The 68,487-nt window shown below is 34.1% G+C and overlaps 11 protein-coding genes across 13 annotated transcripts; 6 read left to right on the forward strand and 5 right to left on the reverse strand.

Annotated features, from left to right (window-relative positions):
- The first annotated feature begins 898 nt into the window (after positions 1-898).
- LOC100245186 (putative pentatricopeptide repeat-containing protein At1g02420) lies at positions 899-3,318 on the forward strand. Its single transcript, XM_002279157.4, has one exon. It carries the CDS (start codon positions 1,167-1,169, stop codon positions 2,745-2,747), a length of 1,581 nt encoding a protein of 526 aa, XP_002279193.1. The 5' UTR covers positions 899-1,166; the 3' UTR covers positions 2,748-3,318.
- Positions 3,319-4,010: 692 nt separating this feature from the next.
- Positions 4,011-7,077, reverse strand: LOC100267487 (ADP-ribosylation factor). Of its 2 annotated transcripts, XM_003632367.4 has the most exons (7): positions 6,834-7,077; positions 5,507-5,662; positions 4,978-5,048; positions 4,741-4,860; positions 4,480-4,598; positions 4,314-4,395; positions 4,011-4,219 (listed from the first exon to the last, which is right to left on the reverse strand). In XM_003632367.4, the coding sequence occupies exons 2-7, from the start codon at positions 5,652-5,654 to the stop codon at positions 4,214-4,216; spliced, it is 546 nt and encodes a 181-aa protein (XP_003632415.1). In that variant the 5' UTR covers positions 5,655-5,662; positions 6,834-7,077; the 3' UTR covers positions 4,011-4,213. The 2 variants fall into 2 exon arrangements, with proteins under 2 accessions (XP_003632415.1, XP_059593919.1); XM_059737936.1 differs by having other exon boundaries at positions 4,011-4,395; positions 6,834-6,957.
- A 1,131-nt stretch (positions 7,078-8,208) lies between these two features.
- Positions 8,209-12,882, reverse strand: LOC100262411 (nitrogen regulatory protein P-II homolog). The gene is made up of 8 exons (XM_002279253.4): positions 12,486-12,882; positions 12,330-12,375; positions 12,152-12,179; positions 11,347-11,434; positions 10,868-10,935; positions 10,696-10,765; positions 8,885-8,920; positions 8,209-8,770 (listed from the first exon to the last, which is right to left on the reverse strand). Exons 1-8 carry the CDS (start codon positions 12,670-12,672, stop codon positions 8,697-8,699), a joined length of 597 nt encoding a protein of 198 aa, XP_002279289.1. The 5' UTR covers positions 12,673-12,882; the 3' UTR covers positions 8,209-8,696.
- A 152-nt stretch (positions 12,883-13,034) lies between these two features.
- LOC100262326 (uncharacterized) lies at positions 13,035-15,557 on the forward strand. The gene is made up of 3 exons (XM_002279287.4): positions 13,035-13,370; positions 14,531-14,605; positions 15,151-15,557. Exons 1-3 carry the CDS (start codon positions 13,035-13,037, stop codon positions 15,310-15,312), a joined length of 573 nt encoding a protein of 190 aa, XP_002279323.2. The 3' UTR covers positions 15,313-15,557.
- A 91-nt stretch (positions 15,558-15,648) lies between these two features.
- On the forward strand, positions 15,649-20,183 carry LOC100257296 (GDSL esterase/lipase At1g09390). The gene is made up of 5 exons (XM_002272464.4): positions 15,649-17,353; positions 18,157-18,342; positions 18,437-18,594; positions 18,670-18,940; positions 19,920-20,183. Exons 1-5 carry the CDS (start codon positions 17,098-17,100, stop codon positions 20,147-20,149), a joined length of 1,101 nt encoding a protein of 366 aa, XP_002272500.1. The 5' UTR covers positions 15,649-17,097; the 3' UTR covers positions 20,150-20,183.
- An 889-nt stretch (positions 20,184-21,072) lies between these two features.
- On the forward strand, positions 21,073-24,923 carry LOC100257220 (GDSL esterase/lipase LIP-4). Its single transcript, XM_002279305.5, has 5 exons — positions 21,073-21,427; positions 22,842-23,027; positions 23,155-23,312; positions 24,240-24,510; positions 24,594-24,923. The coding sequence occupies exons 1-5, from the start codon at positions 21,166-21,168 to the stop codon at positions 24,824-24,826; spliced, it is 1,110 nt and encodes a 369-aa protein (XP_002279341.1). The 5' UTR covers positions 21,073-21,165; the 3' UTR covers positions 24,827-24,923.
- Positions 24,924-25,020: 97 nt separating this feature from the next.
- LOC100252171 (GDSL esterase/lipase At3g62280) lies at positions 25,021-26,823 on the forward strand. Its single transcript, XM_002272506.5, has 5 exons — positions 25,021-25,390; positions 25,534-25,719; positions 25,828-25,991; positions 26,093-26,363; positions 26,444-26,823. The coding sequence occupies exons 1-5, from the start codon at positions 25,144-25,146 to the stop codon at positions 26,680-26,682; spliced, it is 1,107 nt and encodes a 368-aa protein (XP_002272542.2). The 5' UTR covers positions 25,021-25,143; the 3' UTR covers positions 26,683-26,823.
- A 3,651-nt stretch (positions 26,824-30,474) lies between these two features.
- Positions 30,475-34,904, forward strand: LOC100247044 (probable boron transporter 2). The gene is made up of 12 exons (XM_010653992.3): positions 30,475-31,173; positions 31,291-31,373; positions 31,519-31,711; positions 31,864-32,002; positions 32,194-32,359; positions 32,502-32,668; positions 32,757-32,930; positions 33,013-33,108; positions 33,208-33,345; positions 33,546-33,865; positions 33,954-34,221; positions 34,298-34,904. The coding sequence occupies exons 1-12, from the start codon at positions 31,070-31,072 to the stop codon at positions 34,601-34,603; spliced, it is 2,154 nt and encodes a 717-aa protein (XP_010652294.1). The 5' UTR covers positions 30,475-31,069; the 3' UTR covers positions 34,604-34,904.
- A 4,972-nt stretch (positions 34,905-39,876) lies between these two features.
- On the reverse strand, positions 39,877-40,413 carry LOC100852938 (protein NIM1-INTERACTING 1). Its single transcript, XM_003632368.4, has one exon. It carries the CDS (start codon positions 40,291-40,293, stop codon positions 39,955-39,957), a length of 339 nt encoding a protein of 112 aa, XP_003632416.1. The 5' UTR covers positions 40,294-40,413; the 3' UTR covers positions 39,877-39,954.
- Positions 40,414-52,237: 11,824 nt separating this feature from the next.
- On the reverse strand, positions 52,238-54,282 carry LOC100253880 (polygalacturonase At1g48100). The gene is made up of 6 exons (XM_002272697.4): positions 53,735-54,282; positions 53,485-53,652; positions 53,351-53,395; positions 53,055-53,262; positions 52,887-52,968; positions 52,238-52,803 (listed from the first exon to the last, which is right to left on the reverse strand). Exons 1-6 carry the CDS (start codon positions 54,125-54,127, stop codon positions 52,302-52,304), a joined length of 1,398 nt encoding a protein of 465 aa, XP_002272733.2. The 5' UTR covers positions 54,128-54,282; the 3' UTR covers positions 52,238-52,301.
- A 3,060-nt stretch (positions 54,283-57,342) lies between these two features.
- On the reverse strand, positions 57,343-61,952 carry LOC100252099 (glycogen synthase kinase-3 homolog MsK-3-like). 2 transcript variants are annotated; one of them, XM_010653993.3, is made up of 12 exons: positions 61,734-61,952; positions 60,243-60,335; positions 60,086-60,145; positions 59,697-59,969; positions 59,411-59,485; positions 59,216-59,272; positions 58,979-59,119; positions 58,838-58,888; positions 58,349-58,444; positions 58,172-58,255; positions 57,737-57,839; positions 57,343-57,645 (listed from the first exon to the last, which is right to left on the reverse strand). In XM_010653993.3, exons 1-12 carry the CDS (start codon positions 61,788-61,790, stop codon positions 57,563-57,565), a joined length of 1,173 nt encoding a protein of 390 aa, XP_010652295.1. In that variant the 5' UTR covers positions 61,791-61,952; the 3' UTR covers positions 57,343-57,562. The 2 variants fall into 2 exon arrangements, with proteins under 2 accessions (XP_010652295.1, XP_059593920.1); XM_059737937.1 differs by lacking the exon at positions 61,734-61,952 and adding an exon at positions 60,429-60,617.
- Between the last annotated feature and the right edge of the window lie 6,535 nt (positions 61,953-68,487).

Genomic DNA, 68,487 nt, shown 5'->3' on the forward strand with positions numbered 1-68,487 from the left:
AACATACCAAGCTCAAGGTGGCCTTACCTGGAAGTTCACAACACAACCTTCCTTTGCTTCCCCTTCTTCAGTTTCTCTCCGTAAAACTCTCCTGCTCCTCAAGCAACCTCCTCTCTTCTCGCTCTTAGCTGGTATTCTCTCTCTAGCAAGCTTCACTCTCTGGTTTTTCTCAAACTATCATTCCCTAAGAAACAAGCCGGTTTCTTCCTCTAAACACCTCACTTTCTATGTTTCTTTGAATATCCAATTTGTTGTTTTTTTTAGTCCATTCCCCTAGCAAGCTTCCTAAACTAGTTTTTTTTTTCTTTGTCTTGCCTTCTCTCCCTGCTTTTTTTTTTTTCCCTCAAAGCAATCCTATAAGAAACCTCTCTATAACAACAAAAAGATATCTCATTCCCCAGCAAAACTAGACTGCAACTCTCAAAGAAAAAAAATCTCTCATCTGCCTTCAAACTTGCCTCTCAAGCCAGAAAATACTCTCATCTAGAATATTCCTTGATAGGTGTCATACTCTCATAGCTCCTCAATCCACTAACGTGATTCCATAATAGCCTCTCTTTAGGCAGCACATGACCACCCAAAATTGTGACACCCGGCAAAAGTGAGAAAAATGAGCCAAAAAATAAGGGTCTACACATATACTTTTTATTATTTTAGAAAGATATATATAAAAGTTTTATAAAACAACATAGTAATTTATTAGATGATAAAATGATAAAATATATAACAATTAAAATGTGAATTAAATAAGAAAATTTTATCAGCAATATATTTTTATTTTGTCCTTTCATATTATTAATGTTAAAGATAAAAATAAATATTAATAAATAATAATATTTTTAATTTTAACAACATAGTAATTCCGATTTTGAAAACATCGATCCAAAGATTCCAAACTCATAATTCGCAGAACGGTGTCGTTTCATGGAGATGCAGTTGAACCCTATTCGATTCTCTCCATGCCGTCCAACCCTATTCGATTCTCCGAAAATACTGTCATTCCGAACTAGAAACACGCCCTCTTTCTATCTGAAATTCAATTTTGCTTGTGGATTATCAATTAATCACTGGTAACCGCGTCTAGGATTCTCTTATTTCAACATAACTCTACAGATTTCTCATCCGAATTGCTAAATCAAAACAAAGATCTCGATCGAATTGGAGTAATGAATCATAGAGCCATAATGATGATTCTGAAGCCCCTTTCTCTTCAATCTTCATCAAGGTACGCTCCTTCCATCTCCACTATAGGTCTGAACTCAAATCCCCAAAACCCCAGTTCAGTATTCTCTCGATTGTACTGGTCTGAAACCATAGCCGAAACCACAGTCGACAACGGCGATGTTGAAACAGTTTTCCGAATAGTCAGTAGCGCTTCATCAACTCGGAACTTGAAACAATCTCTGAAATCGAGCGGAGTGTTCCTCTCAAACGATTTGATCGATAAAGTTCTGAAAAGGGTCAGATTCAGCCATGGAAACCCTTTTCAAGCTTTGGCTTTCTTCAATTATACCAATAAGAGGAAAGGGTTTTACCACACTCCGTTCTCGTTGGACACAATGCTCTATATCTTAGGAAGAAGCCGTAGATTTGATCAAATTTGGGAGCTTTTGGTTGATATGCGTAGAAAGGACCAATCTTTGATATCGCCGCGTAGTGTTCAGGTGGTTTTAGGTAGAATTGCCAAGGTCTGCTCGGTGAAGCAGACAGTGGAGTCGTTTAGGAAGTTCAAGAAACTGGTTCCGGAGTTCGATACTGCTTGTTTCAACGCTTTGTTGAGAACTCTATGTCAAGAGAAGAGTATGAGAGATGCGAGGAATGTGTATCACAGTTTGAAGCATGATTTTCGGCCAGATTTACGAACTTTTAATATACTTTTATCTGGGTGGAAGTCTGCAGAGGAGGCTGAGGGCTTCTTCGATGAGATGAGAGAAATGGGGGTTGAACCCGATGTTGTTTCCTATAATTGTTTGATTGATGTCTACTGCAAGGGGAGGGAGATAGAGAGGGCGTATAAGGTGATTGATAAAATGCGAGATGAGCAGATATCACCGGATGTGATATCTTATACTAGTATTATCGGAGGTTTGGGGTTGGTGGGTCAGCCGGACAAAGCTCGGGATGTTTTGAAGGAAATGAAGGAGTATGGATGTTACCCAGATGTTGCTGCATACAATGCAGCTATCAGGAACTTCTGCATTGCAAATAGGCTTGGTGATGCTGACGGTTTGATGGATGAGATGGTTGGTAAGGGTTTGAGTCCTAATGCCACTACTTACAATTTGTTCTTTAGGTGTTTTTATTGGTCCAATGATTTGGGGAGGTCATGTGGTTTGTATCAGAGGATGAAAAAGACTGGGTGCTTGCCAAACACTCAGTCTTGTATGTTCCTAACCAGGTTGTTTAGAAGGCAGGAGAAGGTGGAAATGGCGCTTGAGCTTTGGAATGACATGGTGGAGAAGGGTTTTGGGTCTTATATTCTGGTGTCTGATGTGTTGTTTGATATGCTTTGTGACATGGGGAAGCTGGTGGAGGTGGAGAAGTGTTGTTTACAGATGATAGAAAAGGGGCATAAACCGAGCAATGTTTCTTTTAGGAGAATCAAGGTGCTCATGGAATTGGCAAACAAGCATGAGGCCCTTCAGAATTTGACAGAGAAGATGGCTATGTTTGGGCCTTCAACACAAGTTCAGGAAAGAGCAGAAAATATGGTAGAGATATCAGATTTAGAATCACTTCCATGTTGAATCAGATAGTCCCAAACATACTGCAAAAGCTGTAGGACTCCTAAGCAAAAGGCTTAAGGTGTGGCCAAGCAAAGGTGATTTGTCTCCTTAACCATGTGTAACTCCTAAGCAAAAGGCTTAAGGTGTGGCCAAGCAAAAGGTGATTTGTCTTAACCATGTGTAACCTATGTGCTAGAATAACAAGCATCTAAATTATTGTGATATTTTTTTTATCCTTGGAAGGATTTATTCTGAGTATATCATGTATCAGTTTCTACTACTAGTTCTCACTTATATGGTCTGAGCGAGGAGTGGTTTAAGAAAACTCAGAAGAACTAGAGGGGATAGGGGGATGCGATGAAGGAAATTGCAGTCAGTGTGGTTGGGTTGGGTGGAGGTTCTACTACTTTGTGGCAGGTGGAAGAAGTTTCATCCTCATTTAAAACAGTGTTCTACAGCCCATAGCCAGTCCTCCCCTACGTAAGTGGACATTGTACTGTTTATGCAGTGATGGTGAAGGCCATCAAATGTTTCTCCTTGTGCAGCCCAAGTGAGATCTTCTCAATTATAAAAGGCTTTGGTTTGTCGGTTATTCTGTGAAGGCCAATCCTCAGCAATTGTCTGCATAGTCCCATGTCACTAGCCATGCGAAAACAACTTCACCGAGACATGGCTTAAAAAGCACTTTCGGCAGGGTTTCCGGCTCGTCTACTGGATCAATATAATGAGAATGTATGATAAGCACTTTGTCAGTAGAATTCTAAGAAAAACCACCTGATCAAAGGCAATGCCAGAAATTTTCATTTCTGGATAGAACACCTTCATCCATTCAGCAGGCATTGCTTTTTATTCCTTCGTCTATTCACATTCCGATCATGAGACATTGCTTTTACTAATTCAAATCGAAGGCTGATATAAAATGAACCTATTTCCAACATATTCTAGTAAAATATCAACTATTGCCGTCTTATTTTAATTTGCTTTGGAAGCTAGAAAGTCACATGCCGACACACCTTCCATATCTTCTATTGCTTCTCTACTTCCAATGTCATTTTTATTATTCTTGTTTCTACTTTGCCTTGTTTGGCAATTGGTGATATCATCTTTTCCTTCCCGTAGAGTTAAACTCACAACAAGCATTCCGATATTTAAAACACCTTCCCACTGCACTTGTTAATCAAAGTGTTATCGTATGGGCATTCCATATAATTTCCTCCAAAAGAACAAATTAGATGCTCTAAATTCATAGGATTGTTTCATGAAATATTTAGACAAACAAAGCCATTGAGATAAAATCCATGATGAGGAAGAATAAAAATTCATGAATAATTCTGGAACCGAGGAAGCAAATGGCAGTGTCTGCTACAGAATCCACAATCATGGTAAAAAGTTAACATTGTTGACATGGTAAAAAACTGTGACAGAAGGGAACAACAGGTAAAGTGTCTCCTAGCATTGACCGCGCCCGAAAGTCAGGATCGTACAGTTTATGCCTGCAAATAGCATGAAAAAGATTAGAAGCCAGTTCCAAGCAATTAGAGATGTGAAAGCCTTGCCAAATTTTATGAGTTATGTGTACGACTCCACCTTGTTTGCAATATTGTTGGAGAGCCAGTCCAATCCCTCATACAGCCCTTCACCGGATGTGGCACATGTGCTCTGGATGTACCTGCAATAATTGAACAAACACTTGAGAAAATTTCAGACTACAAGCAGTCACCCCTTCAAAAATTCGTGTGCATGCTCGAGTTACCAATGGCGTTGGCGGAGAGAGTGAAGGCCAAGCTTGTCAGTGATCTCAGCAGCATTCATCGCATTTGGAAGATCTTGTTTGTTAGCAAATACTAGCAGCACGGCATCCCTCAACTCGTCCTGTCAATATTCCATGATATTGTTATAGATAAGACACCACAGCTAACAGAAAAAATCCCAGTGGGAAGCTGTCTATAAAATTCTTAGCTTGGCTATTTGCAACAATGGAAAAAATCTTGGAAGCATTTTATAATTCCATTACCTCATTCAACATCCTGTGCAGCTCATCCCTAGCTTCAACAACACGATCACGGTCATTGCTATCAACCACAAAGATCAGACCCTGAGTGTTTTGGAAATAATGTCTCCACAAAGGTCGGATCTGGAAAACCAAAAAAGATAATTGTTGCCCACTTGGTTGACAAATTTGGTGCAATAATAAGATCGGTATTTAGAGAGGGGGTGTTCAATATCCTGTTATATAATTAAGACCACATACCTTGTCCTGGCCACCCACATCCCAAACAGTAAAGCTAATGTTCTTATATTCCACAGTCTCCACATTAAATCCTGATCAAAGAATATCAAGTGGCAAATGAAAAAGGGAATTAATGGGAAACATGAAAGAACCACTTTGCAAATCTTTTAACAAGTGAAAAAGGGGCACATGGGAATCTTTAGATCAAAAAATGCAGATGGTAAGAAAGGAATATGGTTAGAACAATCAACTTAGAGGCAAAAGCATTCAATCTCCAACAACATGAAATCATTTGTATGTCAAGACAACTAAAATAGGGCAGAATTCTATCTTCATTTGTTGTGACTAAATCTGAAAAGAGAATCAGTATTTCAACAAAATATAAAATAAAGTAGCAGAGGATAAAAGAACCCGGGTCAAAAGAGGTAAAGAGGGGTGCAGTATCATTTTAGAATAAGAGAACTATCTCACCACAATTGCAATATGTTTCCTACGGGATACATTCATGTTCAACTTTTTTTTTTTCCATATAAAATGATGACAAACTCACCAATAGTAGGAATGGTGGTGACTATCTCTCCCAGCTTGAGCTTGTACAGAATGGTAGTCTTACCAGCAGCATCAAGACCCACCATCAGTATTCGCATCTCTTTCTTAGCAAAAAGCCGACTAAAAAGCTTGGTGAAAGACAGCCCCATTTTTGTGTCTGATGGCTCCAACAAATTCAAAAATCAAGTCATATAAATGATAAAATAGTTGGTTCAAATGCATTTCGTGTAAAATGGCATGGTTGAAAGTTACCGGATCAACTCTGTAACAATGCAGGATTAAAAATTTCAATGATTTTTCTTTTGTAACCAAGACATGGATATGTACCAAAACCACCTGTCATAACTCTCAAAGCTTCCACTTTATGCAGCTCAAATGAATTGGGTCTCAGCCTATTTTGCCTATCCCTTTGTCCATAAAGTATACAACAAAATATGGCAATTTGCAGTGAAAATGCAGCTAAACAATTTAGATCAATAATCAAAACGTTTATATAAATTGAAAAAACGCAAGTTATAGTTCAATCAACCTTAAAATTAATTTTTAAAAGAAGCACAAATTTACATGACCTCCGCATCAAATCAGGTAAAGATCAAATCTTCAATTTCCAAATTCCCAACCACAAAAATTTAAATTTAAATCGCATGGTTCTGCCAAATACTAAAAAGCCAAATCTTACGGAAATCAGATATGAAAAACAGATAATGATAATTCATGAAAAGTAATTATCCAATTTGCCTTCCCCAAATGGACGCAGTCAATAATCATCCTCGATTTTTTGAAATATTTACACACATGCATGCAATCTGTTCCTGTGATTTCGCATTTTTCACAATTTTCATGAAATACATTAAAATCTCATTTTCGACATGAATCCATCTACAAGCCAAATCAAATATATCATAATAGATCCATATCCTGCCATGAACAAAAAGGAAAAATCCATCCAACCAAACCAAATCTACGAAAAAAAAGCTCAATTCAACGATTCAACCTAGAAATGCAGATCCATCAACCAGTTCACAAAAAACCAAATAAATCAAATAAAAACCCTTAGACAACAATCAAAACAATGAACAAAACGAATGGCACTCAAGACAGAAATCCCAAATATAGGGTTTCAAAAAGTTTAGAGTCCATTTGGATCTCGGAGCACAGGAAGGAAAAACAAGGAAATCCAAAAAACGAAAAAAAAAAAGAAAAAAAAAAAAAAGGAAAGAATATAATTATCTAGCACTTTCCAGACATTTTCCTTTAATTTCCCACCCTGATTCCGAGTCCCCAAACAGATCAGATGCAAGAGAGAGAAAGAATGGTGAAAAACTTGCCTCGGAACAAAGAGTATTTTTGGGAAATGGAGAGAACAGATCTCTCTCTCTTCTTTCTCTCCCTGCTGTGTAGCAATGTGGCAGAGGAATTGGGAATTTATAGTGAGATCCAAGTGAATGGGTGGTAGCGTTGAGACGACGCCGTTTATTACTTTTTTTACTTGACTGTTTGGCAGCGGAGCTTCTGAGTTCCACGTAGAGGATGGGGATGGGTTCTTACTCAGGGTAATGGGGTGACCTTTATATGTCTTCGTTTGCATGGATGGGTTTAGTGGATTAAATCATAATATACATTGATATTATTTTAGGGTGTATAATACACATTAATTTTTAATTCTTTTTTTTGAACTAAGTTGGATATACTTTCTATTTTTTATTTTTAAAATAAAAAACTTGTCTTACCAAAAGTATAAATTTATATATTACATATTTATATATCAAAAACTAATATTTTTAAAAATTATTTTTAACTTTTTTTGAAATTGATGAACCTAAATTTTTTTTAAAATAAATTTTTTTATGCACTCATATAAAAATAATTATAAAATAAAACCCTTTAAAAATAATTCAGATTTCATGTATTCATTGATCAAGATAGTAAGTATATCATTAAAAAGTGTACAAAATACTAATTAATTTTAAATAAACACTTAAATTTTATATTTTATAAATTTGGATTCCTATTTAATGATTTTTTATATTTATATATCATTAAAAAATAATATCTGAGTTACGATACTATCTTTGACCAAAAAGTACATGAAATACTAATTATTTTTAAATAAATGCTTAAAATTTATATTTTATAAACTTGGATTCCAATTTTATAATTTTTTTTTTAATGTGAGTTTATAAAACCATACTTTTCCTTAATTTTTTCAACAATTTTAATAGTGCTATATAAACAGTATTTAAAGATGAATTACAACATAAGTTTCCATGTAACATCATGCAGCCCACACTTTCTAGAAGTTGAAGAAAAAGAAAAAAAAAAAAACCCCTCCCTGTTTTCGACATCGCTTTAATTAAATTTTCAAAAATATAAAAATGATTTTAATTTTTGATATAAAAACATTTTTCAAACATAGTTTCAAAGCACAAAATGGATCCACATAGCAAAACAGCTTCTTCTTCTTTTCCTCCTATAAAAATCTACTTCAATCCAAACATCATTAAACAAATGAAGTTTTTCAACCAGAAATCACATGAGGAAGATAGGAGATCGAGTCATGACCCATGATGAACTACTTGCTTCTACAAAACAGAATGGAGAGAAATCTGCTTCCCATGTTATTGAAAATTCTTGTGAAATTCCAGAACCAAACAGTATTGTGAATTATGCAGTGAATGCAATTCATATTCAAAGCATATAAGATGTTGAATTGAGTTCTTATTCCAGTGCAAGTAGAATTCCAGTTCAAATGAGCAAACAAAGTGTCCTTAACCACAGCTGACTGTAAATGCTTTTCTGCAGCAAAATAGGAAGGAAATTGTCTAGTACCCAGTTGATCATTTGCATGCATAACAGGGATTTAAGCACCATCCATGGATAAGATAACACAACCAAATCCCAGCTTCAAGAGTCTAAAACCAATTCCGAACTCATCGGACTACTTGTTCTACTTGTTCATTCATACTTAAGGGAACAGAACAGAACCAGAGGAGTTGCAACTTCTCCAAATTTCTAACGATTATGGTTTTCAATGAAGAGATGAGAATCCACATCACTAGTTTTTCCCTTTTATTTTCCTACCTTATGACATGATTTAAGAAGGAAAAAGCATCAGGTCGCGGTGGTCTTTTCCTGAGGTAGATACTGGAAAGAAAGGTTGCATTCTGAGACCGAACCGGTCATTTTTGGACTCAAGCAGGCGGTGTTGTAGTGGACATATCAGTTCGCCCACCCGTCATCCTCTCAGCCAGCTCTCCACGTTCACCTGGAAGTCACATTTCAGAATTTCTCAATTACATATGCGGATTCTTTGAGTGATGACAGAAAGGAGGAAATGAAGCATTGTTTGTCCAAGAGGGAATGAAAGTTAGAAAGTTACCGGTCCGAACTCTTATCACATCCGATATGGGCACCACTGCAAACAATCAAAAAGCATTATAAGAACTTTGATCAAATACCAAATCCTTCTGAATCTTATTAGACTGATGTACCCTTTTTTTTCATCAAATTTTCAATCATCTTCAAAGTATAGAAGAAAACAAGAAAGACGGTTTTTAAACTTTTCCATGCTTAAAGGACCCAAACTTCAAACGTCAAGACTAAACCCACAAAAACTTCCACAAGAAGAAGACAATATAAAAAAGAAGAGAATAATATGAAGTGGGAGTCAGTTTTCACTTACAGAGGTTTCTACGGTTTCCAAAGAGAACCGCATTTCCTGAATGCGGTTTCAGTCCCACCGACAACAATATCTCTACCAGAGATTAGAATTCTAATCCTTATTGAACGTATTATCTCATTAATTTGCAAATAAAAGCAAAGTATCATCGGAAAACACGCATTCTCATCTAAATCTAAAACCTACCAAAGATAATGTCTTGACGTTATTCAAAAACATTATCTACAAAACCTAGTAGAAACCTAATAGGATTATAGAACTAGTAGAGATAGTGTTTCAGCATTTTTAGAACAATCCTTCAAAACCGCATCTCCTGGGTGCGATTTTATTTGAAGTAAAACCGCATGATTTTAGGGTAAAACTTAAAAACCGCATGTCCTAGATGCGATTTTAGAGTAGAACCGTGTCTCCCTCCCATGTGGATGCACTGTTTCAGATAGACTTTCATTCTCTAATTCATCCATCTGGTTTCGAACCTCGAGAGGACTAAGGACTAGAGACTCTTTGGACCAAGCATATGTTGAGTAGAATGGCAGGCCTGGTCCGGAAGCTTAGCTGACTGTAACAACCTTCAAGCTCAACCCTCTCGTCCCCTGTTACTGGGTCAACCATCCTTTGGCAGCTCCGGGTTGTGAAGCTGTCTAGTGAGGTTTTTGAAGTAAAATTTCATCTCATGGATGAGTTTTTGAAGTAAAACCACATCCCTCAGGTGGTTTTTTTGAAGTGAAATGGAGCTCCCAGCAGCATTATACATACATGTATAAGGCATTTTTATTATGGCATGCCTCCCCAGGGATGGACATGGACAAAGTAGTAGCATGGAGGATATCTCTCAACCCCATCCCAAAATGAAACTGTTTCTTTACCACAACAAATTGGCTAGGGAATGAACTCGATTTATTTGTTCACTTCATTCTCTTTATAAGTGCATCATTGCCACCATGTGAAGCAAATGGAGCAAACATGGGCCACAAATGCTCTCAAATCCAGATATTTGGTATCTTTCTTTCTTTTTTCAAGATATCTCAATTCCAGCAACAGTTTCGTTAGATATCTTACAACTATCATCCCACTTTTTTCCAATCCAATTCCCCCATCGGCGCAAACCCCAGTAGACAAACTAGTAAAAGCAAATAATAAATTGTTGTGTCATTCTCCTGGGTGAGGGTGCATAGAGAGTGTCCCCTCCCTCGAAAGAATGCAACTTTTATCCATTTTTCCAGATTGCAGTTTTCTTTGTTCCATGGTGTTCTGTGTGCTACATACATGATCATGGTATGATTGTCACTAATGCTCCTTCACAAAACAGAGCCATTGGTGAAATTTAATTTTATGGGTATGTATAAATGAAATTGCGAAGATTCTTAATAGCTGCAAATGACAAGGTTAGATTAAGTTTCCTTGGCTTATTCACCCAGAAGTCACAGAGCACAGCTCTGAAGTTCAGAAAACTAGAAAATTAAAGGATTCCACCATTTTTAAAACCTAAAGAAGAAAGCCTGAAATCTTACAAAAGATCTTGCCATCACCAATCTCTCCAGTCCTTGCCACCTCACTGATCTTGTCAATTACTGCTTCAACCTAAGACAGGAATGGAAAGATTTGAAGAGTGATACAGCAATGGAAACAGTGTGAATCTTCTTGTTTATAAGGCCATTTAGACTGTTTTAGTTTTAAATATACCTGGTCTTTGCTCACCACAATCTCCATTTTAACTTTAGCAACAAATTTGTCCTCAGAAAATTCAGAGCCTGCAGCATGACAAACAAGAACAAAATAGTAAAGATAGCATAGGCACCAAAGAAGAGACTACCAAAGAAAGAGAAGGAAGAAATTGTAGAAAAATAAACTAAACCATGTATTAAATTTTCCCCTCCCCAAATTGAACCCAACACCCAAAACCTAGATCTTCAAAACCGAAAAAGGAAAAAAAATTTCATGTCACACAAACTGCATTTCTTTTCCATTTATTTGAATAGTTTTCAGCAACTAAGCCAAAGAGGAAAGGGGTTCATAGGTACGGTTATTCAACTTAGGTGGGTGGAAAGGGACAAGGAGGAATGGGGTATAGATATAAATTGTAATCAGCTATTTTTTCTATTATGCAATATCCAGCACATGAAAAATGAAATACTTGACACCTCCACAAAGCAAGAACTTACCTGCCTGTCTTTCAGGCGAACCGCCTTGAGCACCAAAGCCTCGGACATCAGAAACAGTAACACCACGAATACCCATTTTCAGCAAAGCCTATAATTATTTTTTTTATTTACAAAAGGCCACAAATTAGAACCAGTATGTGAATCCACAACAACATAAGTATTCAAGTATTTATGTTGCACATCTTACAAGTAGCACTACCATAAAAGTAGTATGTAAGCATTTATGTTATACATTTGAAACTATTTCACTGTTTTGAATTGAGAGTTTAGTACATATGAGTTATGACACTTTGGAGGAGTTCATCATACAGGGAAGAAAACATGGTCATATATAGTAAGAAGTCACTAACTGCAGATTTTTTCTTTTTCCACAAAGGTACTGCATATGAATGTTTAGGTTGATTCCCATTCCCTAACAAATAATAGGACAATCTGCAGCATGAAATTTTGAAATAACAAACAATTGAACAATCTGCAGTATCTCTTGGGACAAAAATTTGGAGTACTCATGCAACTTTGAAATTGAGCAAAGTTCTACAAACTAATAGCCAGGGAACAATTCTAGTTTATTCAGACTGGAATAGGATCCTCCTAAATTAGAGACAAAGAGAATTCCCCAAATTCTACCAAATATCCGAGAAGCATGGCTGCTAGCCACAAACCATTTTATTCAGCTACCATTCTTATTGATGCATCATCTTTGCAAAGCAAAATGTGGTTCACTGGACCCATCAACACTGAAACAAGATTTTCCAGAACTACTTGTGACACTACATAGTAATTGTGATGGTTCATTGAGTCTTACCGAAGAAACCTGCTGGATTCGCCAGGGCCTATGTTGTTCAAATTCACCATCAAAGCACAAACAACAAAAGAATTAGAAAATCCCAAATAAATTTCGGTAAAAACAGAACTTTTCCTGGATAAGAAAGCCATAAAAGGGAATATAAGATGAACAAACGCAAATTAATAGTACTGTGCACCTCAGGATCGCTTCAACTTTGTAAAACTGCGCGTCTGGGGTATAATCTACCAGCAACCAAGCAAAATTTGAGATGCCCAGATCATATTTTGGTGAGAAAACAAAAACACATGAATCATTTACGCCAAAAAGTGAGAATTGAAGTCACAGTTCATACCTGGAGAGCTCTGAGCTCTGACAATGGGAAGAACAGATCCATTCTTTGAGCGGTTTAGGCACAAATTAAACTGGAAATTTCGAGAATCTTTGAGATTGGGGCGGATCAAAGTGCAGTCTATGAGAGGCAATTCTTGGAAATGGAAGCGGAAGGGGTTGAGAGAGGCCGGCTTCGGCATTGCAGCCATGGTTGTTGTTGACGAAGGTTGGGTTGATGCAGAGGATTTGATACAGAGCCTCGCATTAAAACGACAACGTTTTGGGTTGACACTTGTACTAGGGAGTAATGCATGGTGGACGCTTGGAGTTAACCGTCGATGTTTTCTATGTTGATGCGGTTTCAGTTTTTTATTTTGAAAATTTTCAATTATATTTATTTTATTCTTTCAAGAAAAAAAATCAATTTCATTATTTTATATTAAAAAAAAAAAAAAGGATGAAATTATCAACAAGCCTCTTTATAAGGTCTTTGAAGGATCATAATGAGACTTGGTAAAGTTTCATTCATCCAAAGAGATAAAAAGTCAAGTATAATGATGTTCTTCATTTTATGATTAAATATACACTTAACATCTCTCTCTCTCTTAAATATACGCTTGGAGTTTGGACTTTGGATTTGGGTTCACATATTGGGTTGGGTTTGAGAGCAAATGAAGCGAGTGGGCCTGTCCAGGTAACCCCACCACTAGTCCTCTGCTTCCACCCCCACACATGTTTGATTTTGTGTGTGAAGATGGCTGCAAAGGAGCAGGAGAAAGAAGCTGAAGAATTTGTGTACAGAATCAGTACAGCCCAGGAGTGGGAGGAGTTGCAGAAGGCTGGAGCCTGTTATGGTGGCCAACTTGACAAGTCCACTGGCTGTATTCATCTCAGCAATCTTCATCAGGTCCTCTATCTCTCTCTTCTTCGTCTCTTATCATAACTATCATATGGGTATCATTTATTCTCTTATATTCCTCTATTTTTCGGGTACCTGGGTGGTGGAAAATCAGATCTAATGATTGGAAGAAAATTGGGGGTGGTGGGGTTCTGTACAGCAATCTGTTAATACAGTGAACATAAACAACCTAATTAGATTTCAAAATTAGTAAAATAATATCATGAAGAAATAGAGTAAGGAGATTCTGTGAAAATTGAAACAAAATAGTTGGAAATAGCACTGGGCTAGCAGTTGGGTGCATGGATCTCAAGTTTGTGTGCTGCAAAAAAGTCCAAATTTGTGAAAAAGGTTAACAAAATGGTGCTTGATTTTAGGGAAATGGTCCCTCCTAATCAAAAAGTGGGGTGTGGCATGAGATTGAGGTGGGCATTCTTTGTTCACTGGAATCTGTTATCAGCATGTGGTTTATGGAATATAAGTTGTTGGATTGATGGCCTCAGCACCCATATGACACTCACAGTTCAATTTAATGGTGTAGGCAATCAAACTTTCATGATCATTAACTCTCAATTAGCAATAAACAATGTAACAAAGTGATCCCTCCCATATAGATATTGTTCACTCGGAGACGTTGTGTAACAACCCAACCCTGGTGTGGGCAGCCCCTGCGAGGGATGTCTGCATGTCTGATACCCATGATCCTATGGGACATAACAAGGATGTCGTGTCTGCATGGGGGTGATTGTGATATCCTATATCGGATAAAGAAAAAAGTTTTTGACACGATATAGGTAAGAGCTCCTCTTAATTATGTAGAAGTGTCTTTTTGCCATGATGACCCATTAGGCCCATATGTATGTAAGAGGGGGCAAGTTGTTACAGGCTGTCTGCATACCAAAGCTTCACTGGTTGGCAAATTGAATGCTTGTTTATTAGGCTGGTCGTCCTGGACAGAAACAATTGCTGAGTTAGCATAAATTTATGGTTTGTGTGATTGAGTTAACTAACGTGGTTCTGCTCAGCTAGATGCTTGAACAAATTTTTAATTGAAAGAGGAAAATGAGTTGGGTGATTTTATCATTGAAGCCTTCAGGTTTTCTACATTCACTTCTTGTTCTTCTTCAAGGACCCAAGGTTGATACTATTTATGGATGATAAATTTGCAGGTACAGTCGACTTTACAGAATTTTTTCATGAAGACTCAGGCTGAGTTATACTTACTCCAAGTTGACTCCAAAAAGGTATGAATAGGAATCCATATATCTTGTCAATCCTTTTCGAAGTGAAAAAAAATTGAACCACAGACCATGGAAAACTACATTGGGACAGTTGAGTGACTGATATAATTCTTGGATCCTTATGTTAGAGGAGAAATCAAGCACTAGTAATTATAGAAATTAGGTTAGAAGAACCAAGGCATCAGTGTCCTGTGTGCAATCATATGGATAGCACATTGGTGTTAAAGAAGTGATTGATCTGCTGCTTTTTGTCTTGTTTTTGTTTGCACTAAACCTGATCATTGGAAAAGGTTTAGCGGGTTTGGAGATGGTAACAAAAGGAGAGAGAGACTAATTAGGCAATAGAATCATGAGGAAGACAAAAGGATGCATTAGCCAAGCATAAATATGTTGCTAAACTGAAATAGTTGAGCAGAGAGATTAGTGATTATGTACCAAAAACCAAGGAGGAACATTTTTTCTGCTTTATGCCTAGTATCCTGTGTTACTGCTTTGTTCTAAAAGTCCGATAATCCGTTTTTTTCTCTGTGGTATGAACGTTGTTTAAGCTTGGTGATGGATTGATCTATGAACGTGTGGATGAGTGCAATGTCTTTCCTCATTTCTATGGGCCATCCCGGAGTTTCATCCCACTCCCTCTGGATGCAGTTACAAAAGCAGAGAAGATTACTTTATCAGATGGCAAATTCAGTTGCAGTTTGCTAAATTAAGAAGTCATTGCAAATGGATTTGATGCAACCACAAACTTGGATTGGTGATGTTTCCATCTAGTCTTGAATAATATGGAGTTCAAAATGGGTGTTGGATTATAATGTAATTCATAGTAATCCCTGTAATATGCTTCAGCATGGTGATGAAAATGAACACCAAGTGGGGCTAATGAAAATGGAATGGAATGGCAGGTTTCAGCCTGTTGCGTTCATGAAATGAAATGCTTATGCTAATGTTTGGTGAATGTCATTTACTGCCATTTGGTTTATTTATTTTATCTGTGATCTATTTGAATATTTATTTTGATTTTAATATACTTTTTCCCCACACTTGCATAAGTGGGGATAGCTCAGTTGGGAGAGCGTCAGACTGAAGATCTGAAGGTCGTAAGGAAATAACAAGGAGGAATGTCGAAACAATAGAGTTGATAAAGTTGGGAGCTTGGAAGTCCAATTTTTCAAAGAAGGTTGGTGAATCGCTTAATGATATTGAGACAATTTTGGAAGGTGGGGAGAAACCAATTTTGGTCATAGCAGAAAAAATCAGGATGTATCTGATGCTAATATTTGCTTGAAGGGAAGATTCTATGAACACATGACATGCCAATAGTAATCTTAAAATCCAAAAAATAGTTGAGAAAAACAAAGTGGACAGTAAATCGTGCACTGCACACTAGGCCGGGGAAAGGAAGTGTCAGGTTTTGCATGCTTAAGGAAGCCCAATTTGTACCAGATTTGTGAAGTCAAACATGCTCCTACGGAATATGGAATTTGAGTGGAATTCTTTGTTGTCATGTCCTTTCTATACCAAGTCTTGTGTTCACAAGCCATACAATAAGGAGCTTTCATGAAGGTTTGTGGAAAGATGATCCATTCAATTAGCGGTCAAGAAATGTGGTTCAAAACTGGAATAGCCCCAAATTCTTGTGGATAGAAAGCAACCTAAAATACCTAAGAGAGTGAAAAAGAAGAGAAGTAGAGGAGATAATAATAATGGAAATAAACCCAGCTCAGAAGTTTCTTCCATGGCTTTGGTGGCATCTTCAAGGGTACACAGTCCATATATAGATGGCAGTTCGTGGGCATGGAGAGCCACCATACAACTATGATCCCAAAATCAAAATGTACAAATCCTGGATTCAGTGTTGTGAGGAAGGATCAAAACACAAAAGCTGGGATGGAGTTCACCATACTGAAGCTGCCACTGCATTTGTGGCTTCAAAAATACTCTCCGCACATTACTCTGCTCCCCCCTCTAAGTTTGATTGCTTTTGCACCCAATTGATATCCATCTATGTAGAGTTTTTCCACTCCTTTATTTGTCAAGCAAACAAGTGAACCATTTGCAATTAAACAAAATGAAAAGACTCTTAGGGAGAGTTCAATTATTGAGAAAAGTTTTTCCAAGAAATTTGATTTAAAATAAAAATATATACTTGTGGTGGTGGTGCAAACAAAAAGTCAAATGGATTGGATCTTGACACAGATGAATAATACCACATGGTATACTGCAAGTCAAAGGGCTAAGAAATGCAACTTGTACTTAGAGTATTATTTGATCTGCATTTATTGATTCCAAGAGCATGTGATCCATTTAACCCATCCTCACTACATTACCTTTACTTCTTGACAAGCCAAAACCAAACCCCACTTGGATTATCTTTCATTTTCCTGTCCCTTTTGAACTTTGACTACCATTTTGGTTCTTCATGCCTATAAAAAAACAAGGGGATTTGCAAAAGGACAGATACTGTGTAGATCAAATCAGTGTGGACTGTCGGGAGGATGAAGATGAATGAGAAGGGAGTGGGCTCTATTTGGCCTGCTGTCATATTTGTTGTGGCTGTGAGCCTGTGTTTTGCCTCGAATGTTGAGGGTGGGTGCAGTAGAAGTCCAGTGATATTCAACATGGGTGACTCAAATTCAGACACTGGCTCGGTTTTGAATGGGTTTGGATTCGTGAGGCCACCTCCTTTCGGTCGTCTCTTCCACAGGTATGTAGGCAGGGTCTCTGATGGAAGATTGATCATTGATTTCCTCTGTGAGTTCACTCTCTTTCCATTCAATTCAGTTATGCATTTCTTTTACCAGCTGAAATAAGGGAAAAAAAATTATCATGTACTGTTTATTTTTTTGTTTGATACTTTATTGGTATTATTGTATCAATTTTCATTGAAATTTAGACAAATTTAAACGTATTTAGAGGTCAAATAAATTAATAAATACCACCCAAATAAATGTGGGAAAAAACACATAAAATGATGGAAGTGGAAAATGGAGTGAGATGTATGACTTACTAGAAAACAGAGATCGGATAATTGGTTTATTTCAGCATGAAAATGAAAATGAAATGATAGATTGTTTTTTTTAAAAAAAGCAAGTTGTGATATTTTATGTTAGATAGGGCAGAAAAGTCTTAACACTATATAAATATAAATTCTTCTTAATCTTGTATATGCATTTTAAAAGTCATGAAAATCTCTTAAATTTAGAACAAATAATATCTATACAGTTGAAAGTGAATCATTATAAATGATATCAAAGTTAATATTTGATTTTAATGTGGAGATTTCTTTGTATTTGACCCCGTAATCTCATGAGATAGAATGAAGATGTTATATTTGCATAGTAAGTAATTGTGATATCCCACATTGGATAAAGAAGAAAGTTCTTGATATTGTATAAGTATGAAATTCTCTTTTAACTTTGTAAAAAAATTTTAAAATCGTAAAAACCTTTTAAATTTAAAGTAAACAATATTTATATAGTTAGAAGCGAATCGTTACACAGATTATATATCTTATAATAATTTGCGTTTGACATTTTCTTTTCAATTTTTTACAGGTGAGAATTTAACGACTAGTTACTTGACTCCATACCTAAAATCCATGGGGTCAAGTTTTACTAATGGAGCAAATTTTGCTGTGGGTGGTGGAAAGACCTTTCCAAGATTTGATTTTTTCAACTTGGGCCTTCAAAGTGTTCAATTTTTTTGGTTCCAAAATCAATCCATTGAACTCACATCAAAAGGTATGGCATCAAATTATATTTTTATTTATTTATTATTATTATTATATATATATATAAAAATTATCATAACTCATGTAATAAATATTTTACTTAGGTTACAAGGATTTTGTGAAAGAAGAGGACTTCAAGAGGGCACTTTATATGGTGGATATTGGACAGAATGATTTAGCCTTGGCCTTCGGTAACTCCTCCTATGCCCAAGTTGTTGAAAGAATTCCAACTTTTATGGCTGAAATCGAATATGCTATTGTGGTGAGTCCACCTTTTTTTTTTCATGGATATATACATATGCTTTTTGTTTCTAATTTTCTCATCATCCAAACATAGAGTCTATACCAACATGGTGGAAGGAAATTCTGGGTGCACAACACAGGCCCGCTGGGCTGTTTGCCTCAACAACTTGTTAACATCAGCAGAAGCTCAGATGACTTCGATAATCATGGATGCCTCAAGTCTCGAAACAATGCTGCTAAAAAATTCAATAAGCAATTAAAAGCTTTGTGCAAAAAACTAAGAGCTGCCATGAAGGATGTCACCATTGTCTATGTCGATATCTTCGCCATCAAGTATGATCTCATTGCTAACGCTAAACTATATGGTAAGTCTTGATATTTTGATATCAGTACTTCTCAAAAATGGTTTTCTAAATGTTCTATGTCTGTGTTTTAAAATTTTCTTGTGAATAACTTTTATTTTTAATTATTTTTTAAATGATTCAATTCTCCAAAAATCATTTTTTATATAAAAAAAAATATAAAAGAGAATATTTTTTATACTCAGAAAAAACTATTTTTTTATTCTTAAAAATGTAAAATAAGATGTTTTTTTTAACAAATTTAAGTTGTTTTTACTTGTTTTGTAAGAATTGTTTTAAAAAATAATTATATAAATATAATTAAAAATAAGTATTTCATATAATAAATATTTTTTTAAAATGTTTAAAACCATTGAAATCAGATTAAAAGAATTTTGAAACATACATTTATTTTATAAATCAAATCATTTTCAAAAACAACTTTTTAAAATTACGGTTTAAAACATAGAATCGTAGAACTTATTTGGTAATTGTTTTCCAAAATGTTTTCTATTTTTCAAAAATAAAAAACATGTTTGATAATAAAATAATTGTTTTTTGTTTTTTATTTTTAAGAATAAAAAATAAGGTGTTTTCAATAATATTTTTTAAATTATTTTTTATTTCTTTTAGAGTTGATTTAGAAAATAATTATACAAGTATGTAAAATGAGTAAAAATAAAGCATTGGATATCATTTTTTTAAATATATTTAAAAATATTAAAAATGGATTAAAAATATGTCAAATTTTTTAATAGACATTTGTTTCATAAAATATTAAAGAACAAATAACAGTTTTCAAAAACCATTCTTAAAAGTTATTTTTTAGAATCGTTTTAAAAAATAATTACCGAACAAACCCATAGTTTTTTAATAAAGAATTGAAAGCATTTCCAAACAGGCCTGAAGTAATTTTTGAAGTTACACCCAAGGCGAGTGGCTGTAATGCTGATGATTTTATGCCCCCCCCCCCCCCGATCTAATGGTTTTGTTGTTTGAACAGGGTTTGAGAATCCACTAATGGTGTGTTGTGGGCACGGGGGCCCACCATACAACTTTGATAACTTGATTCAATGCGGTGGCGTTGGGTTCAGTGTATGCGAGGAAGGATCCAAATATGTGAGCTGGGATGGAATTCACTATACCCAACTCGCCAATCAATTTGTGGCTTCCAAAATTCTCTCCACTAATTTCTCGACTCCTCCGCTTCACTTTGATTTCTTTTGTGATTAATAATTTGTTTTCCAATTTTAATTTAACTATTATTCATTCCATACGTATATTTGGGTTGTTTTTTTTTTTTTTTTTTTTTGAAAAAAAAAAATCTTTGGGTTTCGTTGTCAGATTCGTGATCTGCAGGTCACGTGGCTCATGTGTCTAATCTCTACTTTATATCTAATCTCTAATCTCTATTCACGTGATTGGAAATATTAAAATGAATTTGAAAGTAATAAAATAAATAAAACCTTTGAAAACGTTAAAATTTAATAATGGAAAGAATGTTAAAATAAGAGAGGAAGAAGTGGATGTAAAAACCAAGTTTATTTATTTATTTTTTTAAATCATAAATTTATTATATTTATAAAAAGAAAAAAGAAAAAATATATTATGTTTTAATATTTTTATTTAAAATAAAAATTACAAAAATTTAAAATCTTGACATGTTTTTTATTATTTGAACTGTTGGGTAATACTTATAAATAAATTAATATAAAAATAAATATATTAGTATTTATATAAATGTAAATAATTTACATATACTAAATGTTAAATTAAATAATATATATTTTATAGTATATTTTTTTAACATTTTTAAATTTATAAACTTAACTTTTTTTAATCAAAATTATTTGTTTTACAAAATGAATAATGTAAAAAAATATAAAAAAAGAAAAAAGTGGGAGAATACATCCAACTTATGGTATCCATGTCATATCCCATCTTCAACAAAATATGGTGCAAGTTATATCACATCTCTTTGTAATACTAAATTACTAATATCCCATTATGTACAACCTAAATACAAATATAAGCAGAGATGTGATCCACTCTACACAAATGGAAGACCAACTCATGGATAGGAATAGGATTGCCAATTTGCCATACATACCAGGTAAAGTAAATGCATGAGACAAAATATCCATATATATATATATATGTAGTACCCTATAGAACAAGGGCATTCCCACGGGACACACTCCCTGCAGAGCAAAACAGCTGTGAGAGGATAACTCAGTTGCTCAACCAATATGTATGAGAAGCAACAGGCGCCAGTGCCTCTCCTACCTTGCTTCATCTCCATTTCTGTAATCTTGAGTGTGTGTTTTCCCTTGAATGTTGAGTGTGGGTGCAGCAGAAGCCCAGTCATATTCAACATGGGCGACTCCAACTCTGATACGGGCGGCTTCTATTCTGGGCTTGGAATCATCATGCCACCCCCTGAAGGGCGTGCCTTCTTTCACAAGTTCGCTGGCAGATTATCCGATGGAAGATTGATCATTGATTTTCTCTGTGAGTTATTCACTTTCACTTCTCTACCATTTTCATGTTTCTTTGTATTTTACTATTTTTAGGTGTACAGAGGGAGCACTGTTTTTAACTGGGTATGAAACCCCTCCTACTCCTACCAACCTTTTGCAGAACAAAACCCACAACTTTTTTTTTTTAATTGTATTATTCACTCCAACGTTTTTTAAATTGAAAATGGAAAGATTTTGAAAATTGTTTTTAGATGAGTGTTTATTTGATATTATTTTTAATTATTGAAAGGCATATAGCTTTTAAAAAGTTAGAGCTGGTGGTGTTTGTTTTTTTGGCTTTTTGCTGAAAACCATTTAGTTTTAGAATTTAGGTTGTTTGTTTTTTTACTTTTTCATGACTTATTATAAACTTTTTACTAAATAGAAAAAGTCAAAATATGTGGCTTTTTCTAAATAGAAAAAATAACACTGATTTTTTTTACTTTTTAATACTTAATAGAAATAAAATACTACAAAAACAAACAACCTAATATTTAATACTATTAAGTATTAAGGTTCTATTTAGAATTAAGTAAAAAAACAAACGCCACCTTAAGTGGTGTTTGTTTTTTTGGCTTTTTGCTAAAAACCATTTAGTTTTAGAATTTAGGTTGTTTGTTTTTTTTACTTTTTCATGACTTATTATAAACTTTTTACTAAATAGAAAAAATTATAATACGTGGCTTTTTCTAAATAGAAAAAATAACATAATAGTTTTTTTAACTTTTTAATACTTAATAGAAATAAAATACTACAAAAACAAACAACCTAATATTTAATACTATTAAAGATTAAGGTTCTATTTAGAATTAAGTAAAAAAACAAACACCACCTTATTTTGTAATTTATAATTGGTTTTTGAACTCATTTTGATCTTTGTGCTTGAAATTGAATGAATCATTTTTTTTTTTTTTTTTTCAAAAGTGAAAACATTTATGCAAGTTGATTTTTATTTTTTGAGAAGAAGATGTAATTTTAAATTTTAATGCCACTAGTTCACATGAGTTGGGCCCACACAAGATTGGAACCCAGTCCATCACGCGGAGGACTTGGACAGGCCTCCTCAAGTCTACAAAAACAATGGAAAATTATTGGGCGACAAGCGTATAGTATTTGTCCGCCATCCTTGTTTTTTAATTATTATTTAATATTCTTTTATCCCGTGGAGAATATTCACTGATTTTGACAGATCACCAAATTCCGTGTGAGGTCCACTCTTCACTTCTCTGCCGACGACGTGGGTCTATGGGCCGGGCCGTCTCAATTAGTTAGGCTCATTGAGAGCACTCCATCAACCAAGCCCAATAAAACTCCAACCGACATTTAGCCCACTGCAGCTCACTATTTTCCTTTTTTTTTTTTTTTTCTTAATGTCATATTAATGAAATTCACTCCAATAACGACAGGTGAAAATTTGAATACGAATTATTTGACGCCATACCTAGAATCACTGGGCCCAAATTTCTCAAATGGAGCTAATTTTGCAATAAGTGGCTCAAGAACTCTACCCAGATATGATCCTTTTAGTTTAGGCGTTCAAGGTCGCCAGCTCTTTCGATTTCAAACTCGATCCATTGAGCTCACATCAAAAGGTATGTTCTTGAATCATACTTAATTTTATTCTTTTAATACTCTTTTTGTTTTTTATTTTTTTGAAAGGGTTAATATTTAGAGTAGTTTCTCATAATTTTAACTTATGTGATACAAATTTTTATTTAGGTGTCAAAGGTTTGATCGGGGAAGAGGACTTCAAAAATGCGCTTTATATGATAGACATTGGACAAAATGATCTTGTTGGACCATTCAGTTACCTGCCATATCCACAAGTCATTGAAAAAATTCCAACTTTTATTGCGGAAATCAAATTTGCTATTTTGGTGAGTCTTTTGCTTCTTATTTTTATTATAGTAAGAAAAATATTAATGTAACAATACTAAACTTAGAATTTAAGCAGTTAAATAAAGATATAAATGTATGAGATCGGGATAATCAAGATGTAGAAAAAATAAGATTCATATATAATATAAACGAATAAAACTCGTTCATAAAGTAATAAGACTTGAGTTGTACATGTAACACCACTTAATTGATGGTGCTTGTTTAATAGATATCGAGTTCAATATTGTAGAGGATCCTTATATGAATGTAGTACTTGAAATGTTTCAATCGCATACCATTCAATCCTTAGGGTCTACCTACAATATAGATTTATACTTTTTTCGATACCTATTGAAAAGACATCACCAATTAGGTGGTGTCACATATTCCCATTCAAACCCATTGTTTGTACTATAATCTTATTTATTTATATCTTTATACAGGTGTTTGTACTCTTATTTAAAAGCCAATATCTTATCATATATATTCAATGATTTAGATTTTTTGTTGTATAGCTACCTATAGGTATTTAGAGTAAGAATCGAAAACACAGAAAATTTGGAGCTAAAAATTGTATACATTTCATTGTTGAAAAATCTGAATTTATATAGGAAAAGAAACAAACAAAGCCAAAAAATCTACTCACATATCTTCAACAGATTTTTAATTGCATTACTAAGTCAAATATGAATTTAAAAAAAATTAAAACTAAACTAAAAAACTGCTCCTGCAATCTTGCAAATATTCTCAACAGAATAATAGTTCTAAGTGTTTTCCTAATCCTTATCTAACACAAAACAATGGTATGATCAATGTTTGTGAAGTACTTCTTCTATACTAGTAGCATATGGTAATAAATATATTCTTTTTCTTGCATATGTTTTTTCTATTTTTCCTTCTGATTTCTCTTGAACCAAACACCCAAGAGCATATATCAACATGGTGGGAAGAAATTCTGGGTACATAATACAGGGCCCTTCGGTTGTTTGCCTCAACAACTTGCTACAACCAGCAAAAACGCCAGTGACATCGACCAGTATGGATGCCTTCAATCTAGAAATGATGGAGCAAGAGAGTTTAATAAGCAATTAAAAGCTTTGTGTGAAGAACTAAGAGATGAAATCAAGGATGCCACCATTGTATATGTTGATATATTCGCCATCAAGTATGATCTCATTGCTAATTCCACACTATATGGTGAGTTTTTCCATTTAAGCTTCTGCCAATTGACTGAGAAGTTTAATGAATAACCAGGCATTAATTGAGGATATTGTGAGCAGGTTTCGAGAATCCGTTGATGGCATGCTGTGGGTATGGAGGGCCACCATACAATTTTGATCCCAAATTTCAATGCACCGCTCCTGGATCCAATGTTTGTGAGGAAGGATCAAAATATATAAGCTGGGATGGAGTTCACTATACTGAAGCTGCCAATGCATTTGTGGCTTCAAAAATAGTCTCTACAGATTACTCCTCTCCACCCCTAAAGTTTGATTTCTTCTGTAAAACTTAGTTGACATGAATTTATGTAGCCATTTTGATCTGCAAGTTGAAATAAGATAGTTAATATATCGTCCTATGGGGCCGACTTTGAAGTGCTCCTTTCTTTATTCATTATTTCACATGAATCTGAGGATGAGTCAATGGCCATTGGGATATGGAGATGGGGTTTATTTTCTACATAGTTCCAGACCCAACAGAGAACTCAAGACAGAAATTTAATTTAATAATTCATTTGGATCTGAGTCTATCCATCATATAAGGGCAGATCCAATACTGGCGAGTCAATGAGTTTTGGCCTGTGAGTGGAAAGGAGGAGAGGAAGGCAAAATGGTTTGCAGAGGGGCCCCTAAACACCTCATATTGCTTGTGTGGATGTGGGCTTTTCTTGGTATGTCTACACTCTCAGCATGTACTGAAGAGAGGCCAATCCTTGTGAACTTTGGTGATTCAAATTCGGATACTGGAGGGGTGCTAGCTGGTACCGGGCTACCCATTGGCCTCCCCCATGGGATCACATTTTTCCACAGAGGCACTGGCCGATTAGGGGATGGCCGCCTTATAATCGACTTCTTCTGTAAGTCCAGTTCTCCGACAACCTTAGCGTATACTTAGTTTATACTGTATTGTATTAGTACTACAAATTCCTAGAAGTCAATACTTATTCCTTTGATGTGTAGAACAACAGAGTTTAAACTTTGGCTTAACCTATTCTGGTAGGTGAACACCTGAACTTGAGTTATTTGAGCCCATATTTGGACTCACTGGTACCAAATTTCTCAAGTGGAGTGAACTTTGCAGTAAGTGGGGCAACAACACTCCCCCAGTTTGTCCCCTTTGCTCTGGATGTTCAAATTCGCCAATTTATCCGCTTCAAAAATCGCTCCCAGGAACTCATATCACAGGGTATATTCACAATACAACTTCATACTCATCAACCAATATCTGCATTGTAGTGATAAATCTATAGAACTGTAGATACAATTACATTAAATAGCACAACCTGATATGCAGGTTCCAGAAATTTGATCAATGTAAAAGGGTTTCGTGATGCAATTTACATGATTGACATTGGGCAGAATGATCTGTTACTGGCCTTGTATGCATCAAATTTAACCTATCCTCCAGTGCTGGAAAAAATCCCATCTTTTCTGGCAGAAATCAAATTAGCTATTCAAGTGAGTTGGATATGGTGGATTTGGGCAGTTTTAAATGCATTACCAGCTCTTCTTATTTTGTTTGACCATATCAAATGTTTTCTCCCTTGTTTTGAGTGCAGAATCTGTACCAGTTTGGGGCAAGAAAATTCTGGATACATAATACTGGACCATTGGGTTGTGCCCCTAAGGAACTTGCCCTGCATCCCCATACTAACAGTGACCTTGATCGAATTGGGTGCCTTGAAGTCCATAACAAAGTTGCAAAAGCCTTTAATAAAGGACTACGTGTTATCTGTGAAGAAATGAGATTGATGTATAAGGATGCAACCATTGTGTATGTAGATATATATGCGATCAAGTACGATCTCTTTGACAAGTATAAGAAATATGGTAAGGTCATCAAGCTTTTGGATCGATGTTAGTTAAATAGAATTCTTCTTTAATTGGTATTCTCTGATATTGTTCTATAGGTTTTGAAGCTCCATTTATGGCTTGTTGTGGATATGGAGGGCCTCCAAACAATTACGATAGAAAAGCAACATGCGGCCAGCCTGGTTACAGCATCTGCAAGAATGCATCCAGCTCCATAGTTTGGGATGGAGTTCACTACACCGAGGCTGCTAATCAGGTGTCCACAGCCAGTATTCTATCTGGGCACTATTCTACACCTCGAGTAAAGCTTGACCAACTCTGGCTGGCTTCTTTATGAGCAAGGCCAATGTAAGAAGGCAGTATTGTATGCCTACTTTTATCAAAGTGATGTTACTATACAAAATTTTCAAGTGAATTTCAATTCCCTAACCTTAGAGAATTTTTCATGGTATATTCTAGAGCAATGATTTGAAAAGTCTATTCACAGACTATTTTACATATGAAAAAAGGAAAAAAAAAATAGTGTTCCAAATATATTAGGGTGGAGTAATCCATCCAAAGCACCATCACCCACCATCAATGGCCTACCACTTAGTCAATGGTTGATACTTAGAATGATACATCTTCCTTTATTCACACTGTGGTTTGTCTTTGCCATACAACTTCTCAATGATTTTGGATGATCCCATGAGTAAGAATAAAGTCTTGTGCTAGACAGAATCATTTGAATGCAACACAGAAATAGAAAAATAAAAAAAAAAACCAAAGGAGAAAGAAGGAAAAGGAGAACTTCTCTCAATATTGGAGGGGAATCCTTGTCCATGTAAACTTTTCCTACATCTTTTTTGAATGCATTCTTAATGGATTGAAGTGCCTTGACATCCTTGAAAGTGCTGAATGGTTCCAAAATTCAAAGGTTTGAATGTTTGAAATAGACAAAAGGCAAAATAATTAATAGGGACTATTGATTGTGGAGGCCTCTTGTCACTAAGATGTTGATATATATAAAAACTTAATGATGTTCCAAGCCAATAATTCAAGGGCTAGAAAGTATGCAATGGACTCACAAACTTGTAACTGTGTATATAGAAATATGCGTGCTTTTTCTTTACATCTAATTCAAATGCTATCATTGCTTCTCTTTTGTTGGGAATCTCTCTCAACCTCAGCAGGAAGAAGGCTCTTTGATTGGTGTCATTAGTTTATACAAAGCCCCAAGGTTGATCGAAGGGACCAAGCTACTTAGAATAGGTCCATTATCAAAACTGCATGTTATCATCATACTTAGTTTCTAAAAACTTATTTCTAATGTGATGTAGAACAAGCACTCTGGCCTGTACAATGTACCAGAATTGTGTTTCTGCATTTCCCATTTTTATCGACCCAATAGCGCTCCATCATTTGACTGCCCAATACTAAATCTTCACTACCAAGCAAAAACATCAATAATGAATATGTGATGTAGACCACATGCCAAGTACCTAACTGTATGATGTATGAGAAGCTCTTTACCAGTAACATATCACTGAAAAGCCTTAGAATCCATTGCCAATGATTTTCTTCTAGGGGCTAAAAGGGGCTTCCTTTGTTGTGTAAAAACCCAATTTTTCGGAAAATTTTGTTTAGATCTTCTAGGAAAATTCCATTCATGGTCATTGAGGTTTTTGGACTTTTCTTGTAATTATTATTATAAACTTTGGGTTGAAGAATTATTATCATTCATTTTTGTCTATTCTCTTTCAGTGGATTCATTGAATTTTAGGGTTGATCCAAGTTCAAGACTTTTGAGTTTTGGGTTCATCTTTTGGGTCTTTTGCACCCACCCACCTGCCTAACAGGTTAAGACAACACAAAAGGGGATATTGGTGGATATCTTTGAATCTGAAAGTGATGCTCTTTAATAATCACCCTTAGGTGGAGTTGATGATAGAAATTTATTCTATTGGGGGTTTGTTTGTTTTCTCTCTTTAGTTCTCCTTCATTGCTTTCCTCTTTGGCTGTCTTTTTTAATATCATCACTGATGGTAGTAGTAGGAATTATAGCTATGATGAACACATTGATGATGGTGACCTGCAAAGTAAATTTTTTTTAATTCTATTTGTCAAATGTAAAAAAGAAAGACAAGAAAATTAACAGGATTCTATCTCGTTGATTCCTCATCATTGGCAAAAATTAAGGCATATTCCTGACTGAGGTAGAGCCAGGCCAAGGCAGGCATATGTGAATTTGGTAAACTGATAATATGTGCATTAAACAATTATGTAAATGTACTACATGCGTTTGCACGATATCGGATTTGCATCATACTTCATTGTCTTTTTATGACTTTTGGCCATCCAGGAAGGTTTATATAATAAAAAGTATCAAAGTCTGAAAGAAAACTTTATCATATACTCCTTTTTTTCCACTAACATTGCAGGTTTGAAAAGCAGAGTATCTACCATAATTAATGTTTTACTACCCTTCTGGAATGAGTTAGGTGAAGATGAAGATCTATGTATCATATTAGAACAGAGATCATATTATGACAATGCCAATTGGCCCTGCTGACAGCACTTAATGACAAGTCTAGGTTTGGCACAAGTAGGATCTTGGTCTCGTCTTTTGCTTTGTCTGTGGAATAGCATCAATAATGTTGTTATGTTAGATGCCCATAACAAGTGGACTAGAAGATTGTTCATTGGAGTAACCTCAGGTTTCCTTAAGAGAGTGGTACAGGAGTGAGTGCCAAGGATAGCCAAAATGAGCTGTTCAAGGCACATGGGAGAGAATATAATATACAGAATGGCTTTGACATCACCCCCTTCTTCGTTTTAAGTCCAATCTCAAGAGGGGCAGAGTATTAAAGGATTTTTGTTTGATATGGCTCCAAATCTGAAAATGAATCTATTGGATGGAACAGCTATGGTTCGACTAGAGTAGACGGTATTGAGAATGCATGCAAGGGAGGGAGCTCCAGCAGCCCAGCTTATTCCCCCCGTCCCATGTCCGAATCCACTTGGCTTGCTGTCCTTGCTGGTCTTCTGGATGGAGCATGCATGAGCTTGTTACATTGACATTATTATTTTAAAGAAACCGAAAAGAAAGGAGAGTCAATGGAATCATTTTCAGAACATGGCATGTGGGGGCATCTTGTTAGGTTATATATATTGAAATTGGTGTAGTTCTTGCCGACTTTGGATTAAATTTGTGATGGTATTCCTGACTGATTCTCATATTACATTTATGGTTATGCCTTGGGTTGGAAAAAGTTCCAAACCCCATTGGAAAGTAGCTAAATCAGGCTATGTGTTGCTGTCTTTTTCTTGTTAGATATTGTAGATGCTGGACAATCCAGTCACTTGAAGGCAGGTCATCTGCTGATGATAGGGGGTTGGGGACAACACTATGAGTCTAACAAGATTTCTTAATAAGGAAAAAAAAAAATCCACGTTTTTCACATCAATTATGTGATTATAAGACCTCAAATAATGTTTACAATAAACTCTCAAATAAGATCATATTTAATCTGGACAGAGTCCTGTTCTCCACAAAAATGAAAGAAGTTATTTTATTGTTCTTAATCTTCCATAAAGAAATCATGGGAAAAATCCAAGTTCTTGAGTAATATTATTCTCACGCAATGAAGCATATGATGCAAAAAAGAAAGTATCTTTCAGATTACATGGATTTAAAGACAAATTCATTCACTGTAAGCATCCATTTGAGAGAATCTGTCCTCTCCAACAATAAGATACGGTTGAATTATTCATGCTCTGGGAATTTAGAGCAGCAGGGTCTCCCCCTAAGTTTGTTCTTTCCCATTCATTTTGTGGCGGGCAGGGAAGGTGCTTAATCAAATTATTGTATCTTCAATGTCATTTTCATGGAGATTATATGGTAGGCTAAAAGCTCTTATTTATTTATTTATTTTTTATGTTCTACTTTGTCAATGTTCATAAGTCCTCTTGATGCTGAAAGGAGATGATTTAAGGGGAGGACTTCATTTATGCTTGGTATAATAATAGGAAGATAATATAATGTATGTTTAGATTTGGCAACTTGGGCTACTTCAAATTTCAACGCCAGCTTGTTTCGAACTGTCTCTTTTTTTTTCCTTAGGGTTGATAGCTTTTGATGCAAATGACATAAATTGTAAAATATACTATTGTATGTATGCTTTGCTTAGCAAAGAAAGATGGCGAGTTCGCTTTCGTTCCCTTTTCAGCCTCATCTCTCTCTCTGTCAAAATCTACAGTGCCTGCTCTTTTTTCAACCCTTTTGAAGCTTATATATTTGTAGTTTTCCTCTCTCCCTTCTATGCAAACACATTGATTGCAGTAAGCATTTCCAGAGGTTTGAGACCTCTTGTGCTTTTGATTCAATCATCAGCTGCTCTGCTCTCCTGAATTTAAACTCATAGCTGATGCATTGAATGATGTAATCTGGTTCAAGTATTCAAGTTTGGCACATTTTGAAAGCTGATGTCTGGTTTGACCTTTCTGTGTATCTCCATTTTGATTGATCTCTTCCTGTGTCAAGTTCTTCACCGTGAGTCTTTTGATACAGAATCTTGGATACCCAAGTCATGTGATTTATGGATATCGATAGCATCCTAACTGTGAAAGCCCAAGGGATCCTTGAAGGGTATTCCTCATCCTTTTCAGTGTCGTATTTCTTTTTCTGTTAGAAGCCATTTGGGAAGCAAGAGTACGTAGTCGCTGAGTTTTAAGTAGGAAGAGCCATGGAGGAGACTTTTGTACCATTTCGTGGAATAAAGAATGATCTTCGAGGAAGATTGATGTGCTACAAGCAAGATTGGGCTGGTGGATTCAGAGCAGGCTTCCGGTATATACTCACTTTATCTTTGCTAGTCACATTCTCTAATCATCTCGTCTATGTTGTTCACTTCTTATGTTGTTGGCTTTGTATTGACCTCATCGCGTGATACTTAATTGTTTTCAGGATTTTGGCCCCTACCACGTACATATTCTTTGCTTCTGCTATCCCGGTCATTTCATTTGGTGAACAACTGGAGAGAAATACTGGTATTCAAAGCAAACTGTTAAATTAGACATCTTGAGTAATACTTCAAAATTCTGATAGACCTTTATCTTTTCCAGACTTATTGACCTTCATTTTAGCATAGAAACGATTAGAAAATGATAATATTTCTTCACCTTGATCATGCAGAAGGAGTTCTGACTGCAGTTCAGACCTTGGCATCCACAGCAATTTGTGGGATTATACACTCCATCATTGGAGGACAACCCCTGCTGATCTTAGGAGTTGCAGAGCCCACTGTCATCATGTACACATTCATGTTCAATTTTGCCAAGGAGAGACCAGATTTGGGCCGGAAGCTGTTTCTAGCATGGACTGGATGGTGATCTATCTCCTCTCATTTTCATGATAATTATATACTTAGTTTATGCTCTTAATGTATCTTCCACAATATTGATTCGAATTCCTTGTGTGGACTTCAGTTTCCTGTTTATAGCTTATAAGTACTTACCTGAAACATTTGATGCTTTTCAGGGTATGTGTGTGGACTGCATTCTTGCTGTTCTTACTGGCTATCTTAGGAGCTTGCTCCATTATCAATAGGTTTACCCGTGTGGCAGGAGAATTGTTTGGTCTGCTCATCGCTATGCTCTTCATGCAGCAAGCTATTAAGGTAAGAAATATTTTGATCATCTTCAATTCTGTTCTATTCTTTATTTTCCTCTGTAGGTTGTTAGTGTAAAACTACCTACTTACACCTTCTCATCCCTTATTCAACTTCTGCATACTGCTTGAAGATGGTTCTGTGAATTACTTCAATCATTTGTCATATTTTTCATTTGTTGTTTTGTGAGTTCTCTCTAGGGAATTGTGGATGAGTTTCGCATACCAAAACAAGAAAATGCCAAGTTAACAGAGTTCATACCTTCATGGAGATTCGCAAATGGGATGTTTGCTTTGGTTCTCTCATTTGGCCTTCTGCTCACAGCATTAAGAAGCCGAAAAGCAAGGTCATGGAGATATGGGACTGGTCAGTATGTGTCAAGTGTTTCTGGTGATCTGGAAATTAACTGGACTAGGCTTTGACTAATTCACGGATCTTGTTGCTTATGAATTGGCAACTTTTTCTTTTCTGTGAATATGTTTAAAATTTTTAAGCTTGGTTTTCCCAGGTTGGCTTCGGAGCCTTATAGCAGACTATGGTGTGCCCCTTATGGTTCTAATCTGGACAGCGGTTTCCTACATACCTGCTGGAAGCGTTCCAAAAGGAATTCCACGACGCCTTGTCAGCCCAAATCCATGGTCACCTGGTGCATACGAGAATTGGACTGTCATTAAGGCATGTTAATAAAGTCTTCTAGTTCCCCAAGCTCCTTGTATGTCTCATTAGACCATCAAAACTGATGATTTATAATTCAAACTGGCAGGACATGCTTGATGTGCCAGTTCTCTATATAGTCGGAGCTTTTATTCCAGCGACGATGATCGCAGTGCTTTACTATTTTGACCATAGTGTAGCATCTCAACTTGCTCAGCAGAAAGAATTCAATTTGAGAAAGCCACCATCTTTCCATTATGACTTGCTTCTTTTAGGGTTCTTGGTATGAGAGCTTTTACTATGTTTTTCACTTGTGACCCCTACTCATTTTTTTAGATGTTTGAATTCCCGTTTCTTGATGGCAGACCATTATGTGTGGTCTTATTGGAATCCCTCCATCAAATGGTGTGATCCCACAATCTCCAATGCATACAAAAAGTCTGGCTACTCTTAAACATCAGGTAATCTACTGTAAAGCCCAGTGGTAAATTTAGCGGCTCTTCTCTTTAGATACTTGAACAAAGCTGGTTTTCTTAGACTAATATCTTCCCATTGTGCAGTTGCTTCGTAACCGTCTTGTTGCAACAGCACGCATAAGTATGAGAAAGAACTCAAGCTTAAGTCAATTGTATGGAAATATGCAAGAAGCTTATCAGCAAATGCAGACCCCTTTGATCTACCAGGAGCCCTCAGCTCGAGTAAGATTGTGTCATTTTTTTTTTCAGTTTAAATTTCAATAGAATACAGATTTGCATTCAAATGATTTATAGGCTTTGTGGGCTCCAAAGAGTCTGACTACTAATAAGCAACTTGACTCCAATAAAATCATGATTTTTTTTCATCAAACTGAAGATCCCCTAATCTTGGTAAGACTAAACTACATGAATTCCGTGAGCAGGGACTAAAGGAGTTAAAAGAATCAACAATTCAATTGGCTTCAAGCATGGGGGCAATTGATGCCCCAGTTGATGAGACGGTATTTGATGTTGAGAAGGAGATTGATGACCTACTGCCTGTGGAGGTGAAAGAACAGCGCCTGAGCAACTTGCTTCAAGCCGCAGCAGTTGGTGGATGTGTTGCAGCCATGCCTATCCTTAAAATGATCCCAACCTCAGTACTTTGGGGCTACTTTGCCTTCATGGCCATTGAAAGTTTACCAGGTAACCAGTTTTGGGAAAGGATTTTATTGCTCTTCACCGCACCAAGCAGAAGATACAAGTAAACCGCCTAATGCCCTTTTCTTTAACATCTTTCAAGTTTCCTACTCTCTTCCCCATGTCTAAGAAAATCACCTTCTTTCCCGCAGAGTTCTAGAGGAGTATCATGCCACCTTCGTGGAAACTGTGCCTTTCAAGAGTATTGCGACATTTACAATTTTCCAAACAGCATACTTGCTTATCTGTTTTGGGATCACATGGGTTCCAATTGCAGGGTTGTTGTTCCCTTTGATGATCATGCTTTTGGTTCCTGTGAGACAATACTTTCTGCCCAAGTTTTTCAAAGGGGCACACCTTCAAGATTTAGATGCAGCAGAGTATGAAGAGGCACCAGCTTTACCTTTCAATCTTGCAATGGTATATTCTTCATCAAATATTCTAAAATGTTTTACCACAAATTTGGGATTAGTATTGATTGATTTGTTCCAAGCAGGAGGGAGAGATGGGGGCTGGAGCTTCTTTGGCAGAGGGTGGAGAGATTTTAGATGAAATAATTACTAGAAGCCGTGGTGAAATTAGGCATATGTGCAGTCCTAAGATCACAAGCTCCACTGCAACACCAACAAAAGATCCCAGAAACTTTCAGAGTCCTCGTCTATCAGAAAAAGCATACAGCCCTCGAGTAAGCGAACTAAGAGGGGAGCATAGTCCTCAATCAAGCGGGAGAGGGAAATACAGTCCAAAGACAGGAGAAGTGAAGCCGTCTAACTTGGGAAAAAGTCCACATTCCTCAAACTAATGAGAAGAATTAGCTAGTTTAATAAATCTCTCTCTCTACTAAGTTCAATATTTGCTTTCTTGTTGCACCATCTCTTTTCAATGTTGTCTTGGACCCTTGACTGGAAATTATATAAACCCTCTCCTTTAGCAAAGAGGGGAGTTGTAACCATAGAATTGTTTGGTCCTTCTGTTTCAACAATTCTAGTGACTACTACTCTCTTCTTGTACTGTCTTGTTTCCTCTGTTTCTTGAAAAGGAAACTAGGTATTGGAGATTGTGTATTCACTCCTTGCATGTATATCCACTTTTCGGTTTTCTTCGATTCTCTCACAGATAAAAGACCATTTGCTGCAAAAAATAGATAAAAAGATAAGACTAAACAAAGCATTATCCAAACTATTTGGGCTGGGACAAGATGTTTTGCCATTCTGCTCCATCTGCAGGCACCCTTACACACCAAATGAAGCCATCAATCCTGATACTGTGGAACCTGGAACATAGACTGGATTCGAAGAACCAAAGTGGGATGTGAAAGGAGTGTTTCTGGATAGTTCTCAAAGAAAAGCAGAGGCCAGAAATCTTTCTCAGCCAGCATGCAAATGAATAGAAGACACGGGGTCCGACATTAACAATTGCTGAGCAGAATGTGCTGATTGAGTAGTCCATTTCATTCCATTGACTTAGTAGGTGGGATTCATTCTCCACCTCTCTCTGGGAGCTCTTGTCACTTTCTAATAATTTCAAAATCTCTGTCTTGATGCTAGATTCAGTGAAGCACTCCATGACAACAGAGCTTGGAGTCATCTCTTGGATCTTCTGCCCAAAAAGCAGAATGTGGATCAAAAGCAGAGACATGACATACTAGCTGACCATAATCACGTGCACATGGCTTGTCATGTAGAAGATTGAAAGGAAGTCATCCACTGAACAACCTTTTGCCAAAGGAAATGGATGGTATGAATCATAAACATCATAAGAACTTCGTTATTGGATATTAGGCCTTCAAGTCATCCATATGATAGGTTGTGATAAAGGGGTGGGTTTAAGGTTTATGCCTTGTTCTTGTAAGTCAGTAGTGAAAGCATAAATGGAGTCATAAGGATCAACATTCACTTGATATGATCCAAAAACCCTCAAACTAAGATCCTACAACTCCCTCAACCTGATCCTCATCAAAATTCACTTAGTATCAATTGGGCATTCTTTTTATTGTTCTTGTGTATTACATGAATATGCAATCTAAAACTTAGTCAAACAACAATATACTTATGGCACACGTAGTATATAGGGAAAATAACAAAAATGAGTACTAAATAAACGTCTCCTATGAAGATCATGCAATATACATCTTCTCAATAAGCAAGACAATAAACAATGGCTCTCCCTTTAGTAAAAAATAATTGTATATCTCACAAATGTGATCATCAAAAAATTAAAAATAAAAATAAAAAGAAAAATAATATTTATCCAACAAATCATATGTAGTCATTTAATGTAAGAAAGATATGTATAAAAACAAAAAAAAAATTACTTTATCTTCCATTGAATCTTGATCAAGGACCGCTGTTGAGGTTTGTGTCAAGGTTTCACAAGAAAAGAAATAGGATCTTTTAAGTAAAATTGCATTCTCCTCATCAAAATTCTTGAAAATAAATATGGTTCATGTAGAATTTCTTATTCACGATAAAATACAATATTTCATCAATTATGCAGAGTGTCAAACTAATCACATAGTAGAAAAAGTATCTACAATTCCAACTCAAAATGAATAAGTTATCTATATCGTAAAAATCGCAAATTGATTTGTAAAAAATTTATTTAATCAGTCTGAGAAAATATTATAATTAGATATACTTAATTTGATTTTATTTTAGTAAGATTTATGTTTAACATGACTTTATGTTTTTCACATGAATCTACATATCATGTGATATTTGAATCCCAAAATTTTTTGTTTTTATAATTTCTAATTTATTTTCATGTGGTGGCAAGACTTAATAGGCATAGAGCATAAATTACTTTTACCACATTTTGGGGATGTTTTCAATTTATTCAAGTGATGGTAAATGAATATTCTCAAATGATTTATGATAATTCAGAATTCATAATCAACATGGACATCAAACTTACAAAGATTTTTTAAATTTCGCCAATTTAATTTCAAATATATAGAACAAAAAATATTTAAAACTTGTTTGACAATAATTATAGGAAGTGTTTTTAACTTTTCTAATATTTGAAATTTTTTATCATTTAAAGATTAAAAGATACTGTAAACATTTCCTTAAATTAGTATCAAATACATTCTTAGTTAACTTTTATCAAGTGGAAATTCTTTGAAATGACTCTGAGTATAAATAGGTAAAAATGTGTATTTCAAGTGATTGACAAAAATCTTGTAGATCCTAAGTTTTTAAGAGAATAATGATAACAACCGGATCAACATTATCAATTCAATTCATTTAGAAATATACTCTATGACCTATTACCGGCTCCTTCCTAAATCCAAGATCCTATGTCTTTGACAATGCAACATATTCTAATGGAAAAATACCTAGTGACTATGGATTTCAAACCTAAAAACATCTAAAAGTTTAGTGAATAAATTAGTCAATTAGTTCTCTATACTACTCCAATGAATAACTCTATCTTCTAAATACTCTCCCTAAATGGATCAAGATATAGACTTAGTGAAAGACAAGTCCTAAAATAAAAAAGAAATATAAAAACCCTAAGGACTTTTAAAATGACATAGCAATAGATACAAGGAATAACACATTAAGAATGATCTTATATCATGGAGTAACATGCACTAGACAATAGTGGAAATTCTTTTAGATTTTTTACAAAATGAAATCTTAAGAGAGTTTAAAGGAATGATATAGGAACTTATTGGGCCTTTACAGTGAAAACTAATCCAAATTCGCCTAATTTTTGGAGCAGAACTAGATTGACTTTTCTTGAACTTAAAGTGAGACTTCATCCACTTTCTAATATTTAAGGTTTGATTTATAAGAAAGTTAGATATGCTATCTAACTTGTTTATATATGAGCTTGTAATCTATCAAATAGCTTGCAGCACATACTATCATGATGTCCATATATATATCTATGGCATGGGGCACATCTAACGGTCCTTGAAGGAATCTCATTAGTAGAAAGTGTTTTCATAGGCTTAACAAAAGTAGTTTTGTCATTATTAAGAGTAATAGATTGATTGATGTAATCAGTACCTCTTTTGTTAAAAGATAACTTCTCCTTAAAAAGCATATAATCTTTCTAGTATCATGATGAAATATCTCATTATGGCTAGCTAAGTTCTTGCTAAGAGTCTCTAATTTAATAGACTGACAAGGTTTTTTTTCAATTTAACCAACTTCTGATGTTTCGAGCCTAAAAAAGTTATTTTATTTGCAATGCATCCTTTTCAAATTTCAACCCAACAATATTGTTAAAATCTTCTTCTTCTTCTTTTTTTCTTTTTTTAGCTTAGCATTATCATAAGTAATTTTCAAAGTTTCAAAATACAAAACAAATAAGAATCATCAAAATCAATGATTTCATCACAAGACACATCATCAATTCATTTTCAAACACTTTTAGCTTGTCACTTTCATAAAGACTATGAAAGCAACCATATGGGATCCTATGACTCACAATATTCATCTAAATCCTCACCCTCAAGCTTCGAATTACTCCGAGAGGGCTAGGAGAATTACCAATGCATGTATCCTTTCCCACCAAATTGAAACAACCTCAAAGTAATAATCTTTAAAGCAAAATTGTCCACTCATTCTAATATATTACCATGGGATCTAATACTTGCAATCAAAATGAAAAACGAATTGGTATATTCTTCATGTAAAAAAACTATTTAGACCATGGATGACCAATTAGCTTTCTCAAGCCCAAATTGCAACAATTTCTATAGTGGAAGAAAAAAAATCTCCTTAAAATACGGGATAAAGTTGCATGGATTATGAATATGTCGGTGCAGATCCACCGGTTCCAGGCCACAATTTTGAGTGATGGTAAGCATATATTCTTGGCCTGCTTCAAAATCTGTATACTGTATGCCACCCAACTTGTATGATGAGAAAAACGTGGGCCTCTCTTGCCGTCCACTGCATGGAACCCATTGTCCTCATGATCTCATGATGTGTTGTTCCTCATGTTCCCCACTTTTTTTTTTCCCCTTGGAAAAAATTTTGTGGTTTTGGATCTCCTGCCTTGATGTGAAGTGAGACTTTTTCACAAAGTAAACCCCCCAAAATTCACTACACTCAACACACTCCTCAGCCCACTGGACTCAACTGCAGATGGCCTGATTGGAACTTATTTACGAAGGCATCAATTACATCTGGGGTTCTTGGTGGGTTAGTTGAAATGTGACAGAGACTTAATGTAGAGGAACTGTGCTAGTCTTCTTGTCCTTTTTTAGGTTGAGCAAAGGGGATGAAGGCGGATCAGTAGCGGCTAAAAGCTCACCAACTTGGGAAAGAGCCTTAGGCAATCAGTCCACATGGGTTGGAAGTTGGAAGTGGTCGTCTACATCTATACGTACTTTTTAGCAGTGACCCAGCTAATTCTCTGTTAATAAAACTCCCTAAAATGAGTTCCAAAACAAAATTCTTCCGTTTGGAAGCTAGCTATTCAGTGGGGAAAATTAATGGAAAAGCAACTCAGCCAGGAGAGGAGTATGCTAAAAACAAATATCATTGTTGGGTTCTCTGCCCAACTCAGCAATGATCTAATATCACCATTACCATTGGCTTAATTTTGGGTTCTGGAGACTTCCCTGCCCAGAGACCCACCTGCAAAATTTGAAGTTTTGATCCATCTGATTTACGATTTTTATAGATTTGGACTGGATTCAAACTAGCTTTACCAATTCCAGGACCCAAGATGGAGAAAATTGATACGGTGGCATGAAATTTTTTGGTGTTTTCTGGATCAAGGCACAAGGATCAACAGGATAAAAATGGGGGTTTTGAAAAAAATTTCATGCTACTACTATTTTCCCAAAAAAAATCTGGGGCCCACAGGTTTCTCAACAACCAAACACGCTCCTTCTGCATTCTAAAGCAAGTGAGCTGCAACCACCAAATGCTTGTGATGATGTCCCCTCCTCTATTTCAAAACATCATTTTCAGAAACCAACAGAATCAACCTGAACCTTCAATCCACCTCCATCCCTTTTCACATTTTCAAAGTTTAAATAGAAAGTTTGATCTTAATCATAATATTCAAATGGCGGAAATTCAATCAACCAAACAACAAAGACCAACACTCTTGAATTCCAAATCGAAACTCCCATTGAAATAAATTTTACAAAAGCATAATTCATTCATAGGTTTTTTTCTTTACAATCTAGAGGGTGAGTTTGAGGTTTAGACCACCCTCGTCTTCCTGGTCTTCCACCTTCTTGTCTTCCTTTCGTTTACCAGGGAAGATTAGAGGGGGCCGTCTGAATTCAATCTCATCATTAAAGTCCTCAAATCGAAAAGCTGGCACCCAGGTGGACGGCTCCTCATCCATCTTCCTCTTCTTCTTCTTCCTCCTCTCCTCCATCTCATTCAACTCGCTCATTCGCCTGTTTTGAGCATCCCGGAAACTTCTGATCAAAGCAAAAAACTGCTCTATCTTCTCCTCTTCTTCCTCATCCTCCCCTTTGCTGCCACTTCTCTCATCGCTCTCCACATTCTCCATGGAGAAAATTTCAGAAGGATCGTCTCTTTTCTTCCTCTGCGCCTACTGGAACGAAAGGAACGTGTACAACTTTCTCATTTCTTTCCGCAATTTATAAGCTGGTACCGCGTTAATGTGAAAAGACTAGAATAGCCTTCGGTCTGGCCGTCAAATATATTCTTGATTTAATTTTTCCACGATAGTCCATGGACATTTCCGGAAATGGGCTCCGATGGCTGACTAGCCTGACTTTGCGGGCAACGGGCGTCATGTGATTTACGTTTGTTCACAACGTAATGCATTACTCGAAGAGTGACATCGAGCCCATGATGTCAGCCTGCGTCCGTTTTCTACTGATTCTGTGGCTGTGAAAGGAGCGGTGTTTGGAAGGAGAGAAAATATGGTCGTCATAGGCATCAATTCTGAAAGAATGTTCCTTCAATTTGGTTGGATGGCTCTAAAGAAAATATCATTACAATGAAGATCAAATCTACGATGATTTTACCTATGATTTTAAACATTCCCTTGGGTGATGTGATACTGATTTTGAGATAATTGAAAAAAAAAAAACCCAAAAATTAAAAAATTATGTTTCTGTTTGCACTCACATCAACCCATCAAATTTTAATAATTCACAAATGGTTTCAATTATTCCGTAGAGGTCACTAGAATTTAATAAAATAAAATATAAAAAATGGTCCCATATAGAAACCAGGGGTGGAGACGTAGAGTGAGAATAGGTCATGCCCACCAGATGGTCCAAGATTTCTTTATCATCACGTCTCAATGGGTGCAAAATTCCATCAGATTTTTCCATAAAGCGTCCTTGTTTTCTAGATGCAAAGAATTTTACGAGGCTCCATTTTGAAATAATCTTTTGTTATTAACTTTACAGCTTCATAATTTTAAAAAGATGATTGATATAATAAAAAATTATTAAATATGAAATAATTTTTAATATAAATGAGTTTTTAAATTAATTCAATCAGGGTTTTAGTAAGGTTATCTGTGGATGAGATGAAAATTAAAATATTTTAAATCAATGACTAAAATTAATATGTTAACATCAAGTCATATTACAATGTCGAATCTTTTTTTTTTATTTTTTATTTTTGTGGACCTCGCATTTTTCATATGACTTCCTATTTGATGAAAAGACTCACCTCCTAAAAAAATCAAGTATGAGAAAAACCATGTCTTAGTCCAAGAATCGGGTTATCTATTGAAAATGATCAAGTTAAGAATGAATAAATAATTGTTTTTCTCAATAGATAGCTCAATTCTTGGACTAAGATATGGTTTTTCTCATACTTGTTTTTTTAGGAGGCGAGTACTTTCATCAAATAGGAAGTCATACGAAAAATACGAAGTCCACAAAAATAGATCTTGTACTTATTGATCAAGTTAAGGCAATATGACACCTAACTAATTGATCAATTAAGGCAGATATGACACAAAAATAAATGATAAATGGTAACTCCATCAATAAAAATTATTTATAACCCCTTTAAGCCCTAAAAATAGATATTTATTAATCAAGTTAAAGCAGATATGACACCTAACTAATTTATTTATAGATACCAAACAATAAACATAAAGAATGAATAAATAACATGATGGAATCAGGAGTGTACCTAATTAATGAGTCGAGTGCCGTTAGTGTATAAGTATAAAATAATAAGATGCATATCACAAATCAAGGCCAAAAATCAATCAATATTCAATCAAATATAACAATCGAATAATAAATTTCTCATATGTTGGACCTCACCAATGCCCCATTTATTTTAAATATGAATAAATTCTATTATTCCAATAAAAAAATATCTTCAATCAAACGGTATCAGGTATGTACTCTTAGGTTTCATTATTTGAACATTAGTTTAATTTATCTATACTTTAATATTTTAATTTTATTTATTTATATTTTTATTTAATGGTTTAAATTTTATTATATATATTTAATAATTTTGATGTGGAATTTATGCGAACCTATTTGGTAATTTAGCATTTTCGTGGTTGATTCAATCCTTCAAGTCATTATTAGAGCCATGGGGCCACTAGAGATAAAGGGAGAATCAAAGAAAAAGTTAGTGATGCCAATCGAGAAAATGAGGCAAATGGGTGTCGTGATATAGGAAAAGATTCACGTTGGATAATAATACAAGCAACTTCGGGCCTATTTACTGATATTTTAAAAACAAAGAAGAAAGTTTTTAATAACAATTCTTATTAAGATTACTTTTTTATTTTATGGAAAAGTTTTTTTATAACAAAGGGCATGTTTGGTACTGTCTTCAAAAACATTTTCCTATCTTTCAGAACAAAAAAATTAGGTTTTTTGCACCTAGTTTTGGTATAGTAGTTATATTTTGATTCATCCTCCTTTTTCAAAGGTTTCATAATTGGATGTTGAACCAATTTCATATGATGAGAGTTGTCGATATACTGGGGTATTGCTTTGTCATGCGCTATTCATGATGCTATAGTAGAAAATGTTTTATTTGAATATGGTGATGGTACAAATACATTCCGGGTTTTTAATCCAACTCAAGGTAAAAAAACTTATTCAATGGTCATCAACAATCAGAAAATTGTTTTTTATTTTCTATTATCAAGAACAAACATGCATTATGATTAAAAATAAAATTCTAAACATAAAAATTATTTTTAAAATAAATTAAAAATATTTTAAGTTACCAAACATATTTTTATTTTACAAAACATTAGAGAGCAGTTTTCAAAAACTATTTTTTAAAATCATCTTTCAAAATTGTTTTAAAAAATAATTACCAAATAATGTATAAATTTCTTAAAAACGCTTAAAAAGAAGCAACTACCCGGACATTTAGTAATATTTTCAAAATAATGATGAAAGACTAATCTTTGAAAAAAATATTAAAAATATTTCTTAATTATTCTTGAAACAAAATTCCTTTTAAGAATAGAAATATAAAAAATAAGGATCTATTTGGTAACTATTTTTTTATAACGGTTTTATGTTCTTCAAAACAACAAACAAAAAAATATGTATAGTTATCAGATACTGTTTTCTATTTTTTGTTTTTAAAAAAAAAAAGAATAATGTTTTAAAATGGTATTTAAATTTTTTTTTTTTGTTGTTTTCGTTTGTTTTCTAAGAGTTATTTTTAAAAATAATTATACGTGATTAAAAATAAAATATTAAATATAAATTTATTTTTAAAAATATTTAAAATAAGTTAAAAATATTTTAAATTTATAAACAGACTTTTATTCTATAAAATATTATAAAACAAATTTCAAAAATTATTCTAAAAAATTATTTTTCAAAGTTATTTTTGAAAATAAATACCAAACATGACCTAATTTTCTCGTTTTATTTCTCATGCAAAAGTGTAATTTGTTAAATAAATAAGGTTTTTTTTCATGTTTTAAATCTTTTCTCGAACTAATAAGTAAAAACCCTTGAAAAATACTTTAAACATGTTTTCAAACTATATTCTATTCTCCAAACAAATCCCCATAAATCTATATGTTTTTATTTAAAAATTATCAAAAATGTTTCTTGAAGTTTGAGTTTTCAAACATGCCCCATTTGATCATCTCCATAAACAATAACATCTTTGACATCTTTAAGGCAATTTAAAAAATGGAGAAAAGATGAAAACGAGGTCGTTTTAGCAAATCGAGGGAATGCCGTAACAAAACAACATAGGAGCAGTGAATACAGACCCACGTCTTCTCCTCAATCAACAGACTGTCAAATTCCCAGAAGTTCGAGAATTTGACAATGTTGGAAAATATTGTTCGGCATAGATTACGAAAGACCCAAGGATTAGGTAAGAGTTGGGGCCGTCGGGCTGCTAGCTTTTCAACTTCTCACATATCACCTATTCATTTCATTCTGCACTCCAACCTAACAAAGTTGACGATTTTCATCCTCTACCAAAACCTAAACCACCTCACACATGCCGTTCTGCCACCTATTAATATTTGGTCCCCATTTGAAAATGATTTTTGTAAAATTACTTTTAATTAAAAAAAAAAAAAGACTTTGAAATTTCTTCTAAGGGTATGCTTGATTTTGCTTTCTCATTCCTCAAAATGATTATTAAAAAAATAATGAATAAAATTAAAAGCTCCTGATGATGGCAGACAATTCTTGGCTGTTTGCAGTGATGGCTGATGTACCCTGGAAGCAGCCATGACTGCAATCATGGCGCCAGAAGCTGTGAGTCTGTGACCTCCATCAAAGTTTCTCTAGAATATTTATTTTTTCCCTTTTTAATATTAAGGCATGGGACCATGGGCATGGACTCCTTCCTTCCTTTCCTTTTTAAATAACAAAGATAAATGAGGAAGAGAACTCCAATGGGAGGGTGTTTATGGGCTAGTCCTATCAATCTTGTTCGCGTGGAGAAGAATTTACTCTATACTTATGTCTACATTAGGAGGGTAATTAATTTGGGGTTGCCCAATCTATCCTATTCATCTTATATTTGTACAATTATTTTCATTATTTAGGTTAAATTTGTGTTAAATTTCTTCAATAAAATAAAAATTCGAACCATCATAATCTAATTCAAACCTGGTGATATTTTCATAATTTTTATTATTTTATGTAATAATATTTATTTTATTTATATTTTTAAGATGATAAAATTTAATATAATTCACTAACACGACATAAAACTCAATATATTTTTTATGGGTTTTGATAAAATATAAATGGATTCGGATCAAATTCGTGTTAACATACATAACCCGTTAACTTATATGACACAAATTTAATTTGAATTAACTCATTTAATAGCATTACCTAAATATAAAAAAGGCAAATTCTTTTGAAATAGAAAAAACCTACCCTTGTTAGTGGTACAATTGTCGTGCACAAAAATAAATAAATATTATATAGTCACATGGCATCTACGACATCGACCTTTTGTATTTTAGATGGCCGAGGAAGAGAGATTATTTTATTTGACGAAGTGTATTAAAAGATGTCTCTTTTAGTCCAAGAAAGCGATTTGATTCCAACCTCTATCGGAACCGCGGAATACTTGTGGGACTTGGGAAGTTAAAGAAGGAAATTATTTATTCGTAAGTTAATATCAAAGTACTCACCAACCGCAAGCGGGCAGAATATTACAGGACACAAGATTTGTTATGCTGCTGCAGCAGCAGCTGCTGCTTTAATCTGCGGTTTCCAGTGTGAACACACTAAGTTTTTCATCTCCAGACTCCATTGACAGATGTACCACACATCTTAATCATATATACCATATTAGCCCCACATGCCATCCCTATATTTAAAGAGCACCTTCCTGTTTGGTCTTCTCTGAATTGACTTAAAACTATACTTGCCCAATGGGTAATGACCCCTTCAATTATATCTCAAGATTCTCAAGAGAAGCTTTCTCTCTCTCTCTCTCAGAAGAACCTAGCTAGCAATCAACTTCAACAGAAGGGTGTTCATCATGGGGTAGACGGTAGACCCTCGGGTTTCTTTTGTAGGGAGGCCATGATGCGAGCAATTTCCTTCGATGTCATTAATAGTAAAAAGTCGAATTTTTAGAACTCTAGGGCCATGACTCGGGTCCCCACGGGCCCTCGTAGTTCAATGTCCATAATTATCAAAATGATTTCACTTCGTGTGGGTTCCAGGATTAATGCTTTTTGTGAACAAAACCTCGGCTAAAATTGACTTCTTAGTACTCCCTTCACAGATTAGTTCAGTGGGTGTTTGCAGAAAATGAAATTGGGGAAGATTCTTAGCAAGTTGGGTGTTTTTCTTTAATTTTTATGACTCTATGAGTATAAATGCTGTAGATATCTGCAATTAGCATATCTAATCATGATTCTAACTGTTCATAAATGTTTCTTAAGTGGAAGAAGCCAGTGCTTGAACCTCATGATCAAGCACCCTTTGGTAATTGTCCTGTTATGGGGTGAGTTTTCATCAATTTTTCCATGCATATTTGTCTCGCAATCCAGGCACTAATCAGGCAGCTGCTTTCATCTGATTGTAGTATTGTCAGTGAGATATATAGCAGGCTACTCATTTAGCGGCAAGTTTTGGGAAATTAGAGAGGGTTCATGCCCAGAAAAATCTAAAGTTTTTAAGCATGCAAACTCTATATGTACTACGACCTAGGATCTGTGCTTCTTTTTCAATCTTAAAGCTCATCCTTTTTGACCTGACATAAAAATCATGTGAGTGATGCAAGTCTTTTTGACAATGAACAATAAAGTGCTTGCAGAGAATCAAATTTAAAATCTAAAATTGTGAGGCAAAGCCATTATTCTCTGAATGGGATTTTAAAATTAAGGAACTTCTAATTAACATAGATTACTTTCCCTTAAATCCTAATTATAAGCTGGTTTAAAGCCCATGATATGCGAACCACACAGAGTCGGAGCGCACAGAAGTACAATAATAGAAGAGCTAAGCTACATGTACAGCAGAGCTGAAGTTGAAGTTGATGGGTCCTCCTCATCTTTTCTGATAAATGTAGTAGTCCATTGCACTTCATTCAACAATCACAAGCCCCTCTCCTGCCGTGAATTTGACACTAAAGGGAAAGCTTGAGGTCCAAGCCTTCATCTCCCAGACCCTCTTTCTGATCAGCTCCTTTTTTGGTTTCAGAAGCGACCATGGGAGCCACAGGAGGGTTCTTGATCATCATCAACCTATCAGCTTCTCCCATGAAATCCTCTCTCTCAAAGGATGGCTTCCAGACTGCAACTGGCAGCTGCTTCCTCTCTTCCTGATGATGATGGAGATCAGGGTCACCCAGCTTGCTCTTCTTGCTGCCGTCGTTCCTCTCTTTCTCCGTCACCCCATTGGAGGCGCTACCCATCAAATGGTCACGAGCCTCTCTGATGCTCCTGATGAGGGCAAAGAACTTCTCCATCTTCTCTTCATCGTCTTCTTCATCTTCTTGGTGGCAGATCTTTCTCTTCTTGTTGCAGCTTCCGCTCATCTCCATGAAAGGCAGAAGCTTACAACACGGAAAACAGCTTTGGAATAAGCTCTTTCGTCGTTGCTTCTGCGATACTTCTACGAGACATCCCTCAACCTGTCTCTTAAATTGCGGATTTTATAGGGTAGCTTCACGGTCAAGCTGTACAATCATTTGAGTTACTTTTTAAGCGTCAGATGTGAAAAATACCCTCTTTACAATCACTTGCTATATTTTTAATGACCGCATTACCCTTTTCCTGGATTATTTTTTTTAACGAGAATAAGAATATGTTTAATAAAATAAAGCACTAAAAATAAAAATTATTTTTAAAATATATTTAAAAATATTTCAACTTCTCAAATAAATTTTTATTTTATAAAATATAAAAAAATAATTTTTAAAAGCCTATTTTCAAAAATCAACGTTAATTTTAACTCATTGGGCTTGGAGCAACCTTGTTGGCCCAATAAGTCCCTATAAGATTGGAGGGGCATTTCAGTCATTCTATGGACAAGGCTGACATATTCCTCCAATCATCATGAGGATCATTCCCACCCACCATGTGACGCACGCGTGGTGACCTCAGCATTATACTTTTGCCACGTGGCAATCTTTTTGTTTATTTTAATGGAAGATGCCCTTTTGGTTTCATGTGGAATGATAGACTAATTTAATTTAATTTAATTTTATCACATGTCTGTGACATAATATGGAATTTTATAACCTACTTTTGACGTCATGGCAAGTAGTTGTATATCATAAATATTTAAAACCCATTTACTAGGTATTTTATTAAAATATTTGAATTTATAACATTTAAAAAAAAAAATTTAAGTTTTTTCTTAAATAATTTTTCAAAAATCATTTTAAATGATTTTCAAAAATTTTTAAATACCTTATTTTTATAAATAAATAAATAAAAAATTTTTAACTCTTTATAAAATCAATTTACAATACATTCATACTCAGTAGTGTTTTATGAAACTTAATAATTATTATTTAATAATTTAAATTGATTCTATATTAAATTATACTTAAATTATTAACTTAAAACTTATTACTTAATTTTTATTTTAAATATTAAAGTTATTAAATCATCACATTTATATATATTTATTCTCATAAATAATAACTAAGGTAAAAATATGTAATAATAAAAATCGTAAAGTAACAAAAGAAATTATGAAGGTAATTAAGATAAATAAAGGTAAAAATATAAAATGAAGACGTGAACATAAAAATAAATATTTTTTATTTTTTAACTTTAAGTCATACCATTAAATTATTTTATCAATTATACTTAATTTACTTGATAACTTAAATTTAAGTTTGTAAGTTGATTTACCTAACTTCATATATTTCTTATTAGAAGAATTTCAATCTCCATAACAAAATATTGCATAACTCTTTTATTCTCTCATTCAATTTTTCTTATTATCTCTCCCCACAAAAAAAAAAAAAAAAACACCTTTTTATTTTTCAAATATAATTTTTCCTTTCTTACTTTAATTTTTTTTATAAATATAATAGAATAGGGGAAGAGTAAAGTAGGGGGTAAAAGTAAAACTAAAAATGGAAACAAAAAAAAAAGGACAAAAGGTGAACTAAGGATTTGAAATGTTTTGGATGTGTATGAATAAGGCCCAAAAAAGAGGGGAAAAAAAAAAGCATATTCATGCACTATTTATATTTAAAAAGAAAAAACAAAAAACAAAAAGAGATGTATACCATTTCAACAAACTTCCATCCAAATAGATTTACCACATGAAAAAAAAAATGTTATTAAGCCATTTACAAAATAAATAGTACATATAAAATATCTCAAAAATTATTTTACAACAATATTATGTTTTTTTTTCCTTTTTTAGGTATAATTATTATCACTTTATTTTATAGTACATTTGACAATAAATTTAAAAACTATTTTTAATAATTTTAATATTTAAAAGATAAGATTTTTAAAATATTAAAATTATTAAAAATACTTTCTAAAATCATTATCAAATACATCTTTAATTTATCAAAAAAAACATCGATATAAGTCACACTGCTGAGAAGAGAAAGACCTAGAAAGCATAGAAGAAGACTTATATATATTCTAAAAAAGTCGCTTATGAGAAAGTAACAAGACACATGACGTAAAAAGACATGCATTTTAAATTTTAAAGTTAGGGGCATAAAGGTCAAAAACCAAGGGACAGAGAATTCAGAATTGACTATTGAAATCCCAAAACACATTTTTGCCCTTGTGTGATACATGTATTTCTCATGGTGTTTTGATCTTTTTATTGCACATGGGTCTGTTCATTTGGTGGGTAGGTCGATGGGGTTGGGGCACTAGTCTACCAACAAATATCAACTTTGTGGTCAACTTGATCCTAGTTGGTCCCATGTAATTGCCCCTAATGCCACATTTTTCAAAAGAGAATTGCTTTTCCACACTAATAACATGTGTCATTCCATCCACTTATTCAATTTAAATATGGGATTACTCCTTGAAGGGTGTATTTGAGCATATGATTTAAAAATGGTTTTTTATTTTAAAAAATAGAAAATCGTTTTTAAAATTTTTTAATATTGTTTTAATGTTATTATTTAAAAATAATTTTTAAATAATAACATAAAATAAAGAATAATTTTTAGAGGACAAACATGAATTATTTTTATTATTTTTTAAAAAGAAAAAAAGAATATGAGTTTGTTTGACCATATTTTTTAAAATTTGTTTTTAAAAACTATTTTTAAGTTAAAAAATAAAAAACAATTTTAAAAAATATCACCAAAGGGCTTTTAATTATTCATGTAATATAGGTATAACCTTTTTATAACCCTTTGGATCTAGGGTGGGAAGACGAGAAGAATGAAAAAAGGGAAAAGGGTAAATTAGGGATTTTAGGTAGAATAGCTTGAAGTTAAAGAAAAATGTGGAAGATTGATTTCATGTGCATTTTTTAGTCTTTCTGTTTATTAATAAATTGAGCAAGAAAAAAAAATGCTCTTTTAATTGAATAATATTATAAATTAGATTATTTATGTAATTTTTCAATCATATAATTTTAAAAAAAATATTAATAAATATCCTAGACATCATATGAAGGCTTAAGCCTATTTAATTCAATCCTTTTAATTAATTAATTTTTATGAACCCTTTAAAAAATTAAAATAAAAAGTAAAAAATGAACTCCTATAAGCGACCTCTCCATTCTCTGGATGTGAATTGGAGTCGATGGAGTCAATCTGGCCCCTTCAAACCAAGATTCAGACACTTTTTCTTTTCAGATTTCATGTTCTATGAATGCATTTTTCCACCAGACAATGTGAGTGTGCCTTGTTAAATTCTCCCACCCATCTATATTATAATGTTTTTCTCTCTTTGCGAGCGATGTTCTCCATAGATTAAGAGAACCAACGAATCCAAAATTTAGATTTTTTTTTTATATATTTTACATTCTTGCTTACAGAATGATTACAGCTCTCAAAGTTTTGAATCCCCGTATTATTTATTAACTCATAATCCATTTATGTATTTAAAACTTAAACATCATGAATGTGATGTCTCATATCAAATAAGAAAGAAAGTTTTTAACGCAATATAAATATATAGGTGTTTTTAATCATGTATATATATTTTAAAGTTATAAAAATTCCTTTTGAATTCCAAACAAGACGATATTTATACGATAAAAAAGTAAAGAAAAAGAAGATGTAGATAACTTTATCTTTTAAGTGGTCCTTAGGTTTCTTTTTATCATTGTATTTCCTTTTTGCTATACGTTTCCAGTTCTTAGCAGCCTCGATGCCTTGAGATAAGACAAAAAAACTTTGTACTAAGCCTGTGATTTGGAGGATTCTTTATGATATTATATGGATGTAGTGGGTCTTATGTGGGGTGTTCTTTTTGGCTTGAATTTCTATATTGTTGGGTAGCTTTAGGCAGCCTTCCACACACCCACATTGATGCTCCATTCCTCCATTTCTCTAGCTGTAAGAGCTTTCTAGGCCTTTGCTTTTGAAATTGGAAAGGAATCCACTGCTCTTCCCTTTACGCCATTTTTCTGGCAGTAAGAGCTTTTTAGGCCCTTGCTTTTGAAATTTGGAACAAACCCATATCTCTTTCCTTCATTTTCTTTCTCGGATACTGCGGATAATCATAACAGATGGATTTTTTCTTTTTTCCTTTTTCTTTTGTTTTCATTTAAGATAATCTAATGAGGATGCTTGGTTTTCACCACTCTCAGGTGGCATATGGATTCTGACTATCTGCATGCCATGATCATATATCAATATCTGAATTCACACAAAATTAAAGAAAGAAGATTAAAATCACTGAATCTGGATTCAGAGGTGCTTGAAGGAGCAAGTGTGAAAGGAAGACATGGAACTAGCTTGAATGGATTTTCCAACTCTTAGGCTACTGGAGAACAAAAAAAGTGGCATGGGCAAAGGATAAAAAGCTGAAAAGCATACTTGTAGTGTGGTGCAAGGGTAGGATACCTGATTCTGAAAACTATAAAATTCATGCAGAGATCCAAATCACTCATTTCTTTTGAGAATTTGCATAAAATATACCCCATCTGAAAAAGAATTTCAATGAAAGTAACAAGTTTCAGACTTGGAAAAAGTTCAAATTCCACTGGGAGAATTGATGGGTGGAGTGTAGAAAAGGTATGTATGGTGGGTGGCATTTGGATCCTAGCTTGTGCGCCGTCCAGGGCCTTTTTCAGAGCACGTAAGTATGCACTCAAAAGTGATGATAGTAGCCGTTGCGCATGGGCAGGAGAAAAGAGATGCTCCTCCACTTCAATACCCAATTTCTATTCAGTCCTGTTGGCCAACAAATGAAAAAATCCTCTTAGATTTAATCCACTCTCCCAAATCTTTCTCCACCTCTAAGTCTATGATCATATTATTATAATTCCTAAACCTCGTCCTCTAAACAAAACACTCAGAATTGAGGACCAATACTCATGATCAGTATACTGAATGAAGAGGAAGGAAAACACTTCTCAATTATCTCATAGTTAAAAATATGTACATATATGGATAATCTGTTTACAAACTGTTAACCTAGTAGTAAACTAATCAGCAATGGTCTAAATAGTTTTCGAGGGCGGATCGAGGAGTGCCCTCCATCAAGCAGGAGACTGGAGGGATAGTCAGTGTTTCCAAGTCCCCATATGCATTCCAACAAAATGGATCCAACATCAATTCTCCTTGAGCAGGAAGAAGTTCCACATCCGAGAGTGTCAAGTTGGTGCATGGGACCGAGTCACTGCAAGCAAAATGCATTGCTGGACTGCGAATGTCGTAGGTTCCTTTGATGTTGCTGTAGATTATGTTGGATACAAGCACTGCCGAGGTCTGGTTCATACACTGTTTGGCGAGGCAGTAGAACTGATCGATGATGATTGGGTTCCTAACGTTGTTCATGTGAAGATTACTGAATGTCACTCCCGATACAGCTCCTGATCCGCCTTGCCATGTCTTGATCCTAACCCCATTGTCTGAATATTTCAGAACGGAGTCTCTAACAGTGATATTGGAAACGCAGGCTCGAGAGTTGTGATTGCCTAGACTTCCAATGCTGAATGAAAGAAATCGAAAAAGATGAGTTTATGAACATTTATATGAAGGGACTAGAAATTAATATTGCAACCAATTGATCACCTAATTCCATGACTCGGTCCACATGTGATGTTCTTTATGTCTACATCATAGCAACCTGATCCAATAGAAACGCAGTCGTCACCTACAAAAGGGGATTGTGAGGATGGTAACGAGGAGAATATATAGCTATATATATACATATATGAGGTCCTTGGGTTTTGGGCTAACCATTGGAGACTACTGAATTATATATTTTGACATTGTTGGTGTTCTCTATGTGAATCCCATCGGTATTGGGGCTTAGAGCTGGAGCTGTTATGTAAATGGATTCGATATGAACATCCCTGCAGTTATCAAACCTGAAGTTAAACTGAGGGCTGTTCTTGATTCTAAGCCCTTGGACAGTCAAGTTGGAGCTCATGAAGAACCTTATGGCCTGCATCAGAAGTACTATTTGGTAATGCTTTGAGTAATTATCATCAAATTAACAAAAGAAATGGATACAAGCCATGTATATGACTTACAATTGGACTGTCACATGGTCCTGGCAGTGTCGTTCCATTTATTCCCTGTGTCACCCATTTAGGACATCAGCAAAAGTCCATAAATTCGAGACGACAATGGGGGAGAGAGATTTAGCTAGAAAGTTGAGCAATACCTTATGGGGTTTGCAGGGAAGGTTCCACCAATTCTCTCCTCTCCCGTCTATAAGACCACCTCCTTGCAATGACATTTCATTGATTCTGTAAAAGACCAGCCACTGGCGCTTGCTGTTATTCTGTGGCCAGGAGTCGGGTCCATCTGGTGGCGTAAGTGTACCATCAACCTGTTCTACGGAAACCCATTAGTCTTTTTCACCTTTTGAAGGAATATAGAATATACCAACATGCCTGGACTAACCACATTACCTGAAAAACCAAGCGGCTTTGACAAGGACCTGTGAAAATTGTAGATTGAATCATAAAGGAGTAACCATAGGGAACAAAGACAATAGCTGACTCCTCAACTTGGCAAGCTGTGTCCCAAGCTGCCTTGAATGCCTGTGTGTCGTCTGCTATGCCATTTCCAACAGCACCAAAAGAACGTACATCGAAAACATTAGTAGAATTATAGGAATGGCCACCATTAGTTTGGTTAGCAGGCTCAGGCGGAGGGCAAGGGGGCAAGGAAATTTGGGATACTGGGCTTGCATGAGCATGCTTATGTTTACTATGCTTATGGGATCTAGCTTGGGCAGTGGAAAAGAAGCAGCAGCAGACACAAATGCAGAAAACAAGAGACAAAACCCGGGAATACTCCATTGTTTTCGGCTCTATTAGCTTTATCACTGGCACCAACTAGATGAAAAGACCCCTTTGGGAAGCTGAAAGAAGCTTGAGACTTCCTTTGCATATAAAACCAGGGTGGACACTGGACACTAGAGCAAGTTGCAAAGGTTAACTGAGGCCTAGCGGAGGAGTGCATGCAGAATCCAAAAGGCTGAGCTCATATATATATATATATATATATATATATATATATATATATATATATATATATATATAATAACTGCTAGTGGGAATTAAGGTCCTCCAGAGTCATCTGCACCTTACAAATTTTTTTTTAATGGTTTAATGGCGGGGAACCGACCAATTCAATGGAGAGACATAGGCCTTTTTGAAGCAAATGGAGTCTGCATATGGCCGTTCAGGAAAAAGGTGAACGGAATAACAAGGAAGTGATCAGATGAGTGGGCGATAAGCCCCCCATGTTCTTCCCATAACTTTAACTTTCTGTGGTCTATTCACCACTGTAGTCTATTATTCTAATCTTATTTAATGGAACCTTCTTCAATCCCAGCTTGATACCAGACCCCGTTTCTCAGAATTGGCATTGCAGTAGGCCGACACTGAAATCAATAATCTTCTTCAGTTCTCATGTATATATATTCTTGTGAAGATCTTCGTTTATGGCAATACAAAATGGATATGGCTATTGGATTTTGAACTATACCTATATGCCATTCCTAAGAAGTCACAACTAAGAAGAGTGATTGCACTTGTCTGCCCTATCTGCATTATTGTTAAAATTTTAAAGACGTCAGTACTGTTTCTCTTCACCATTTAGTGGTTGTGACAGAGCCCTTATGAGGAGAACATCACCAAAATCTGTTAGGCAATGTTTTAGTTACAATAAGTACTAAGGAAAAGGAAAAAAGGAAAAATTCTAAGCTTATTTGATTTATAATAAATAAAAAAATCAATATAATTCAAATTAATTAAAAAGTGATACATTTGTAAATTGTTTAATTTTTATATTAACAAAAAAAATAAGTTGAATGAATTTGTGGAAATATATAAAAATATTTTATTAATTTAGATTTGATTTTTATTTTTATTCATTTGTTTCTTTCCTTATATTTTTTTTTACTCAATTTTCTATTTCTTATATTTTCTTGTGATTTTTGAAGAACCATGAAATATGCTTTATATCAAAATAAATTTTAAACTAATGCATTTTATCCACGTCACAAAACTGTAGTTGATAATTTAGTAATATTACAATTTTAATTTTTTTAAATGGTCAAAATCACAGTTAATAATTATGATTTTAAACTTAAATTTAAAAAATGTAGTTATCAACTATGATTTTATATTTTAAAAATATGTATATATATATATTTGAAACCATAGTTACTAATCAAGGTTTTGTCATTAAAAAATAAAAAAATAAAAATCCCCCATGAGATATATTAATTTGGAAATTATTTTAGAAGGAAGTTTATTTGTGTGGATTTTTTTTTCTTTTTTATTTTTTTATTTTTTGTTGGCTCAAAACACCATAGAGGGTACCTTCTACTGTAACTTGGTAGAACTCTGGATAGAAATGGCAAGTAGCATTTGAGACCAAGCTTAATTGATGTTATACTTGGCAATTAAACCAATATTTATCATTTGATTTCCTTCACACTATCTGAAACAAATTTTTGTTAAATAGAATTTAGAGAGCCACCCTGCTGTTGCTTTCAAACTTTCAACTATGGCCAGGCTTAGCCTGGAGAGAGGGTTTGATTTCTTGTACCTGTCACATGACTCACATTGCCCAACCCACTTCAGGCCTTTTATTGTCTTCAGAAGGTTTATTTCACTCACTAACCCAATCTCTTCCACTATATGTGGTCCTTTTTTTCGCCCACTTCAACAGTCTTTTTGTCTGAAATGGGTTCCATTTGGTGGGATATATATATATATATATATAGAGAGAGAGAGAGAGAGAGCTCCAACTTCCATAAATTGAGACAATCATTACTTTTCTGCTACAATGCTATTTCAGTAATCCATGAAATTTAACACCCTTGGTGGGGTTCTGGTAGATGAATTCAAGCAAATATACAACTCAAATTTTGGTAAAAACATTCTCATTGGAAGGAGTTGAAGTTCTTATATAAATCCCATTTGGAAGATCTGATTGATGAGATCAAAACAACATATGTGGGTAGACAAAACTACAACTGAAAACCTAGTTTCATTCTTTCCCCATATGAGGTCTCCACAGAAGATGAGCCAGCCTACAAGGTCTCTTCCAAGTACCAGTTTTCATACATTAGCAGTTATCACAGGTCCCTCTCCAAGAAAACAAGTTTGGCACAGCCCCAGTTCCAATTGCTTTTTGGTGACATTGCTGGATGTAGTTGCCTTTATCACTCTGTTGTTCTCGCATGATAAAAAGAAGCTTTCGGTTAGGTAAAAAAAAGGCACTCTTGCATGCGAGCTGCTTTTTCAATTGTCAACCCACATTTCTCAGCCACATATGGGACTCAAATTTCTTTTTGATTGACAATTTCGGTTGAAACCCTTGTTCTACAAATGGACACATTTTGATACAAATGTGTAAAGCTGGGTTGCAAACTTTTAAGGCTTTGATTTGAGAGCAAGCGTAGAAGTTAAATATGCAGAATTGTCTGGTCCATGATATTGATTGAAGGAAGAAGTTTGATCATTCTACCTAACAGCTCATTCAGATCAAGAAATCAGACCCATACCAGTTTTTTATTTTGACTGGTAAATCAGTTTTTATCATTCTACATAACAGCTCATTGGATGAATTTTCAGATCAACTGTGTTACACAGGTTGGTTTCTGAAAAGGTGTTTGTCAAACACACCCCTCTACTCTCTTTCAATACCCACCTTCCTTTATTTATTATTATTATTGTTTTAATGAAGTGGATGCTGAGGGAGCAAAGATGGTCGGAAAAATTCAGCAGGAAATGATAACATGACCCCATTTCAACACAAGGCACTATATCTTCAACCTGAGGATGAAGGGGGGTGGAGCACCATATATTCATGCAATCACATACTGTGCCTCTCCTTTGCCCTTCATAAACTAGGGCAAATGATTATCATTCACATTTTTTCACACTTTTGCCTTCAACACGAGGTTAGATTTGATAGAAAATGAAGAATTGGTTATTGGCTTTAGCCTGAGTAGTGCGATGGGTGAAAGGACATTTGGTAGTGGTGAAGCAAATTATACTTGAAAAGAAGAAAACAATCTTTGCATTCAATATACTGTTATAATTTGGGAACATATAAAGCATAGCTTGCTTGATCTGCTTTTAGAAACAAGAAATGAATACCAGGGAAACTAAAAGGTAGAAAGAACAAATGAAGAGGAGAAAATTAAAAAATAGCTACTTCTTGATGGCAGACTGCACTTTTCTGCTGTGAACACTCATCAAGTACAAAGAACCACATCACAACCCAAGGAAGGCACATTGCTTTCTCGCATGTTCTGGGATCAACTTCACCAACATATCAACAGGCACGCCCTTTAGTTCTGATCAGTCGAAGCAGCAATAACAAACATTGGTCAGCCATTTCACTGGGATAAAAAACAGCAAAAAGAATAATTTTAAAATAATTTGTACCATGAGGCTTGAAGTTGAACAATGGGGGAAGGAAACGTCCATTTGGCAGACGGGTGTTTGGCTCACGTAGCTCATCAAAAAAGGGATGGATCAAAGCCTCCAGCTGCATAGAAAATAAATAAACATCAAGTCAAAAATTCAAGTTTGAAAGAAGAGGTTGGATCCAACTGTCTTCACATGCCTTCCAGGAATCACAGCATATAAGTTATCTATAAGAAAATGTCGTAACTAAGAATCTAAAGGAAAAAAGCCTCCTCTATTGCTTGTCATTGCAGAAGACACATTTATTGACTCGAGAAAAAAATAATGGGCATGCCAGAGGATGACCATAACACAAGCAAAAATGGCTTAGTACGGCATTGCCAGAAGGAAGCAAAGACAGCAAAACTAGAACAATAATGATTGCATAGCTCATTAGAAATTCAATGTACTCACAGCTGTGCTACGAAGGTTCGGAGAGTACTGCAGCAGTCTTGAGACAAGATCAACGGCCTCAGGGGGCATCCGCTTATGGAATATCTGATAGGAGGTACAATAAGAATGAAAATCAATATTCGTGAGGTTGTAAGAAGCATAGCAGAATTGAAGTAATATCCTGCTTCTATCCAGTACCTTGTGCCATGGGTGGGCTTTAATTTGTGGGAATTTAAATTCTGTGTAATTGGGATTCATGCACTTAATTTCCTCTCTTGTTGGGGTGCCCAAAACCTGCATGCAAATAAGAAAATATTGTAGAAAACACATTAATAAGGGATGGATACTAAAATCACAAACAAGATGGAAAGGAGCAACTGCAGACTCAGCACCACATTGCATGGGTCCAATAGAAATGAACAAAATGCTTTTTGTGGAACCACCAATGAATGCCCAAAGAGATTCTCCCAGGATGACAACCCAATTGGATAATTACAACATTAACACTACACCGATCATGATCATTCTCAACTAAGAATGCAGTGAACAGTTTCTTCTGGGTTAGGGATCATCAACTTGCCTAGATTTTAGTCTAACCAATTTTAGATATCTCTCTAAGAATAATGTGGAATCCAATACAGCTCAAATAGAAGCTCTAATGGCTGAGATATGTGACAGTATGATCACCTTAATGATTTCCACAAGCTGATCCACTCCACTCTCCCCGGGAAAGAGAGGCTGACATCAAAAGATAAGTACTTATTAGCATACATATTAAAAAGGAAATAAAAAATGTAAGGCATAAGCCATGTACAATGTGTTGCTTACTTGTCCAAGCAGTAGTTCAGCCAAAACACAGCCGGCTGACCAGATATCAATGGCTGTGGTGTATTCAGTTGCACCAAATATAAGTTCAGGTGCTCGATAGTACCTAGAACAGATGTAAGATATGTTCAATTCCCCTTTTACCTGCAAAATTTTTAAAAGATAACTAATTAAATCATCAGATATCACCAACATATAAAAGAGAGTTACATAATCATTCCAGGATGCAAGAAAACCAACCAAAACTTTTGCACTTCCAAAATCACATAGCTTTAGCTGGTGGGTATGTGGGTTAACCTGTTCCAAAAAGTGAAGTGTTATAATCTTATAATTAGAGAAAGAAATGACAAGATAAATGTAAAAATAATTAAAGAATGACGAGTAAAATGAACAGTTTAGTGGAACATGAAGTAATACATTCACTCGTTAACATACCAATAAATTTTGAGGTTTTATATCCCTGTGGCATACTCCAATACCACCATGAATGTAAGCCAGCGCTCTACAAATCTGTAGAAAAATCAAATTCAGTAAATAAACACACAAATGAGTGCCACAAGTGAATCAGTAATAACAATTTCATGAACAACAAATCCATAGCAAACATAACAATGTTATATAAATAGTGCCATATAAAGATATAAATTCAACAGGATTGTGGAATAAAAATAAAAAACAGCAAAGTTAATAAAATCAGACTATATATATATATAATACAAACCTGGTAAGTGTAAAGTTTCACATATATCATTGGCATCCTCTGGTTCATCTTATTGTAGTGTTTGATCACCCGATGAACAGTCTCAGGGACATACTCAAGCACTAAATTAAGATAGAGCTCTTCCTTTTCAGTTGTTGAAAAGAAACAGTGTTTCAGCGACACAACGTTAGGGTGGTCCAGAAGACGCATAGTCTGTAACTCTCTGTTCTTGTATCTCTTGTCTTGAAGAACTTTTTTAATTGCAACTGTTTCACCAGTCTCTAAGCACTTTGCCTGCATAAAAGAAGCATATATATCCTTATTTGACCAAATCAAGACATAAAATTTGTTTCAGCCAGAACACACAGGCCGTTACTCAGATACCCATTACCCACTCACCAAACTCTTACCTGGAACACTACTCCAAAAGATCCATGCCCAACAACACGCTCTGCCATATAGCTGATGGTCTACAGTTATAAAAGGGAAAATTTGTGTCATGATCAAAAATCATGCAATCACATAACCAAGTTGTCCAAAAAGAGGGATAACATCACAAAAACTTACCTGCTTTGGCTGGCCATTTTTCCCTCCAATAGTTGTTACAATTATATGACCAGTCTCTGTCCCATTACCATCCACCACAGTATCTTCCATTTCCTACAAGATATCAAGACAGATTTAAGATGGCCCAACAATAAATCAAAAAGAGAAGAAGAAGAAAAAATGAAGCAAAGGAACCACATGATCCACCTTGTCATCCCTAATTTTCATGTCATTCATCTCATCAGGCAACCTATCAACACCAACAGTATTCCCATTGGGTTCTCTCAAGCCAGAAGCAGGCGCTATGCTTACTGAAGCCATTAGCTCAAGAAAAGAGAATTGAGCAGATCCCCTTCCCGATTACTCTCAAATTGATTATAGAAGTCTATAACTTACCTGCAGAAAACACACCTACCATATAGTTCCTTCATAAAAAAAAACAAACTATACCTAATACAAGCCCAGCCGCATATACCCCATAATCACCAAACTCTATGTTCCCACAAACGGAGGACAACCAGAGAACATAAATGGAACAAGATTCTACTTAGATGTACAACCTGATTAGATAAATCATCTAATGAACTTGGACAAAAACAGAAATGGCCAGTATCAATAATAAAAAATTTTGAAATTGTTCTTGTCAAACATGAAGTTGTCAAAGGAGTAGTGCATAAATAGTTCAATAATTGAAAACCTAAATTGACCAAATCAGCTTCATTTTAAATCCATGATTCTCGGGAGAAGCCAATAATAGACATGTACAAAATCCAAATTTACATAGTTATTGGAAAAAGATAAGAAATGAAAATGCTAGCTTTTAAAAGCTTGAATCTTTAACCTTCATACTATTATTGTCAACTATTGAGCTTTGAGGTCGAGGAATTTCCATTTACAGAGACCCAAAACGACATAAACACAAAATTCAATATTTTTTTTTCTCCTTTTCTTCCATTTTCTCTGCAACCAAATGGAGGGCTGAGCAAATTTGTTTAAAAAAAAACTCAACCCCATAAGACCAAAAGTAAAAAGCTAAAAATAGAACGAGAAAGAGAGCAATTATTTTAGACAAACAAAAAATAAGAAATTCCCGAAAACACCCGGTTGGTAGCTGAGAAAACACCAGTAAACAAAAAATTTCAAAAAAAAAAAAAAAAACCCCCCGGTTAAAGTTTTTCATAGCTCAAGTTTTCAGGGAAAAAAAAATACGAAAAAATAAATTCCTGTGCAACTAAAAATTTCAGTTTTTTTTTTTCCCTTCCCTTTCCCAGACTTCCTCAGCAACCAAACAGAACATCAGACCACAAACCCCCCACAAAAAGGGAAAGAAAAAGAAACAACCTAAATTTTTTTTTTTTTAAATGAAAACCCATAAAAGAGAAGATCTTGAAAGATCACAATGAAAAATCACCTTATCCAAACCCACAAACACTGGGAAAAAAAAAATCAACAAAACACAGCAAATTCAAACACAAGAAGGGAAAAAAATTCCAAGAAAAAAAAAAACTATACCGAATGGGTCAGGATTCTCTGAAGCGGAAGAGATCGGTGGTTCGGAGAAAAATGCATGACCCGAATTCAGAAACAGGCAAATGAAGCGATTTCAGCAGAAGGGTATTGATCAAATCTGTTAAACCTGTGGATTTCTAGAGAGAGAGAGAGAAGGGAGGGTGTTAGGACATTCCTGTCTGAGTTTGATGGCAAATTGGCAGTCAACAAAACAGAAAGAGCCCAAACATTTATGTCCTTTTTTTTTAAATTAATTTAACAAATCCTTTTCCACAGTCTCTTCTTTTTGACCATTCAAACGCTGCTTTCAACTTTCTCTTTCTTTTTTGTTTCTTTATTATTATTTTTCTTTTCAAGTGTTTTATCCATTTGAATAGAGTATTAAAGTCCATTTTAGTTAACTAATCCAATCATTTTCAACCACATAAAGAAATTTCTGAAACAGTCAATCCTTCCCTAATTTCACATGAGAAGGAGCCAAAATAGGATTCATAAATATGTTGGTGTTGGCATGCCTAAACTTAAGCAATGTCATGTTGTGACTTTGAAAACTTACTCATGGTAGCGGTTATGGCTTTCAAAGACGCACACAGGTGGAAACTTCGTTGAGACGGCCTTAAGGAGATCAAAGCAGAGGTTGAATGGCTTGAGTGCAACAAGCTTGTATGTGATGGGTAGCATGTAATGTCATCAGTGCACACAGTATTGTTGGTATACGTTGCATAAGTTGGGGCATGACAACTGTTGGAAGCATAAGTTGGCCGGGCCATGACATGTGGTGGTACACTCATGTAGGTTGAGCATGACAAGTGTTGGAAGTTGGTACTTTAATGAGTTTCTTAAGTTGCTAGAAGTTGAAGAATTTTCCAAGTGATGGACGCTTTTCCAAATTTTCTATAATTAGAGAAAATTCATTATACTTATGGAAACATATTTGAGATCTCACTCTTACATGTTGGAAATGACTTAGAATGTCCTTTAAAGGGGGAGGATGGGTTGTGGCCTCACTAGGAACAACTCAAGGGTAATGACTGTGGGATAGCAAATGCATACTCTTGATACATCAAACCTCTTCACGAATAAGTGCAAGGCGTTATTAGGACTTGTAGTGTATAATGGGCACATAGACATGATACGTGTTAAATGTAGGCTATTGTAATGACTTGGGTTTGATTAAGAGTTGATTAATTTTGTTAATTTTATTGATGAAAATTAATGAATTTATTTAATTGAGAATAAGAAGTGGTGGAGTCTATGTTATTTTGAAAAGCAAGCTGATAGCTTGCTCAGTTGTGTGCTTGAAGAGAGTGGCTGAAAATTTGGAAATTATTGACTAATTTACTTGTTTGTAACAACAATCAATTTGCCACTTTAAAAATTAGTTAAAAAGGGTTTAACAAACAAATATCCCTCAATGAGAACTTCAAAATACTTTTCAATCAATATTACCGTTACAGGTTGTAGAAGGAGTTTGTTCAAGAAAGGTACATAGTGTGTGATACTTATTATTGGATATAATATAATTATCCATATAAAGTGAAAATTATGTGATTTATATGAATTGTTATTTTAAATTGCATAAAATATATTACGTTAAGTATCTTATAAACTCTTTTATAACAACTAAACTCTTCCTTACCAAGTTATGACCTATCCTTCTATAAAATGCTGCAAATAAATATGTCAAATGAGAGTTGAGGTTGTACCATAATTAGGGACTCTGAGAGGTTATGTTTTTTTTATGTATAGAAGTTTTATAATGGAATGAACGAGGTTTATAATAACAATGGAAGTAAGAAGTATCAATGTTAGTAATATGTAAAGATATATTGAAGTACATGAATGGATACATAATGTGTTAACGAAATGAATAAAAATGCAAGTTTCAATATTTTTTGTTTTGAGAGGTTATGTTTTTTATGTATAGAAGTTTTATAATGGAATAAAAGAGTTTTATAATAACAATACAAGTAAGAAGTATCAATGTTAGTAATATGTAAAGATATATTGAAGTACCTCAATTGATACATAGTGTATTAATGGAATGAATAAAAATGCAACTTTCAATATTTTTTGTTTTGAGATGTTTTAATTAATTTTGGGTATATTCATCAGTTGAATTTTTGGATCTAATTTACTTGGGGTACAAAAAAAATTATTTAATAGTGTTGAGGGTTCTTTAATGGGAAAAAAAACCAAGTGTTGGAATTGAAAAATATTGGAAATAGAGCAAGTAAGCTAGGGTGCATGTAACAATATAGAAAATTAGTGACTAATAACAACAATCATTTGCCACTTTAAAAATTACTTAAAAAGGGGTTGAACAAACAAATATCCTTAAATGAGAATTTCAAAATACTTTTCAATCAATATTATCGGGTTGTAGAAGGAGTTTGTTCAAGAAAGATGTATAATGTGTGATGCTTATTATTGGATATAATATAATTATCCATACGAAGTCAAAATTTTGTGATTTATATGAATTATTATTCTAAATTGTATAAAATATTTTACGTAAGCATCTTATAAACTCTTTTATAACAATTAAACTCTTCCCTACCAAGTTGTGACCTATCTCTTCTATAAAATGGTTTTCTATAAGCTAAGTTGCAAATAAATACATCAAAAGAGAGTTGAGGTTGTACTATAATTAAGGACTAGAGAGATTATGTTTTTTATGTATAGAAGTTTTATAATAACAATAAAAGTAGGAAGTATTAGTGTTTGTAATGTATAAAGATATATCGAAGTACCCGAATGGATACATAGTGTGTAAATGGAATGAATAAAAATGAAAATTTTAATGTTTTTTTAATTTTGGGTATATTCAACACTTAAATTTTTGGATATAATTCACTTGGGGTACAAAAAAAAATTATTTTATAGTGTTGAGGGTTCTTTAATGGGAAAAAAAACTAAGTTTTGGAATTAAAAAATATAAGAAATAGAGCAAATAAGCTTGGGCACGTGTAACAATATGAAGATTCGCAAAGTTCTTTTGTTTTTTTTTTGCTTTTTTTTTTATGTTGAAAATAGAAAGTGTGTTATGTTAAGTTGGAATGCACAGGAGAGATGCACAACATTACTCGGAGTTGTTCTGTGATTACAATGCCCAGAAAAAAAAAAAAAAAAAAACGAAGATGCCATTGTTTAACTTATAAAAGCATAATGAAGGTGAGGTTTTTAATTTGAAAAGATGCATTATTATAACTTGAGTAAGCTATTGAAGATTAGTGCACAATTTAAAGTCTTGATGCGTTGTTGCAGGCTTGAACAAGCATAACATTGATAAAAAAATTTAGAATTAAAAGCTTTTTTTAAGATTAGGAAAATTATTAGAACATTTCCTTAACTTCACAATACTAAGAATACTAAAAGATCACAATTATAACTTTAATTCAGGCTTGTAATCACATTGAAAATAAAAAATATATATTAAATGGGTCCTAGATAACTTTGTAAGCCTGTATAAAATGGCTTGTAGGACTATATTTATTTATTTATTTTATTATTATTATTATTATTATTATTATTATTATTATTATTATTATTATTTGCACCTTCCTTTATAAGGCAAGGCTTGATAAAGTATAATATAAACTTTAAACTTTAGGTCAACACTCTTACTAATCATTAAAATACCGCAAAAAAAAAAAAAAAAAAAAACTCATGGTCTTAGATGGCATTTTTTATTTGATCAAACACGGTTTTTAACGTGGTCAAACCTACTTTTTCTTAGGTTTGGACGGTGATTGATTAAATTAAATTTTTGATAAGAATAGTCTATCTACCTCCTTTTGTTGCTTCCTTCATAGATTTGAACTTTGATGTTGACCACCACGTACTATAAATGAAAAGTTGAAAACTAATGACTTTTCTTTTCTTTTTTAAATTTATTTACGTGGTCACTAATATATTAATATTATATAATTTATGAATCAAAACATTATTTTTATCATTTTTATTTATTTTTTATGTTACTCATTATTCAAAACAAAAAAATTTAATTAAAATAATTAAATTTTTAACAATTTTTTTTATAAAAAAAAAGTGAATTATACGAACTAAAATATTAATATATACAAAATATTTTCATATTTTCAACAATAGAAGATAATATTTTAATCATAAATATTATTAACAAAGAAGTAAAACCCTAATTTATAAATTATAAATATTAAAATAATTTTCAACAATCACTTTATCTAAAACCAGTGGCTACTAAAATAACAAGCATGGCATCCTGTAGCAAGCAGGAAGAGAAAGGGAGGAGAAGAATCAGATTGGTGAGTTATGGATAGGGATGAATCTGAAAACAGCAGGCTGGTGATTGCGGTTTAAATGAAAACAATTATGATTGGCTCTTTCGAAAAGTATGCTGATAATGATCGTACCAAGTCACCACCCACATTATTTGACCATCTCCATCTTTGATTTTTTCTTCTTTTTTTTTTCAAATTTTCTCGTCAAACTGATCAAAGCCGGACCACATGAATAGGAAATTAGCATCTACTAGTTGTTGAAATAGTGCAAGTCTTAGAAAAATAGAAGAAATTAGTGTCGTTTTGGTAGCCACGATATGGACTTTGCTTAGCCTAAGAATGAATCTTGCTTTGTACGGCATCAATAGGAGTATTTGATTCATCTTTTATCTTCTTCTATGTTACAAGTTGAGAAGTTGGATTTGAATGAGTAATGGGAAAGTGTCTTTTTAACTTTTATATTTTATTATGATTTAAAAAAATTATTACTATTTTTAAAATTTTTAAAATGGAAAATATGAAGTATATTCAATTTGGATAGACTTTCTATTTTTTGTTTTTAAAATAAAAAAAACTTTTGTATACAAATTCTTAATTTGTCGCTTTTATAGGAGCTTGTATGTCTCATGAAATATTTATTCTTTTTATAGTATTCTATTTTCTTTTATAGATTGAAAACTTTCCAAATGGAATGTCAATTCATCAATCAGTACATATAGAAAGCCTAATGAACAAATTACATCTATTAAAATTTTTAATATAGTTCCTTCATTAGAAGTAAAAAATAATAATAATAATAAATAAAAGTAGAGAAGTTGGATTTGAATGAGTTTTGGGAAAATGTCTTTAACTTTTATATTTTATTATGATTTAAAAAAATTATTACTATTTTTTTTATTTTTAAAATACAAAATATGAAGTATATTCAATTTGGATACGCTTTTTTTTTTAAATAAAAAACTTTTATATATAAATTACTATTATAAAATATGATAATTTATCGTTTTATGGGAGCTCATAAATACATGATGCACTATATATTTTGCAAATGTATACACAATTAGAACTAAACATGTCTTCCACAAATTCTTCTACACTCGGGAGTTTCAAGAGATTGATGAAATTAATGTTCAACAAATTTGATCATGTGATAATCTAGCATATCTATAAAAAATTACTACTATATTATCTGAATTTAAATTTGTACTTATATTAAGTGTTTGATAAATTTTTAAAGTTTAAAAAATCACTCAATGTGATTTCTAGATGATTAGTCGATTATTTATTTATTTTCAAAAATCAACTTTTTATATATAATATATTATACTGTTATAGATAAAAATGTTTTAATCATACTTACTCCCAAATAGACTCTTAATATGAAGAGTAAAAGGTAAGGAATTATTCTTAACACAAATTTATTCAAATGATTTTCAATGGATTTCAGGTTTCTCATATTTAAGCTAACTAAATTAAACACGATAATAGCCCAGGTTAGTGGGCTCAATTTGCCCATCCATCTGTTAAGCCCGAACCCCTACTGAACAGATTCCTTGTGGTGATGGGTTGGGCTTGAATACGCTGCTCATGGGCCTAAATAAATCTTATAAATCTTATAAAGCCCAAGTCAGTGAAATCTTAAAGAAATATTCGATTAAAAGGATAGAATAATCCTCAAATTATGAATCTAATTTTTTTTTATGTTTTTATTAAAAAAATATTTTATTTATTTTTTACATAAATACCCTTTATCATTTCAAGTATTTATATATAAGTTTTAAAAAAAATGTTATTTTTATAAGAAATTAATAAGAATATTTTAATAAAAAATGAAATAAAAAAGTATTAAGGGTTAAATTTTAAAAATTGGGTTTTGATCATTTTATTCAAATAACCTAATCTTAAAACCGTTCCTTAAAATCTCTCCACCCCATCTTTTTTTTAATATATAAATAAATCTTAAATATGAAAAGTCAAAAACGCCCTCTTCCTCTTTCCTTATCTTCATTCTTCACTCACCCAAAACCCTATCCCCATCTCTTTTTTTTTTTCCTTTATTTTCCTCCTTCCTTCCTTTCCCTTGTTCTTTCTCCAAAAAAATAAAAAAATAAAAAAGGAAGAAAACATAAATAAATAGAAGGCGTGTGGCAATAGCGACTGGTCATGACTCAGCGCAAAAGGAAAAAAAAAGGAAAGAAAGGAAGGACAATGGAAAAAAATAAAAATAAAAGTTGAAAAAAAAAAGAAAAAGAAAAAGTGAGATAGGGTTAAGATTGTGGGTGATCGGATGGGTGAGGATAAAATGCAAAATATTTTTTTAATTTTTTTTTATATTTAAATTTTATTGAAAAAAAAAAGGGGGTAGATAGATTTTAGGTTGAATTCTTTAACCTCCTTACAAAGATCATAACTCCCATTTTCATCTTCTATCCTTCACCTTCCTTCCCTCCTCCACGTCATGCTCTTCTTTTATCCCACATGATACGAGTGGAAAG

This window comes from Vitis vinifera, chromosome 7, assembly GCF_030704535.1.
Source record: "Vitis vinifera cultivar Pinot Noir 40024 chromosome 7, ASM3070453v1".
NCBI classification, from domain to species: domain Eukaryota; kingdom Viridiplantae; phylum Streptophyta; class Magnoliopsida; order Vitales; family Vitaceae; genus Vitis; species Vitis vinifera.

Excerpts from the sequence above, each read along its gene's own strand:
- LOC100245186 (XM_002279157.4), top strand. The coding sequence starts at position 1,167 with ATGAATCATAGAGCCATAATGATGATTCTGAAGCCCCTTTCTCTTCAA.
- LOC100267487 (XM_059737936.1), bottom strand. The coding sequence starts at position 5,654 with ATGGGGCTGTCTTTCACCAAGCTTTTTAGTCGGCTTTTTGCTAAGAAA. Across the intron at positions 5,049-5,506 it reads CACCACCATTCCTACTATTG|GATTTAATGTGGAGACTGTG; the intron begins GTGAGTTTGTCA and ends TTCTTTGATCAG. Across the intron at positions 4,599-4,740 it reads TGCACAGGATGTTGAATGAG|GACGAGTTGAGGGATGCCGT; the intron begins GTAATGGAATTA and ends GAATATTGACAG.
- LOC100262411 (XM_002279253.4), bottom strand. The coding sequence starts at position 12,672 with ATGGCTGCAATGCCGAAGCCGGCCTCTCTCAACCCCTTCCGCTTCCAT. Across the intron at positions 12,376-12,485 it reads CAGAGCTCAGAGCTCTCCAG|ATTATACCCCAGACGCGCAG; the intron begins GTATGAACTGTG and ends GGTTGCTGGTAG. Across the intron at positions 8,921-10,695 it reads TGGTGATGGCAAGATCTTTT|TGGTGCCCATATCGGATGTG; the intron begins GTAAGATTTCAG and ends GATTGTTTGCAG.
- LOC100262326 (XM_002279287.4), top strand. The coding sequence starts at position 13,035 with ATGATTAAATATACACTTAACATCTCTCTCTCTCTTAAATATACGCTT. Across the intron at positions 13,371-14,530 it reads ATCTCAGCAATCTTCATCAG|GTACAGTCGACTTTACAGAA; the intron begins GTCCTCTATCTC and ends ATAAATTTGCAG. Across the intron at positions 14,606-15,150 it reads TCCAAGTTGACTCCAAAAAG|CTTGGTGATGGATTGATCTA; the intron begins GTATGAATAGGA and ends ACGTTGTTTAAG.
- LOC100257296 (XM_002272464.4), top strand. The coding sequence starts at position 17,098 with ATGAAGATGAATGAGAAGGGAGTGGGCTCTATTTGGCCTGCTGTCATA. Across the intron at positions 17,354-18,156 it reads ATTGATCATTGATTTCCTCT|GTGAGAATTTAACGACTAGT; the intron begins GTGAGTTCACTC and ends AATTTTTTACAG. Across the intron at positions 18,343-18,436 it reads CATTGAACTCACATCAAAAG|GTTACAAGGATTTTGTGAAA; the intron begins GTATGGCATCAA and ends TATTTTACTTAG.
- LOC100257220 (XM_002279305.5), top strand. The coding sequence starts at position 21,166 with ATGTATGAGAAGCAACAGGCGCCAGTGCCTCTCCTACCTTGCTTCATC. Across the intron at positions 23,028-23,154 it reads CATTGAGCTCACATCAAAAG|GTGTCAAAGGTTTGATCGGG; the intron begins GTATGTTCTTGA and ends ATTTTTATTTAG. Across the intron at positions 23,313-24,239 it reads AAATCAAATTTGCTATTTTG|AGCATATATCAACATGGTGG; the intron begins GTGAGTCTTTTG and ends CAAACACCCAAG.
- LOC100252171 (XM_002272506.5), top strand. The coding sequence starts at position 25,144 with ATGGTTTGCAGAGGGGCCCCTAAACACCTCATATTGCTTGTGTGGATG. Across the intron at positions 25,391-25,533 it reads CCTTATAATCGACTTCTTCT|GTGAACACCTGAACTTGAGT; the intron begins GTAAGTCCAGTT and ends CTATTCTGGTAG. Across the intron at positions 25,720-25,827 it reads CCAGGAACTCATATCACAGG|GTTCCAGAAATTTGATCAAT; the intron begins GTATATTCACAA and ends CCTGATATGCAG.
- LOC100247044 (XM_010653992.3), top strand. The coding sequence starts at position 31,070 with ATGGAGGAGACTTTTGTACCATTTCGTGGAATAAAGAATGATCTTCGA. Across the intron at positions 33,346-33,545 it reads ACCAGGAGCCCTCAGCTCGA|GGACTAAAGGAGTTAAAAGA; the intron begins GTAAGATTGTGT and ends TTCCGTGAGCAG. Across the intron at positions 33,866-33,953 it reads GCACCAAGCAGAAGATACAA|AGTTCTAGAGGAGTATCATG; the intron begins GTAAACCGCCTA and ends TCTTTCCCGCAG.
- LOC100852938 (XM_003632368.4), bottom strand. The coding sequence starts at position 40,293 with ATGGAGAATGTGGAGAGCGATGAGAGAAGTGGCAGCAAAGGGGAGGAT.
- LOC100253880 (XM_002272697.4), bottom strand. The coding sequence starts at position 54,127 with ATGGAGTATTCCCGGGTTTTGTCTCTTGTTTTCTGCATTTGTGTCTGC. Across the intron at positions 53,263-53,350 it reads GACCATGTGACAGTCCAATT|GCCATAAGGTTCTTCATGAG; the intron begins GTAAGTCATATA and ends CTTCTGATGCAG. Across the intron at positions 52,804-52,886 it reads GGACCGAGTCATGGAATTAG|CATTGGAAGTCTAGGCAATC; the intron begins GTGATCAATTGG and ends TCTTTCATTCAG.
- LOC100252099 (XM_059737937.1), bottom strand. The coding sequence starts at position 60,542 with ATGGCTTCAGTAAGCATAGCGCCTGCTTCTGGCTTGAGAGAACCCAAT. Across the intron at positions 59,120-59,215 it reads TTGGAAGTGCAAAAGTTTTG|GTAAAAGGGGAATTGAACAT; the intron begins GTTGGTTTTCTT and ends AAAATTTTGCAG. Across the intron at positions 58,256-58,348 it reads AAGCCCACCCATGGCACAAG|ATATTCCATAAGCGGATGCC; the intron begins GTACTGGATAGA and ends ACCTCCTATCAG.